General features: G+C 42.1%; 4 protein-coding genes across 5 annotated transcripts in view; all 4 read right to left on the bottom strand.

Annotated features, from left to right (window-relative positions):
• The window catches only part of LOC130388360 (uncharacterized), a 10,764-nt gene extending 1,909 nt beyond the window's left edge, over positions 1–8,855 (bottom strand). Inside the window, exons 1-5 of the mRNA XM_056597828.1 lie at positions 8,836–8,855; positions 8,532–8,602; positions 7,710–7,823; positions 6,611–6,710; positions 1–2,552 (exon numbers count right to left, since the gene is read on the bottom strand). The exon at positions 1–2,552 is cut by the window's left edge and continues 1,909 nt beyond it. Coding sequence (XP_056453803.1) covers positions 1–2,552; positions 6,611–6,710; positions 7,710–7,823; positions 8,532–8,570 — 2,805 coding nt within the window. The 5' untranslated portion in view covers positions 8,571–8,602; positions 8,836–8,855. The remainder of the gene's footprint in view (positions 2,553–6,610; positions 6,711–7,709; positions 7,824–8,531; positions 8,603–8,835) is intronic.
• An 18,565-nt stretch (positions 8,856–27,420) lies between these two features.
• On the bottom strand, positions 27,421–30,692 carry LOC130388351 (uncharacterized). Its single transcript, XM_056597817.1, has one exon. The coding sequence runs from the start codon at positions 30,263–30,265 to the stop codon at positions 28,649–28,651; it is 1,617 nt and encodes a 538-aa protein (XP_056453792.1). The 5' UTR covers positions 30,266–30,692; the 3' UTR covers positions 27,421–28,648.
• Positions 30,400–38,387, bottom strand: LOC130387176 (verrucotoxin subunit beta-like). The gene is made up of 6 exons (XM_056596178.1): positions 38,331–38,387; positions 37,136–37,208; positions 36,427–36,528; positions 33,554–33,653; positions 30,760–32,388; positions 30,400–30,443 (listed from the first exon to the last, which is right to left on the bottom strand). The coding sequence occupies exons 2-6, from the start codon at positions 37,172–37,174 to the stop codon at positions 30,400–30,402; spliced, it is 1,914 nt and encodes a 637-aa protein (XP_056452153.1). The 5' UTR covers positions 37,175–37,208; positions 38,331–38,387.
• Positions 38,388–53,048: 14,661 nt separating this feature from the next.
• LOC130387076 (uncharacterized) lies at positions 53,049–69,312 on the bottom strand. 2 transcript variants are annotated; one of them, XM_056596025.1, is made up of 4 exons: positions 69,252–69,312; positions 68,948–69,018; positions 58,591–58,690; positions 53,049–57,210 (listed from the first exon to the last, which is right to left on the bottom strand). In XM_056596025.1, exons 3-4 carry the CDS (start codon positions 58,688–58,690, stop codon positions 53,756–53,758), a joined length of 3,555 nt encoding a protein of 1,184 aa, XP_056452000.1. In that variant the 5' UTR covers positions 68,948–69,018; positions 69,252–69,312; the 3' UTR covers positions 53,049–53,755. The 2 variants fall into 2 exon arrangements, with proteins under 2 accessions (XP_056452000.1, XP_056452001.1); XM_056596026.1 differs by having other exon boundaries at positions 68,948–69,265.
• Between the last annotated feature and the right edge of the window lie 2,777 nt (positions 69,313–72,089).

The following is a 72,089-nucleotide window of genomic DNA, read 5'->3' as shown; positions in this document are numbered from 1 at the left end:
ATCTATCACGTACTTCTGTGTAGGCGTTAGTCTTGCTTGAGAGGCCTGGATGACAAAACAAATTGCATCCATCTCACGGACTCCCTTTTCCGAGGTGAAGAGTGTCCTGATCTGCTCTGTGATCGCCCTGTCTCTCTCTATCCCCCTTGTGTCGCCGAAACCCGGAGTGTCAACAAGGGTTAGAGAATAAGGAACTTGGAAGCCATCTTGGTGGTTGATTTTGTAGGTGGTTACTTCAGAAGTCTGACTTTCAGCTTGTGACTTCGATTGGTCCTCATCGATTAGTTTGAAGCGGAAAGAGTCTTCCCAATCTATGCCCAGGATGTAGTTGATCATTCCATTGATCAGAGTTGACTTCCCCGAACCTGTTACCCCCAGAAACATGAGAGTGCGATTTGGCCTCACGCTGTCCTCTCCAAATGTGTAGCTCTTGCATCCATCTATCCCAATATGGTTTTGCTTCAGGGGTAACTTGAAAACTGAAGGAGAACCAGATTCTATTACCTTGCTCAATGCTTTGATTGATGTAGCCAGTTTATCAGACACCTTTTTTGTGCACACAACTACTGATGCCTCTTTGCCAAGGCCAGAAACTCCACAGTCACATCTGACCCGGACAGTGTATCGCGTTGAAGGCTGCAGCCCTGGAATGACTTTGACTAGTTGGGAGTCGTTGGCTGTGAATATTGGTTTGCTCCATATGCACTCTTCAGGGTTCATTTCTGGAGATGTTTCAGCATATTCTAATATGTATTGCTTGGTCTCCACTCCACGTCCAAGCTCAGTTGGTTTCTCCCAGCTGACTGATAACTCTGTAGAATAACATTCCACTTGTAGTTTTTCTGGAGGACTGGATGGTAAGGTTTTAATCAAAGGGCTACCTTCACAGGCCGGACCGCGGCCGACTGCGCACCAGGCTCTACATCTGAACTGATACTCTTCATTAATCTTCAAGCCGGACACTGTGACATCTCCAGCCTTTCTCTCCATTTGTTGATGCCAAACATTGTCTCCATGGACACAGAACTCAACAGTGTACTGGGTGACAGTTGTTAACCCAAATCGAGGTGGGGAAATATTCTGTGTTACACTGTTATGGGTTATGTCACCCGTGTTCAACTCTGGCTTCGAAGGTGGTTCAAAGTTGTTGTTGGCTATGGATCCATCCTTGTAGAGGTGGAGAGTTGCGCCTTTCTTCTCATCATCTCTTATTGCACCTGTTAAAAACTTGATGCTTTTGTTCTCTTTGTTGGCCACGGCAAAATCTTTGAAGAGCTTAATTTTCTCATACGCTACATTTGAGGAAAACCATTGTTCTTTTTCCAAATCATAAGCACATGGCACGTCGTCTGGTTGGGTTTCATCCAAGTAGTTTGACAGAGCTGAAAGGTAAGGCTCTGGGCCATCCAGGGAGGTAAAGACAAAGCACACTGAATGTCTGACATCTCCACTTTGGATCTCATAGGGCAGAGTGCGACCGGTCGCAACGATCACCATGTTGGGCATTTTGTCAATCAGAGAGCTGATGATTTTGATATCTGTCTCTTTGTAATCCATCCACTGATTCAGTTCACCACTTTTGAAGGGAGAGGAATGTACTTTTTTCAGGATCTCTGCAAGAACACCTTCCTCCTCTCCTCCTCCTCTGATCAATGGGAGATTCCTTGCCATAATATTCTGGAATTCTAGTTTGTACTGAGAAACCAGCTCTTTAAAATCCTTTAACTTTTTGTTAATCTGTGGGAATTGCTTGGTTGTTGTGCATCGTCCTGCATCGTTGCATCTCCTTTCAAGCTCACTAAGGTACTCCAGGACATTCTGAGCCTCCTTGATGAACCTATCACTTATCGGTCGAACTAGTTCAGCAGCAGCGGAATCTAGAGTCTTCAGTGGCATTAACCAGACCTTCTGAGGCACTGCGTTCGCTCCATTGGTTCCCATTAGCTTAGACAGGCTTTGATAGACTTCTATGGCCTCATGAAAAGACGCAGGGTGTATCTCAAGGTTAAAGTCACCATGGAAATTGCAGGTTAACTTGTCAATATTTGCAATGTCCTTGTCTGCCATGTTCAGAGAACCTTGACCGCCTATCTTCAAGGTGGGTATCTTCTTGATCAGCACCTTTAGATTGCCCTCAATGTCTTCCCTATCCTCCTTTTCTGACACCTCACGGTCAAACACAAAGAAGGCTTGTGCCCCATAAAGGATTCCTGTCACTACGTGTGTTGCTTGTCCTGACTCAAAAACATCAGGATGCTTCACATTACCTCTGCAAATGTAATTCATTGACAGCTTTTTGAACTTGGTGGTGGTTTTATATTTTAGTGTCACTCTAGCCTGATTTCTGGAAATCTTAGAATCTTTGAGAAATTGAGCAGAGCCATATACCTCAACCAATCCACACAGAAAACTTGCTTTCAATGAAGCTTCAACATTCAATGCAGAACATTTGTCTTCGATGGAGTCAGATGCAACCATCTCAGAGTCAATGTTTGGTTGGGGTCTTTCCTCTGTATCTTTCTCTAAGGCTTCCCGGTCCCAAAGTGTCAGAGCTTCAGAAGAACACAAAGAGAAAAAAAAAATCAGAATCCTAGCTCAGAGGAATACATATAAAACATACATTTTGTTTGTATATCACCATATGGTTTCCTACTAAAAGTAAATGATTTCCTATGAAGGCTGTAAGGTCAGCATTGAAAGAGTGTTTCAATGCTGTGTTTATTCCTGCATGAATAAAGGTCAAATAAAAAGGAATGTAAGGTTGGAATTGTCTTGATGTGAGATGATATAGGCTGGTCTATATTCGGAACAGATCACTGCTTTGACCCACACTAATACTTTACAGTAGAGACTGACTGACCACATCACATGTATTGAATATGGAAGAGAGTTGGTCTTTCAGAACTTGTTCTGTAGTCTTGTTTTTCACTGTAGAAACGAAAACTTTAAATTGTTGGTCTCATTATGATTTCTGAGTAAAATTAATGTAAAACATTAAGTATTCATGTCAACTGTGCAATGCAATTTAGTCCAACCAACAATGTTGAGTTTTGGGTCAATAGTTTGGCTCACTGTAGTATCTTTGTTAGCAATACACACGGGTTTAGTTCAGACTCTGTCTGAGGCTGGGCCAACTACGGTGCACATGCGCATTTCGACACTTTGGAAAAAACGTGGTTTCCTAATGGAATTTTCAGGGGTTTCACCTACATTCCTGCACGTCGTGGGTCTTCGCTACGTATAGGGAGGGCAAAATGATTATTTTCCGGGAACTAGTTCTTTCAGTTCAGTTCACTATAACTATTCGTTTGTTTGATTCGTTCGTTTTGATTTGTTCGTTACATCAGATTACGTCATTTGACAGGGAATCTCACAGGTGTCTGCCCCCCCCGCAAGACGGCCCAGAGCATAATTTAAGCGATTTCTAGGCTCTACCCCCCGTGAAAATCGACAAGATATACTACATTGTGTAACCAAACATCTCACCAATATTTATACCACTTGCTTACTCTCTATATGTCATTCATGGTTTTATATTTATAATTTTATTTTACTTTACATTTAATTCTTCATTATTCAGGCATTACAGAACTTTCATGGTCATAAATTAAAAATACGAACTGCAGTTTAATTTCTTTGTTTGTTCTTGAGTTGACGTAGATGCTGAGGTTAGAGCGCGAGGACGTGCAGGCAGTGTTGCCAGATGGGGCAGTTTTTCTTGCTCAATTTGACTGCTTTTTACGACGTTCTGGCAACGTTGCCAAATTGGGCGACTTTAAATAACGTTAGGCTGGAAGAATTAGCATTAGGCGAGTAAGTACAATTTCGGCTGGTTAAAAAAATCCTCCTGGATTATTATAATTCTTTCTACAAACATCAATCAATACCATGGGCCCTATCTTGCATCCGGCGCAAGTGACTTAGTCACTGGCGCATGTGTCGTTGCTAGTTTACAACTGGCGCAGAGCGTTCTTTTCCCACCACCGCCACTCGCCGGTAAATTAGGGATTGATCATGCGCCCCAAGGGGCGGTTCGGCGGAAGGAGGAGGAGTGTTCTGGCGCAAACGGTATTTTGCCGTTTCTGAATACCATTGCGCTACTGACCAGGAAATGGTTTGAAGTCAGTGGCGCGTTGTTCCGATGATATTTTAAGGGCGCATGCATACATGCGCATGCAATGCATACGGATTGCTTGTGCACCTCGCGCATACACTTTGCTTCTCCCATCTACCTAGCCGCACATTCTTGGTAAATTATTTGGGAAAGAACAGCTGATGCAGCGGTAATAAGTTGTACTTTTAAATCAATGCATCTGCAAACACCGTACAGCAAACATATATTTTCTTGACAGAGACATCGTGTAGGCCTACATGCCCATAACTTTTAGGATTGATGAGTATTTGATCGTGAAAAACATTGTTTTACAGCGAGTGAGTGTTAAAAAGAATAAATGAATGCGGGCGCGCGTGTGTGCTCTGTTTAAACACACGCAAACTAAACACGTAACGCATAATACAATCAATGGCAATGTCTATTACCTCGGGGACACATGCATATTAGGATAGCATACAATACTGATAAGAAACAATGTTTATAATGTATTGCGTATATCATTAAATAGAACCACAGTTACCGCATATCATATGTTATATCATATACGTTTTCCTTGCCGAAATTTATTTGAGGACTCAGTATTTCTGAAGTTGTGGAAGAAAACTCCTTATTCCATGTGTGAATTAGGCCATATTATTTGGCAATAAACGGAGCCATTTGCAGTTTGAAATTCATGTGCATCAGTCTCATCGGAGACTGCAGACGCGCTGTCAAAATATCAACTCGTCCGATTCAAATGCGCTCATGGCTCTTAAAGGGGATGGGAGCTGGCACTGTCATTGGTTTGTTGGACGTTACGCCCAAACCACACCTACGGGTAACTAGGCTGCTTCAGACCAACCCTTTTGACACTTGCGCCGCAACGCAAGTGTCATTTATCCGCCTGTAAAATAGCGATAGCGCCGTAGAACCGCCCACAAAGCTACTTGCGCTTTGCGCTTCCCACTTGCGTTTCAGACCGTTAAAATAAGGCCCCATACCTTTCATAAGTTTTCATCGTTTGTGCAGCTAGTAGGCTACCCCTATAACTTCAGCTACTACTACTATTTCAGCGACTACTTCTACTTCAGCTACTACTGCTACTACTTCAGCCACTACTACTACTACTACTTCAGCTACTACTAATACTTCAGCTACTACTACCAGTCCATTACTACTACTACTACAGCTAGTACCACTACTACTACTATCTTCCAGCTTTGACAGCATTACAGTTTAGCTCCCAGCTTTTGTAACAATGTATTTCAGCACTTTGCTTCTTCAGATAATGCAATTCAGCGTCTGTCAGTTCAACTTCAGCTTCCAGGTGAACTGTGTACTGCAATAGATTTGACCTTTCAGATTTGTCAGCAGCGCAGGCCAATTCATTCAACCTTTCAGATTCTTCAGTTAAATTCATTTAAATTTCTGCATTTTTAGAATGCTTTGCGCTTTTCATTCAGCTGTCACTTTATTTGTTTCCAACCAGTTATATTCTCTGAAATGGTGTTTATGTTTACATTGTATACTCCTTTTAGACTTTTGAACTCTGTTCAAATCCCTTCACTGCATTTAAGCCATTTAACATTTCTTTATGTCTTAAACTATGTGTCTTTATTAAAACATATTTTCAACCTCACTTTGCACTACAGAATTCACCGCATTTTCTGCAGGAAGTGCATTTTTTAGTTATAATAAATGTTTCTGTAGGCATGGGTTCATCCACCTTCATACCATGTACTATGATTAGCCTAATTCATTTAAATAATAATATTATAAACACATGCAATTATGTAGAAATATAATAATCATGTTTCCAATTGATTAATAATTTCAGCGCCATTGAAACGGGAAACACGGTAACCGTTGAAGCTTAACATTATTAGTTAAGTTTAAACGGTTAGCTTTTGTGATAGCCGTCTTGGGCTAGAGCGGGTGACGTCGTCATGCTCTAGTCTAGCCACAACGGAAGTTAATGAGACCAACTGAAAATATAGGAAGCGGGAAGGAAATTAAACTGTTGATTTTGAAAAATAATAAATTATAGCAAATATCTGTAAGATATATATTAAGATCAGAGTGTTTTGATTTGTTAAAGGGGACATATTATGAAAACAACACTTTTCCTTAGATTTGGGGTGTTGTTTTTGGTCTCTGATGCTCCCATGCGCATCCAAACTTTGATTTTTTTTAATATTAGATATAATATTATAAAATTACCTATATATTAAATAATATTGTTATAATTATGATATTTTATTATATTGATTTATTTTCCTAAAAGCTATTTCCAGCAAACAGCTTCAAAAACATGTTTTCTGTAAATCATATACTATGTTTACTTGTTGGGAAAACACCATAACACGTCTCCTTTAAATGTTTGAACGAAGGTAATCTGTAAAGAATTGACCACGGCAATCGTACTTGAGTACGGTACAGGGCAACTTTGCCTAGTGTGAGTGCGCTCTAAGAGATCTTGTGTTTCCTCCGCTAGACTCAGGACTTGTATTTATTTACCGGGGATCAGTGAGTCGTTGCGACAGTCGTAGAGCATCCCCAGACTGAAGGGCCGGCCCAGTGCTGCCAGCACTACGGTCTTACCACTGTCCACGGCCATCTGAAAACACACGCACACAAACAACAACGCACACACACACACACACACACACACACAATAAAATATTTTAATTGATTCTGTATTGATGGAACTTTTAGCCTGAATTGATGTGTAACCCTTAGGCGTGTTCATCTATGCCCCAATGGCATGGCATTATAATCACTGTGGGATTTTCTATGTATGCTGGACATACTACAACTTTCTTTCTTTAATTATTGCATCTTTTGAACATCTATGGGCTGCTGAATTGAATTTCCAATGTTTGACCAAACACTGTGGCTGGGGGTGAACAATATAAATGTAAGTGTCTATGTTTATGTGTGTACTGTGTTATCCTGTAGCGTCATTTAGTTTTGAATTGGATGCCATAAAAATCATTATATTCCTCCCACTAGAATTCCAGAAAGGCACATTTATCAAAATACTGAATTTAATTTCAAATGCCGTATGGAACGGAGAGGGGAGAATAAATATGTGGCCAACATATGAATAAATTACATAATAAATATCATGTCGAGGCATAAGGATGGAGAGCCCTGCCCTCCCAACCCATATGACACCAGTATGCTACATAACTACATCTGCCATGCTTATGATTATATTCTACACATTTAAACCAAGCTGATATATGGGTGTCCGTGAAGCTTACGTGGTTTGCTTGTATTGTGTTTTAACAATATCTGTGATGTTATCAAGCACAATTCATGTAGAGCAATTACATCCTAATTTGACTTTTGTACGATTTGTGTTTTTTGGTTGAAGATGTACTTTGTTTGAAGCTTTCCCATAATTAGTGTGGAATCCATTTGGGTGTCATTTAGAAGCATAGCTTCCCTCATTGTTGGAGGAAAAATGACCTCATATTGGACAAGGTCGTGCTCATTAGAAGTAGACGGACATGTGTGAGACTGTCGAGAGACCGAGAGAGAGAGAGAGAGAGAGAGAGAGCGCACCTCATCCATGGATGAGGACGTAGGAGTTTGCGGCACTGCTACTCACCCTATTCACATTTTCTGTGTCCCGGTCGGGTTTCGAGTCGGGATTTGAACCGGCCACCCCCCGGTTAGTTGGCCAACTCCATAACCAGTTGGCCATGGATACCAACCGAGATGGCTGGCATGGTGTCACAATTGTTTAAGTTAGGAATAAGGTGAATAGGCCACCATGAAATTATTTACTGAACTTTTCCCACAAACTCCATTTCTAAACAAATAAACAGATAAAATAAAAAATGTATGCATACAAAGATTACTTAATTACTTGAAATAAATAAAACAGGAAAATGTAAAATAACAACAAAAAAACAACATAATGTATACATTTCCTGCACCTGTCATATGACGTCCAAAGAGTGGACCTAGTTTGGACGTCTAATAGATGTCCAGAATTGTCCAGATTGTAATACATTTCCAGAAAGACTACATACAAATTAGAGCACGCCAAAACATAAACTCATATGGCTCAGCCCCATCAAACGCGTGGCAACGCCCCACCCCTCTAGTGGCTGCTGGCGGGAGTTTACCACTTTGTCGATGGAAGTGCTTAAAAACCAGGAAATTAAAATCACCACGAGTCCGTAAGAGCAAACTGAAGGTCGATTGTCCGATCGCGCGCTGCAAAACACTTATTTGCAAAAAGTTTACTGAAGTTCAGCTTTTGTCCCACCCCTTTGATGCGCCTCGGTCACCCGCCCACACGCTGGCCTTCCCACAATGCCTTATCCCACGTGAGCACACGTCCAATACAAAGTGAATGGGAGGCAAGTGCCACACTCGAGGCCACATGAGCCGTTAGGACCATGAAAAAATAGAGTGAACGCACCTGGTTGTCTTGGTCTGGCCTAGGTCCAGGTTCAGCCATCAACACCGAGATAAGACCAGCTCCGGTTAGACCTAATAAAAAACTCAGTGTTAAATATCAGACTGGTAATAACATAAATCACAATGAAACATGAAGTGAAATCCACAACATTTACGGTCCACATTTCTAATGTTAGTTTTGGGGCTGATAACCACTGATTACGTCCATTCAATAACATTCCAACCGGGTGCAAAGAAAAATCAGCACCACAACAACTATTGTATCAGGTGACAATATAACTGATCAGAGAATGTTTCTGTCCTACCTTGGCTGTCCCGGCTGCGTTTCCTGAGAGCAGGAGGATGTGAGCTCCGTCTCTCTACCGTGCCTCTTAAAGCTGAGCTGGGTGGGCTACACCCAGAAGGGGAGGGGGGGGGGGGGTGGCTATGTCATTATTTTAAGTCACACCATTTACAAGAAATGCTCCGGTTTCCAGTGGCGGCTGCTGAATTTTATTTTAGGGGGGTCTGAAAGTTTGTAAACCAAACCCCTGTAGGGGGGTCTGGGGGCTTCCCCCCCCCCCCGAAGATTTGTTTGTGATTTTCACATACAAACGAAGCATTCTGGTGCATTAGGACAAAATAATAAAGACAAAATAGAACATTCCCTTACAAAGACGAATGGAGCCGGGAACTAAGTTTTAACTTAATTTATTTGCCTTGTAGAATTCAGCAAGATTAAAAGTGCAAATACATCAATAATAATTGGGAATTATACACAAGTTTACATTCTCTCTCTGTCTGTATGTGTGTTTGTGAGAGAGTGAGAGTGAGAGAGATAATGTGATTCTAAAAGGGGTGAGTGTGTTACGGCCAATCTATTGTGTTGGTAACTTCACTTATAAATCTATCTACAGTCAAGTATGCATATAACATCAATATAATATGCAACCTTTTATGTTTGGTTGTTCAAGAAACACTGAAGGCATGATGCCACCATAGGTTTGCAGAGAACTATAAACAATATACACTTGAAAGGGGTTGGGTGGTGGTGTGCGGTTGTGAGGGGGGCTGTAACCCAGTGTCCATCCTCAGGTGAATGGGGGGGGGGGGGACAGAGAGAGACAGAGACAGAGACAGAGAGAGAGAGAGACTACATTATTTGTACTAAAGTTTTGCTAGTCTCTCTTTCAGTGCAGCAAAGCGGTCAATGACTTTCTCATTGAAATCATGCATGTTGAGGACTAGTTCCCTCTCCATGGAGAGCATGGCCAGTACATTCAGACGTTCCTGGCCCATTGAATTCCGCAGGAATGTCTTAATTATTTTCAAAGTTCAGAAACATCTCTCAGCTTCAGCTGTTGTCATAGGACAGTGTTTCCCCTATATGCACCTGAAATTTGACCGCCGCTGCTGAATTTCCTTTTTTTAACTAGAGAAGAGGAGAGCTTCATATTAACGGAGAAACTTCCGCAGATTCGGAGTTTGCGGTTCATTAGATCATCAGCAGGGTTTCCCCTAGGATGGAGTTGCAGCAGCGGAGGGGAAATGTTAGGTTTTTCGCGCGCAATTTTTTTTGTGTGCTCGCAAAGCGCACCCTGCCGGGAGGTTTCTATGCCTCTACTGGAAACATACATACAGTACATTTGTGCACATTAATGAGCAGGGGAAATAAGGAGAGATTGAACATATGACAAGTATAATCTTTAAAAACATTATTTAACAAAAAATATTTATATCAACAACCACCCTATACATTAAAATCCCATAACCCAAATACTACAACAATCAAAAAGGTCTGTGCCTCAAACCAATGCATCTTCCCACTCCCTCCCCTCTCCCCATCACAAAGGTTGTAGTAGGAGCATAAATAGGCCATGCCTCTATTGAACAAGTTTTGGGGCTCTAGAGTCAATAATGGCGACTGAAAATGTTGCTAAAAAAAAATTATGTAGACATTTTTGCTAAAAATAAATTTCGCAGAAATAAGTAGAGATATATTTTTCAAAACATAAGGTTGCAGTAAGACCATAAAGAGCCCTGAGGGCATTTTCATTGCCATAACAACGTGAGCTAATCAACAAGTACAACATGTTCTAGACCAGTGGTTCTCAATAATTTTTCCTTCATTCCCCCACTAGGAGACGCCCTCCCTGAATTGAAATAGCCTACTATTGAGAACCTGCTAATATTTATTTATTTAGATTAATACAATTAACGGAGATAACATCTGCAACAACATAAAACTATTTCCAACTTTAGTTTATTAACTCAATTTGTAACATTTAAACAAGACTGCTAAGTCTGTGTGAATCTCAAAACAGAGAAACAAGAGCAAATGATTCACTGGGGTTTGAATTTAATTATAATATTTTTAAAAAGTAAACATTGGTCACTTGTCAGCTTCATCAGCTTATTCCCTTTCAAAAAAAATGATATATGTTCATCTTTCAAGCATTAATAAAGACAGCAAGTCCCTCTGTCATGACTTTGTAAGATCAAAATTCTTGTAAAACTTCTGACCCTTGGTCTTATGTTTATTTAAAATAAAATAAGTAACCTATTAAAATAAATAAATAAATACATAAGACACTAAGTCCCTTCTGCCGCTCACGCCCCCCCCTGACACTTTTAATCAGCTGAGGGCGTTTGCCTGAGTCTCATAGTATTATAACATGTTGTACTTGTTGATTATCTCACGTTGTTATGGCAATGAATACGCCCTCAGCTGATAAACTAATGCCAGCATTTTTTTTCAACTGAAAATTAGCACCCATATCAACATATATTGATATTTTTCTGCTCCTTGCACCTAATCATGCTTATCATGCTACGCAGCATTACAAGGCTCTGCCGACTAAAACATGAAGCAATTCAAGAAGAGGCATAGGCCTATATAGAATCGTCTTGTGGTCAACTGTCATTTAATAGACATCTGACAGATTATATCAAGGTTTTAAAATTATAGTATTATTACCAGGTCATGTTATAACACAGCTGGAAATCGTGGATTTTCTGATAAAGACTAGCTAGCCTCTTTGACAGACAAAACAGCAGAAACTATTTTAGGTGCGCTCGTGCTGCATTTTTGGTTTTGTCAAACAGGAGACGCCCACCCACCAATCCGAGGTTAGAGATTCCTGAAGGAAGGTTGCGCTTGATTTCACTAGCCCATTTGAGCCTGTTCATTAGTGTACAGCATCCATCCTCTCATTGCTTGTGTAAAAATATATTAGAATATTAGATTTGAGGACGAAACGATAGGGTGGGCTAACCGTACGTCCACACCAGGAGCGACCAAAGCTTGACGCTTTGGTCGCTCACAAAGTTTCGCTGCGAATATTTCTGTTCGCTTTGGTCGCTAAAGACGTACAATTCAATTATGCAGACGCATTTAAAGGAGCCGTAGGCTTTTAGTACAGACAGCCATATCAAAGAGTGAACTCCCATATACTTTGGCCATATTGCCGAGACGGTTTTGCTTGTCGGATAAAGTGCTACGACTACAAGTAGGACAGTGATTCCCCCCAATCTAAAGAAACTCTAAATACTAAAATGTAGGCTAATTACAACCGAGAACAAAAAACCCTGCGTGCTGTAGTAGGCTAGTTCAAATATGTATAACAAATAGACATTGGAGCACATGGCTAATTTGCATACGTGCACATGACTGGTTGGCTCCGCAAGGCAAATAATGGAACATATCTATCGATCTAGGCCTATCTGTCTACCTATCTATCAACGCGTGTCTAGTTTTAATGTGATGTATTGTGTGTATGTCCAGTAGGGGTGAAACGGATCAGTGTGTCCACGGTTCGGTTCAGATAACCGTTTTGGGCCTCGGTTTCGGATACGGTTCGGATTAGGATCATGTCCGTGGTAGTAAAAAGGCAGACTTTTTTTTGACGGAGGGTTTGGGGGAGAAACACAAAAATGAATGAGACCCACAGGCTATTTGCAATGTGTTAATTGACTGCAATCAGACAACTTGCAAGGCTTTTTTGTGCAATAAATGTTCCCCTAAATGCATTTGAAAACATGGTGCACTGACACATGTAAGGGATAACGGCCGACGAGGCTTAGAACTCTGGCGACGAGCGCAGCATGAAGCCAGAGTTGCCTCTACCTGTCCATTATTTCCATCGAACCGGTCGACCTCGAAGGCCGTTATCCCGCTTATCACCCGTTTGTATTTATCTCCCGTATATTTAGAATATAATTGTATCAATTACTTTCTTTAAATTTAGGAATCGTGCGCTTGAACTTCAGAAAACAACCTATTACAGCTACCTCATTGGCTCGGGCAGCACTGGAGAGAATGCATTCCGCTGGGTCCTAAACACCCTTTTGTATCGGACGCAGGCTACAGTAGGCAACATACGCTACATAAGGCAATGCCTTCATGAAACCGAAATCCGCGGATCTCCAGAATGCTCCGAACTGTGGTAAACGAACCGAACGGATTTGGATACAATTCGAATCCGCTGCAGGCCTAATGTCCAGTCAGACTTGTTCTGTGTGGTCTTGTAGGCTACTTAACTGTCCTGTGTGGGCCGAACCACCTAAATGGACTGTGTCGTTTGGTATTAATAAAGACTTGACTAGGCTATCTATCTATCTTAGACTATTTAATTAACAATTATTCACCTCAGGCTCCGTGAATAGTGGGGAATAGAGGGATAAAAAACAAAATATATATCCCTTGTCATTTATCCCTCGTCTTGTCGATTAGTTGGTTTATGCGACGATTTCAAAAACGGCAGTCATTTAATGTCATTTAAACCCTCGGTTCTCAAAGTGGGGTCCCCGGACCCCGGGGGTCTGCGGTGCGTTGCCAGGGGGTCAGTGAAGAGCTTGTTGTTACAACATAAACATATCGGTATTTATGGAAAAAATGTTGGGCCGGTGTAAGTACACTATCGGCTCGGCTTCCAGATCGGCTCGGGGTCCGTCGTCTGCTGATTACGTTACACAATATCATTGGCTGTACGCTTGAATGGGTGTACATTGTGATTGACTGTACGTCGGACAGTTGTGATTGGCTGTTTTGTGCTGTAGCTCTGGCTGTAGTCATAGCAACCACGAGGCAACAGCGAGCACATGTGTGAGCGCGAGTAGGTCTATGTCTAGTTTCGGTTTGTGTTGCCAGATTGGGCATATGTCCCGTTTTTCCAGCCTAACGTGATTCAAAGTAGCCAAATCAGGCAGAAAATTTGCCCAATCTAGCAACACGGACGGCTTATCTTAACAGTCAAGATGATTCCGAGGGATGTTTTGTTTTTAGAAGAAAACTATCCATACAGATAGGTTGGGAATGGTCTATGTTCAAAATGAAAGATCATTACAGGCTCTTTAATTCAAGCCATAAAAAACCTTATTGCTGTAGCCGAGCCGATATGGTACTTACACCGGTCGTCATTACTCCCGTCGGCGTAACGTTAAACCAATGAACACTCGGATTTTACATTACGTCAAACTCCCTCAGGCTTTACCTTCACATCTCGCACCTAAATAAAAGCCAATTAAACAGGCACAAGTTCAGCCCTCCCCCTGCTTTAATTTTCGGCCAATAGTAACTCTGTTAACATTGCGTCAACCTGTCAACGCATGCTCGAGTCTGCCCTGCGTTCACACCAAAAGACGCAAAAAGATGACGCGCAGCACGATCCCATTCAAAGTGAATGTAGAGACGCGTTGCGGGTTTGCTGCCGGACCACTTGCTGCTGAGAAAACCGGGAGCAAAATTTGATTTGCGGCGCGGCAAGATTTGATTTGCAGCGCAGCACGCCCGTGCCCGCGCTGCAGGCGCGTTCACGTATTTTGCGGCTCGTCAAATGCTGCTTGAGTTGAAATATTTCAACTTTTCGGCAGGAAACGCGTGATGACTGCCAATCAGCGTTCAACAGCGTTGCCAAAGCTGTGTTTTGCGTCCCCTTCAAAGCTGCATCCATATATGCATGGCATGCCGAGCAGGCGATTTGTTACGATGGACCATTGGTAACAGTAGGTAACGTGTTTACGTGGGTGAATAATTAAACTGTTTTGCACCACTTTACTATCTCTCTTGTAAACCAATCCTTGCAGACATTTGGAAATAAACATGTCCTCTGCCGTTGTCCCATGTCCATTGTGACAACATTGGGCAATGTTGCCGTGTCATGTTTTAGCTGGTTTTGTTTGGGTTCGGTGTGTGTGTGTGTGTGTGTGTGTGTGTGTGTGTGTGTGTGTGTGTGTGTGTGTGTGTGTGTGTGTGTGTGTGTGTGTGTGTGTGTGTGTGTGTGTGTGTGTGTGTGTTCGGTGTGTGTGTGTGTTGGCGACATTTTTATACACACATTTATAAAAAAGTAAAATCTATTTACATATTGTAAAGTTATGCCAAAATACAATAAAATGCTTATTTAACACTATTGTGGTATTAGCACTGAATGATTGAAGCATAAAAGAGTTCAAAAGCATCTAACAGAAAAAATAGACATGACATAGCCTATATGATTACATTTTTGTTGCGGTTATGAGGGGGTCCTTGAAATAATTTCTGCCCTATGGGGGGGTCCCCGGCCCCATATAGTTTGAGAAGCCCTGCTCTGGAGGACTCTGACTCACTACTCGATTGCTAACAGCCTCTATAGCTGTGATGAGCCTCTCCGCATCAAGAGCATCACGAGTCTGGTCTCTGCCTCGTCCTGTCTTTCTCCTGCTCTTTCCTGCTGCCTGCTCCTCGGCCTGTGGTGCTAGCTGGTCAGCGGCCTGTGCTCTCCCTGGTGCCTCCTGGTCCTCGACCGGTGCTCTCCCTGGTGCTGCCTGGTCTGTGTCATCCTCACCCTCACTCACTGGCCCTGCCATGTTGTGTTATTGTAAGTTGCTTTGGATAAAAGCTAAATGGTCATTTGTCAGCTGTCTATCCTCAATTAAATCGCATTGAAGTGACACGTTTGTTCCGTGCATTATTAATTTGCATTATTATGCGTGCATTATTCCTTTGCACAACGTATTATTCCTTTGCACAACGTATGTATTTTCGATATTTTAAAACGATATTGTCCCATTCAGAGCAAGGAAGATTAGTATGCTAGGATCTCGGTTAGCAGGCATGTATGGCGCCTATTTTACAATAATCTCAAACGTTTCATCAACTCACTCATCAGACCAACCAACCACGCATGACACCTCCGCCCACGCCAGAGCCTTGTCGTTTCGATCTCTGAACTGAAAAAGGGTTGGGTCGTACAACACCGGGTGCCGAGTTACAGCCGCGATTAATACTTAAGCCGACATTTTGTTCAGTGAGTGAATAAAGGTAGGTAGGAACCAAAGTGCCTGCCGGTGTTCCCTGGGATCCATGCAAGCAAAGAGCGTCTACATTCCGATTGGCTGTCAGTGTTTGGCCGCTGAAGCGCGTCATAGTCATTTGCATAAAGTTAAAAAGTTTTCAACTGTTTTTTGATGCTCTGGTCGCTCAACTTTGGCCGCTGGTAGCATTGGTCGCTTTGGTCGCTCTTGCCCATAGAAAGTGAATGACTTCCGGCGATTTGGTCGCTCAATTCGCTTCTGGTGTGGACGTACAGTAAGGCAAGTTTTGGGGCTCTAGAGTCAATAATGGCGACGCTATTGAAATTTTACCATTGTGGTAAAATTTTACCATTGTGGTCCAGCTCGCGGCTGAAAGCCGACTGCTCGTAGAAGCCAATGCAGTTCACCGTTCGCTAAAGACGGCTCGTTTGGATGAAAACAATATTGCAGCTGGTTCTCTGGGTTACTCCACTCAATTGTGTCGCAACGATGTTTCACTGATCTATTGAACCGCAAACTCAGAATCTGCGGAAGTTCCTCCGTTAATATGAAGCTCTCCTCTTCTCTAGTTAAAAAAAAGAAATTCAGCAGCGGTCACATTTCGGTCACATTTCAGAAGCGGCGTGCCGCCGCTGCTAGGTGCATACAGGGGAAACACTGAAATATCACAATGAAACATGAAGTGAAATCCACCACATTTCCTGTCCAAATTTCTTAGTTAGTTATGGGGCTGATAACCAGCACTCGAGTTGAGGGGGGATGGCATCCCCCTTTGGAATTAAAATGATCAAAATCATCCCCCTTCTGAAACAGCCATCCCCGGTTGTTTTATCAATCAATGTGGAAATATTACCGCTATTTCATTATAGCGGTTTCCTTTTTCAATTCGGCGCATTGGGTTGCCGCGATGTGGACATTTTTACATTGAGTAATACACTCGTGTCAACACCGGTATTACCGAGTATAAACGGTATAAACTTTGAAACTAGGTCAACCGCCATCTTCTCCGTCAACTCTCCTCTCACACTCGGTGACAGCGTCTGGCAGCGCGCCAATTCTCGGTGACAGTGTCTTATAACGTTCTACAGTGGCGAAGCTAGACTTGCCTTAGCCCACCCTATCGTTTCGTCCTCAAATCTCATGTTCAACCGCTTTTTTTTTACACAAGCAATGAGAGAATGGATGTTTTACACTACTGAACAGGCTCAAATGGGCTTGTGAAATCGAGCGCAACCTTCCTGCAGGAATCTCTGATTTGTGGGTGGGAGTCTCCTGTTTGACTAAACCAAAAATGCAGCACGAGCACACCTAACATAGTTTCTCCTGTTTTGTCTGTCAAAAAGGCTAGCTAGTCTTTATCAGAAAATCCACGATTTCCAGCTATGTAATAACATGACCAGGTAATAATAACAATAATCATTTTAAAACCTTGACATAATCTGTCAGATGTATTAAATGACAGTTGACCACAAGGCGATTCTATCTATGCCTCCTCTTGAATTGCTTCATGGTTTAGTCGGCAGAGGCTTGTAATGCTGCGTAGCATGATAAGCATGATAAGGTGCAAGGAGCAGAAAAAGTTGACATGGGTGCTAATTTTCAGTTGAAAAAAAACTCTGGCATTATTTTATCAGCTGAGGGCGTATTCATTGCCATAACAACTGAGCTAATCAACAAGTACCACATGTTCTAATACTATGAGACTCATGAAAACGCCCTCAGCTGAGCGAGTGGCAGACGGGACTGGGTCTTATTTATTTATTTATTTATTTTAATAAGTTACTTATTTTATTTTAAATAAACATAATACCAAGGGTCAGAAGTTTTACGATAATTTTGATCTTACAGAGTCATGACAGAGGGACTTGGTGTCTTTATTGATGCTTGAAAGATGAACATATATTATTTTTTTTGAAAGGGAATAAGCTGATGAAGCTGACAAGTGACCGATTGTTTAAAAATATTTTAAATTAAATGCAAACCCCAGTGAATCATTTGCTCTTGTTTCTCTGTTTTGAGATTCACACAGACTTCGCAGTATTGTTTAAATGTTACAAATTGAGTTAAAAAACTGAAGTTGGAAAAGTTGTAAGTTGTTGCAGATGTTATCTCCGCTAATTTTATTAATTTAAATAAATAAATATTAGCAGGTTCTCAATAGGAGGCTATTTCAATTCAGGGAAGGCGCCTAGGGGGGGAATGACAGACAATTATTGAGAATCACTGTTCTAGAACATGTTGTAGGCGGCAGGCCTACTTGTTGATTAGCACACGTTGGCAATGAAAACGCCCTCAGCTGATAATATAATGCCAGCTTTTTGTTTTTTTACTGAAAATTAGCACCCTTATTTTTTTGCGTCAGAAGATTTATAAAAATGTATTGGTCCCTGAAAGTGAGACAACATAGTTTAGTGCTCCCTAAATAGTGGTCTGTTAATCATAGTATTAGCCGAGTACATGCTGTACTTGTTGATTTTTTTGCATAAACATACATTAATAAAAATGTATGTTGATACAATTTATAAAATTGTATTGGTCCATGAAACTGAGGTGACATAATTTAGTGCTCCCGAAAAAGTGGTATGTTTCACATATTATTGATCTAGTACAGGTAATACCAATGTGTTTCAGTAACTGTGTAAATAAAAAAAAGGGAAAATATGGTCATTTTTTAGTGAAACTTACACAAAGGAAATTTTATATGCCTCAAATTTGTTTGTACAGTTCAAATCCATGGATTATTCCTTCATCCAAACAGTCTTTTTTCCTTTCATCACTTTAGTGGTTCAGAACTGCATTTTTTAGCTGACACTGCCAGCTATTGGCTTAGACATACAACAGCATAGTAATTAAGATAGATATAAAGGTTGTGGAATAAAAAAAATGTGGACAGGACTTTATTTACTTCATAGACCCCTGTGGCTTCCTGGGATTCAGCCCCCCCAAAAGTCAGAACCTAGAATCGCCCCTGACGTTCTATATATAATAGTATAATATTATATTATATATAATATCACAGCCAAAAACTCTGTGCGCCTCCGGATGGCCGTATCGCGGGGAGCTCTCGTAGGTATTGGGCTTCGCGGGGTTTGTTTACCGGCGTTGCTATGGTTACCGGTCTTGTGTGTTCCAACGGTTTATTAGGTAGCCTATCTATTATTATATCCATTTATTATTATAAAAAAAATATTTTCTTAATTATAATTATTTTATTAATTTCTACAGAATATTTTTTTTATTACTGGAAAAATAAATAAATAATAACTGTGTTGCCGGTGTGCAACTGTTGTCCTCAACACCGGTAATGCCGTATACCGCGGCAACCCTCAACGTTACTTTTCCCAGGGACAGATTTGACAAAGATACTGCAATCTCGGGCAGTATGCTATTGCGCAAGCACGCAGGCGTACTTACGCAATAGTGTCTTCACGAGCTCTCATTCCACACCGTACGAGACACTGGTAGAGTGAAGCTGTCTCCGCATCTCAAGGCCTGATTTCACCGCGTTTTTCGGGTTAAAAAACGCGCATAACGTGCCTAACTTGACGCTTGATCATTGTGTGCCACAAAAATGGTTCAACGCGCCAACGCGCCTGTGGCTGCGCTGGATTTAGGAGTCCGAGGTAGGAAACCCAAACGCCGCCGTGTTTGGGAGCATGATAGAGTTTAGATCGGGTTAGATTAAATAATCTTGGGTATAAATAACAATAATCGGGTTAAATAACTTCACATGGTGTGTCTGGTGTGTTTCCAGCATTCGTAGCGTTGATCAGCAGAGAAATAGTCCACCAAAGACCTTGAGGTTGCTTAGCAACCAAAGACGCTGTCCATGCAAGTGAATTGAGCGTTCCCTCTTCGTCATAACTATCAAACCAAACATCCTTCACATTCACCGAACGAACATTATGAAAGTAAAATGCACATTTCTCGCTAAAAATGTTTACATTGACGCTTTTAATGGTGTAACTATGTTACTATTTCCACCCAGAATAAAGAAAGATGTCGGCCGTATGCTTCTGTGCAAGCGTCACTACTCTCTGCCAGTGACGTCGGGTCAAGCATCACGCTGGTTGGCTATCGCGGCTAAGCGTCACGTTTAGGCGCGTCAAAAGTTCCATTTTTTTTTACTTTGCTCGTTGGTGTGTTGGTGCGTTTACGCGCGTCATTACGTGCGTATGCCGCGTCTAACGCCACTATAGCGCTGCTTTAACGCGTCTACGCGCCTACACCAATGGTTCCCTATGCAAAAATGCCGATTTTCAACGCGAGTGCAGTGTGGCCTTACCTTTAGGGCCTAAACACACCGGCGCCGAAGCGGTGCGTCAAAAAGTCAGCCCCCATTATTCCGGATGTACTAGCCCACACCAGGCCTGACTAGCCGCGCGGCAGTGCGCCAGCCGAAGTCTTCACACCAATGTTCTATTCCCTAGCGTCGCCGCCCCTGAAAAAGCGCTTTTTAAAAGCTGGTTCATACATCCCGGGTCCCGTAGGCACCTCTATATATACTCCTCACCACTGGATGTCGCCCTCTTTCGTTTGTGAGAAACAATTACTAGAATGGATGATGAGAGACTGGTCGTCGAGGTGGAGAAATATGCCGAATTGTATGACCAAAGTTCCCGTCATTACAAAGACAACTCCAAAAAAGACATTGCCTGGCGAGCCATAGCTCTGGAGATTGGCTCTTCAGGTGAGAAATCAACAATGGTGGACTAAGTACCCAAACCATTAACCATAATGGGAAATAGACGAAATCAAGTCACATAATATATGGATAATCACACCATGAAGGTAGAAACCAGATTACTTGTAATATATATTTTTATTTTAGGAAAGGCAACTTCATTTATATAGAAATTGCATACATGAAGTAGACTCAAAGTGCTTCACATAGAAACATTTTCATACAATAAAATAGATAATAAAAGAAAACACAGGCAAAATTAAAAAATGCATTGTCATGTATTAACTGTCTCTCTGGTATCAGATCATGTATTAACTGTCTGGATTTAAGGAAAAATAACTTGAAGTGTCTCGAGCACTCAAATAAAATAGACTGGCTACTGAGTCCAGCACAGCAATAACATCACTGTATTTATCCCGAGGGATAAAAAAAAAAAAAAGTATGTAGGCTATGTATATATATATATATATATTAGAGCTGTCAAGCGATTAAAATATTTAATCGTGTTTAATCGCATTAATGTCATAGTTAACTCACGATTAATCGCATTAATCGCAAATTATTTTTCTATGCTAAATATCCCTTGATTTTTTTGCCCCATAATTCTTCTCATTTTAATTCTCTTATCAACATGGTGAAGTGCATCGGCTTGCCTTGTGCAAATGATCTTTTATTGATAACAACATTGGCATATACTGATCAAAACAGGACGATACAAAAAAAGAGCCTATAGTGCAATTAAACGACTGCTTTGAACAAATGTCATTTGGACATAGCAGTCAGGCAAATTTTTTTTTTTTTTTTTTTTAATAAAATAATTTCGTTAATCACGGGATAATTTTTTTAACGCCGTTAAATTTGATTTGCGTTAACGTCGTTAATAACGCGTTTAACTGACAGCTCTAATATATATATATATATATATATATATATATATATATATATATATATATATGCAAAAGAGTACTTATACCAGAGAGGGATAATAACTAAATTATAGGTCATCATGACTAGGCTATACCATACGGTTCTGCCATTGCACACTCAGGATCTGCACGGAGCTCCTGGACCAGATTGTGGTATACCCCCTGTTCTTGTCTCCGTTCATTGATGGGGTGCACCCAAACGCTTCGTCTTCTCCTTGCCCAATTTATTGGCGTTCCTAACTTTATATTTGTATTGTATTGCATTGTACTTATCTATTTCCCTACACAGTAATAGCTAAATTTTATGGGGATAACGTCAATAATAATAATAAAAAACATTTACTGGTTAGTAAATGCCTGTGCTCACCTATCTACCCATCTATCTATCTATCTATCTATCTATCTATCTATCTATCTATCTATCTATCTATCTATCTATCTATCTATCTATCTATCTATCTATCTATCTATCTATCTATCTATCTATCTATCTATTACCTATAATGTATTCTCTAAATTAAATTAGGGAAATTCAATTAACACAAGCTAGCTAGACTATGATACACATTAAACACTCAGTTTACTAGCTAAATTCGATTAAACGATTAAATGCAACACAAATATAAAGTAAAAACAAGTGTTATCTAGCGATCCGTTATCTGTATTATATTATTTAGTCTTCGGTAACATGAGCGCGATTGAAACCTGCCTGGCAACGGACAACTGATGACGTACCCGGTACAATTTTCGCCCCCGGTACAATTTTAACGTGACGGCGCCTCTTATGGGCCTGGCATGGGTAATACAGCGTTTCTACAGATCTACCCGGTTTCGCTTGACTCCGTCTTTACGGAGATACTCTGAAACCGGATAGATCAAAAACGGAACGGTTTCGCCCGTTTTGGCTTCGTGTGGACGGGGCCATATGCCGCGTTTCCACTGCAGGGTGCGGAACGGATCGGATCGCAAAGGTGCGGTAGGGAGGGGGCGGTATAGCCCAGCTCAGTTCCGAGGTCGCGTTTCCACTGCCGACAGTACCCTTGGTGGTAGGCCGGATGTCGATCGCCGCGGCAGCTACGTAAACATCGTAAACAACTTCTTCCTCCCCAAGAATGCAGACGAACGTCTCCACCTCCTTGTTCGCCCAAGCAAGCTTTTTACGCGACATGTTAATTGTAAAGAATAATGCCTCGAGGCTACTGTTTGTTTGTTTTTATCCCCGCGTCACCCGGAAGTGACGATTCTGTCGACCAATCAACGGAGGGGGGGTGTAGCTAGAATTTCACGGGACCCTTTCAGGCGTCTGGTCTCGTTTTGGGTACCGCAACGGAGGAGTCCCGAGAATGGGGCCGGACCGGGTACGGCAAAGTCCGGGTCGCGCCCACTTTTGGCGGTGGAAACGCGACCCGACCCGCACCTTTGCGATCCGATCCGTTCCGCACCCTGCAGTGGAAACGCGCCATTAGATGAGTTTTAAATGTTGTGGTCTATCAAAAATCCTCTTCCTAACCGATCTCACATCAGCGCATTCGAGCTCAGATAGGAAACGCAAGCGTGTGTTGCTTTGCAGATGGCTGGATGGATGTTGGAGCTAGGCTCACAAATTCTTAAAAGGGTTTTGTAAAAGAGTTGGCATTCTGACAAATTCCTTAACACCGGTCCATAACAAACAGACCGACTTTGAGCCAAATCAGATTCATTTCAACCATCTATACCTCCGCGCTGTCACCCTGTTATCACCAACCGTGTCGCTATTTTCACACCGTTTTCCAATGACTTTTTGTTGACGTCTCAACGTTATGTTTTATTTAAAAGTTTTTGGTCTTTATCTTCCTTTGCTCAGTCTTTGGTGATTTGGTGAGTAACATTCAAAAGATATCGGATGTAGTCGAAATTGCATGTGTAAACAGATTTAAATTGAACTTTTACAATGAAGCGTTCTCTATTTTTGCACACTTAAATCATAGAAGAAAATAGGCTTATGTTTAAGAGGTTCGGACGAAAATAATAAAAAAACATCTTCTCAATTTTGTATAAGTCTTTATTATAAATATACTACATGTTTCTTTTGCTAAAGACTGCGATTGAAGATGTTTGTAGTGTAATGAGATCAACATATTCAGGTTTTTTTGGCGTATCGTACAGTTCTTCTTGATTTTAACAACACCCAGTAATTAGAGGGATTGCCTGGATTGGTTGTCTTTTGATTTTACATTTGATCCACAATGTACAAATATTATCAAGATGCAAGGTTGAATAGCTCTTCTGTTACGGTAGCGAAAAGGTTGGTTTGGACCCCGGATGCAGAGACAGAGACAGTACGGACAATCAACGGTTTATTGTCAACAAAGGGGAACTCAAAAGATAACCAGCGGGCAAGGCGAAGACAGGAGCGGGTAGGCGTAGCTGGCGGAGGCACCGGAGGTTGCAGTCCGGGGGTAATCCACTGGCGAGGAACTGGCAACTGACGAAAAGATAACACAACGTTTAGGAATCACAAAATCAGGTTAGGGAATCGAAGGTCGATGTACACACGTCAGCCAAAATACCGAATGAGACGGAATAATCTAGCGCCGACGAAGAAGTCCCCGCCAGGCTTTTGAAAGTGTGTGATTAGTTGATGAGGTCCAGGTGTGCCACGTTGCGGTGCCCAGCTCCGCTCGCCACGCCCGCACCTGTCTAAGAACCAATGCCTGTGGAGCAAATCATAGAGCAACCGTGACATCTTCACCATGGCCAGCTCTTTTGTTAATGCATGCATACAGCTTTCTCAATCCGGATACGACCTCCAACTAGATTGTATAAAAAGCTACTAAATAACTAAATAAAACCGCACATTTTAAAAAGGTGCTGGGATATTGCACAAATCAGATAAACACTAAAATAAGGTAACAAAGGTTCCAAAAAACATAAAAAACAATACAGGGTTGGGAAGGATTGAAAAATAGATTAAGTCCACACTATTCCCGGTCCAGATTCTGCCAATGTAAAAAACAAACCAAGTCGCACTCCTTGTGGCCGGCTGCTGTAAGCTCATCCCAGTGGAGGAGACACAGTGACTGATCCCGACTACAGCCCGGCCAGGTGGGGGGGTTAGAGGACACACGACCAGTGAACCATCGCTCTTGACCTTTGACCCCTTGTATAATAATCCTTTCACCTCATTGGTAGCCGTCCGTGTTCAGTCGCGTTCTGCTACGGTCCAGGTCACCGATTGGGCGGAGATGAGAGGAGGAGACGAGGGTGGCGCGACAGGGTGCGCACGTCAAGGCGTTGGCTCTTCTGCAGTTCTTCACGTGATTGTCTTGGATGCTGCGGATAGCAGGTGGACTTTCTTTTCGTAGAGACAACATGACGATTACTATATAGTAAAATGCCTCACAATACCTTTTCCTGTGGATTGCTGTTGGGCTACGTTGTGTCCTCTGTAGATTCCCTTGGGTGATGGTCGACATGAGAGGAGATGCAGTACACACGATGACACACAGACTTCAGCCAGGGATGCCCACAAAACAAACGTTTTACAGATTATATTTTACAGCAAAAGGACAAATACATTCTTGTTTTCTATCAGGTCCATGGTATTGAAGCAGAAGATATGTTGACCAAGTCTGACTACATGTGTATGTACGGGCCAAGATGATATTGAGCGAGATGGTGGTGGCATCCCTCACCCCCATGCGTCCCCAGAAACTCAGCGCCTGGGATGTGGAGTTATCGGTTGGGCATTTTAAACCCGTCAAAGCAGTAACTTAAGGTTTACTGTTAAGCTTAGATGGAGCGGTGACTCCTCTTCTCTGGCGTGTTGAAGAATAAGCAGATCGACATGTTCTCTTTAGCCTTTGGCGTACTTATTCTCTAGAATACATGACTGACTACTGTTCAGTCAGTTCCAACCACAACAAAAAAGAACAACGGGACGGTTGACCCCCGCGTTGCTTCACAAGAACGTAGTGACGTCATCACGTTGTCCCTTCAAATAAAGGGCGTAATCATATATCAACACTTGACACATATATTAACGCTTAACATTTACCGTGGCGCCCATCAACACTCCCCCCAACCCTTCTACAGGATGATGGCACATAGGCTGCCCTGCTCCCTCGGTCTGAAGTCTTTATCTCTCCTGTAAAATGGCTTAGAATCCAGTACACTGCTTTTGCATTTTACACACACGTACACATACAAACGTATATATATTTATATATATATTTATAATAATCCTTACGCTTTTGACAGTTATTTTCTTTGTATGATTAGGAAGTGTTAAAACAAAGAACATCTGTTTTCCTGATGACATCACAAGTGGGCGTGTCTACCTAGATTTGTGATGGATAGATGAGCAACGTTTGCTACAGTCCACTGGGTAGGCTGGTAGCAAAGAGCAAAAATCCAGCACACATCTAGGGGGATACGCCCACTTGTGATGTCATAAGAGATAGATTTTCAAAATGGCTTGTAACGGCTTCTCACCTAGTGCCATGTCATTGGACCTTTAAGGTCAAAGGGTCGGTTGTTTGTACCAGTGTCAAAGTGTTGTTGTTTTTTAAGAAAATATTACTTTCTGTTGAGCTTCCGAAAACCCGTTTTACTTTTCCTTCCCGGCCCAGGAAGAACTGGTTCATTCCGGTGCCTTAGCGCGAGGCTGATGGGACAGGCGCTGTAGCTATCTTAATGCTGATTGGCTGAATCAGCCCCAGGACAGGCGCTATGTTATAGGGAGGCTGAAGACGGCGACCTCTATTGGACACTACGGAAAGTTCAGACACAAACACTGTCGTTGTGCGATAGCGATACTGTATTTATCAATGGATTCATTCAGAAATAGCACAACTAGCGGTTTGAACAAGAAAAGTGAATAAAACCTCAGAGATTAATGAAGCGTCCAGTCTTCTTCACCGGCGATTTTGAGTTCATTCAGTGAGAACATCACAATATTATATAAATAACATCGTCATGAATGTGGTAATCACAGGTTCTGAGATGTAAGCTGATATGCTTAAACCTTCAGTCTTTGAGACGGAAATTATCATAGGAATGAGGTAATTTTGATTTTTTTGGGCTATTATTAAAGAAAACGGCTTATTAAAACAAGTTGAATGTGTTTCAACTTTCCCAACCGTAATGAGACCGTGTATGTTCGTGGTAAAATATTACCGTCGTTCAGACATCTTCCTCTCAGGGTCTTGTGTGATATTACAGCAGGTAGGCCTACAGATGTGTTTGATCAGATGGATTTTAGCATGGATTTGCTGTTATACTGCATATTGTCTTTGTCCGCCGGAGCTGCGATGGTAACGGCTCCTGCGCTCTTTAATAGGTCCATGGACAGTCCTCCCGTGAGCTCCACCAGAAGGAAGCAGGGACGTACGTCACTAGGATTTAGAGGCTGGGGGGGGGGCTTAGCCCCTAGCGGTTTCCGAAGTGCATGCTGAAATGTTTCATCACATCTTTAAGGTGTTTCTTTAATTCAGAATTTATTACGGTAGAGAGTACAGCAGAGCATCTATCAGGGCCGGTTTTCTGGCTCACTCTCTTTTCTTGCTTGCCTTAAGACCTCCTGCTTCCCCCTCCTGAGTCTTCAGGATGTCCTCCTTTTTAAAAATATAAATAAGCTAAACAAATGTAAGAGTTGGAATGATTTAAGTCTACATATTGGGGTGAGTTCTTGGAAAATTGGTTAGAAAATGTATCCATCAATAAGCTCTTGGAAACAGACAATTTCTTATTGTATTAGGATTTCTTTCAACTCATATTCTGGCTTATTATGTTGAGTGCAGGCATGTTGCGATTTCCTTGACAAAAAAAATAGATAATTGTAGGGGGCGCTTTTGAACATCATGGGGGGGGGGGGGGCTTGGGCCCACCAAGATAGGCCTAACGACGTCCCTGGAAGGAGGGCTGCGATTGGCTCACAGATCTCCATCTGTTCAGGACAAGGCAGTCGCTCCATCGGCCACAGAGCATCTAGGAACCTCGTTCAGAAAAGTCTGTCCGTCCTCATATCAATAACAATCCATTAAGTGTGTTTTCAATTAAAATGGGAAACGGCGCCCCTGCTGCTGAGGTGAAGGCAGATTGTAGAGTATGTCGGCGGCAACATAATTCATTTAGCAAAATAAACAGTTTGTCACCCCCTGCTGGTGATTTCATGAACAAGTTTAAACTTACTAGCGGTCCCCTGGATCGGTAAAGATTTCAGGAGTTCAACGCTTTACAGATCCAATTTAGGAGACTTATCTTTCAATATTTTACAACACAACCAACTTGAATTAATAAAAAAAAGAAAAACAGGCTTGAGTAAATACAGAAGTTATTCAATCTTTAATTTCGTTTAAATTTCGATTTTATTTTAAGAGTAAGATGACATATAGCAGGCATACAGGTGATGATTATACTTTTGTAAATATTATTTTTCCAGCCTCTGTTATGATTTCCTCTAACATATTCATAATCACATATACACCCAAAGAAATATTGGTCACAATTTCATTACAATGTTTTCATCAACAGCATGTTATTATATCAAAGAACACGCATAAAATGAGTTGATGAGGCAGAAGAAGAAGGATGTCAATAAGTGACTAATTGCTGTGAACACCTACTGTGGAAATTAAGGATGGGTGAATCGAAACCAATACTTTCAATACTGATGGTGGTACAGATTTGAGAATCCACACTCATAAAATTATAACATTTTTATTTTTATACTTTTTTTGGAAGTGTTAAAAATATATAAGGAAAAGGTTACCTGCGTAACCTTGCAAAACGAATACCTCAAACCTGAACATAATGAGTTACAGCAGAAACAAGGAGGTGAAGCGAACAAAGGCCATTACCTGAGAAGGATGCTACTATAAACTATAAAAACAGAAGACCTGTGATTTTTAAAAGCTGTCATATTCAAACAAAGTATCACACATGTCTATTTAAAACAAATGCCATCGCTTTCAAATAAAATGTTTTGGTTTCTAATCCAAGAAAAACTGTGTTGCCCATCCCCAGTGGAAATAATTTGTTATTTTTATTTTTTAAAGCTAGCCCTAACCCTATGCCAGTTCGGGCATCTGGTAAAGATGCCCACTGCGCGCCTCCCTAGGGAGGGGTTCCAGGCACGTCCATTGGGGAGGAGACCTTGAGGAGGACCCTGGGCTCAAAACTGGCCTGGGAACGTTGCGTAACCCCGCATCAGAGCTGTTCAATGTGACCCGGGGAGGGGAAGTCTAGATTAAGGATCTCTCAATTTACTACACTCTTCCACCAGTTACCAAGTCCTTCAACAAACCTGGTGCGTAATCCCTTTTTTTCTCTTTGCTTTTTTCCCTCCACGTATTCTTCCTCTGGTCTGGTTAGCTGCTCTCCTTTTGAAACCTTGGCTATGATTTGGGCATTTCCTTTCATTTTTTCCAGAGACTGAATCCGTGCCACGTAACCCTCCTTGGCCTCTGACTTCTCTCCCTCAATGAGCAGGTTGATGTACTCTGGCGTGCTCAGCGGGTCAGGCCGCAGAGCTATCTCCTTCAGCCGAGCTAAACAGGCAGACGACGTGTCCATCAGTGTTATTAACTCATCCTGCAGATAGGCAATCTCCTCTGTCTGGATTTCAATCAGTTGCTGGACTGTGATCTTCGCCTCAGTGGCTTTTTCATACTTCTCTTTCAGATCTTGTACCGTCGTCACCTTCTTCTCCTTGACGTAGTCCCACTTGTATTTCTGGTTAAAATGTACGTTCCAGTCACATTTTCCAGGGCAAACTGTGCATTTCCCATCCTTCATGGCACCACAGTCACTCTTTTCCAGATCATCTGCTATGAAACAGGGGTAATGGCAGGTCACTGAACACTGCTGACAGTTAGTGATGAACTCTCCCTCTTTGGTAAGCTCTTTTTGGACAGGCTTAATGATTTCAACTACAAATTCAAAGTTTTCATTGCAAGCAATGTCGGCGTTGTGCTTTTCGATCTGTTGTTGGGTCGATCGGATCTGTTCCAGTTTCGCCAACCCCGCCCGTACCTGGGGCTGGATTCCTTCCACAGACACCTCCAACTGCTTTCGCTCTTTGAGAACCTCTTTGGTTAACTGCAGGCTTCTGGTGTTCATTTTTTCCAAGGCAGTGAAGAATGTTTCCATGCTTTTGGCCCCCATTTCCCAAAACATTGCATCAAAGTTGTTAACATCCATCTTTTTCTCTTTTGGATATTTTGATGATTTGGAGTCTTGATCAGCTATGTCACTGAGAGATTTGTTTTCAGCAAAAAGTGCAGAGTTGTTGAATTTGTGATGCACCGGAAGGTCTTTGTTGGTTTTAGGACATGGAATTTTGGCTGCATTGATCGCCTTAAGAACAGGAGGCTGCTGACCATCTGAAAATGTGACCAGGATGCAAATGTTCTCTGCCACGTCTTTACCAAAGATGGACAGCACCGAATCGAACACATACTTCTGTGTAGCCGTTAGTCTTACTTGAGAGGCCTGGGTGACAAAACAAATTGCATCTATATCAACGACTCCCTTTGCAGAGGTGAAGAGCTCCCTGATCTGCTCTGTGATCGCCTTGTCTCTCTCTATTCCCTTTGTGTCCCCGAAACCCGGAGTGTCAACAAGGGTGAGAGAATAAGGAACTTTGAAGCCTTCTTGGTGGTTGATTTTGTAGGTGATTACGTGGGTAGTCTGACTTTCAGCTTGTGACTTTGACTGATCCTCATTGATTAGTTTGAAGCGGAAAGAGTCTTTCCAATCTATGCCCAGGATGTAGTTGATCATTCCATTGATCAGAGTTGACTTCCCTGAACCTGTTGCCCCCAGAAACATGACAGTGCGATTTGGCTTATCGCTGTCCTTGCCAAATGTGTACATGTTGCATCCATCTATCCCAACATTGTTATTCTTCAGGGGTAACTTGAAAACTGAAGGAGAGCCAGGTTCTATTTTTTCGCTCAACGCTTTGATTGATGTAGCCAGTTTATCAGACAGCTTCTTTGTGCACACAACTACTGATTCCTCTTTGCCAAGGCCATCATCTCCACAGTCACATCTGACCCGGACAGTGTATCGCGTTGAAGGCTGCAGCCCTGGGATGACTTTGACTAGTTGGGAGTCGTTGGCTGTGAATGTTAGTTTGCTCCATAAATACTCTTTAGGGTTCACTTCTAGAGATGTTTCAGCATATTCTAAGATGTATTGCTTGGCCTCCACTCCATGTCCAAGCTCAGATGGTTTCTCCCAGCTGACTGATAACTCTGTAGAATAACATTCCACTCGTAGTTTTTCTGGAGGACTGGATGGTAAGAGTTGAATTAAGGGGCTATCCTCACAGGCCGGACCGAGGCCGACTGCGCAGCATGCTCTACATCTGAACTGATACCATTCATTAATCTTCAAGCCGGACACTGTGACATCTCCAGCCTTGCTCTTAATTTGTTGATGCCAAACATCGTCTCCATGGACACAGAACTCAACAGCGTAGTGGGTGACAGTTGTTAACCCAAATTGAGGGGGGGAAATATTCAGTTTTACACTGTTATGGGTTATGTCACCCGTGTTCATCTCTGGCTTCGAAGGTGGTTCAAAGTTGTCGTTGGCTAAGGACCCATCCTTGTAGAGGTGGAGAGTTGTGCCTTTCTTCTCATCATCTCTTATTGCACCTGCTAAAAACTTGATGCTTTTGTTCTCTTTGTTGGCAACGGCAAAATCTTTAAAGAGCTTAATTTTCTCATACGCTACACTTGAGGAAAACAATTGTTCTTTTTCCAAATCATAAGCACATGGCACGTCGTCTGGTTGGGTTTCATCCAAGTAGTTTGACAGAGCTGAAAGGTACGGCTCTGGGCCTTCCAGGGAGGTAAAGACAAAGCACACTGAATGTCTGACATCTCCACTTTGGATCTCATTGGGCAGAGTGCGACTGGTCGCAACGATCACCATGTTGGGCATTTTGTCAATCAGGGAGCTGATGATTTTGATTTCTGTCTCTTTGCAATCCATCCACTGATTCAGTTCACCACTTTTGAAGGGAGAGGAATGTACTTTTTTCAGGATCTTTGCGAGAACACTTTCCTCCTCTTCTCCTCCTCTGATCAATGGGAGATTCCTTGCCATAATATTCTGGAATTCTAGTTTGCACTGAGAAACCAGCTCTTTAAAATCCTTTAACTTTTTGTTAATCTGTGGGAATTGCTTGGTTGTTGTGCATCGTCCTGCATCGTTGCATCTCCTTTCAAGCTCGCTAAGGTCCTCCAGGACATTCTGAGCCTCCTTGATGAACCTATCACTTATCTGTCGAACTAGTTCAGCAGCAGCGGAATCTAGAGTCTTCAGTGGCATTAACCAGACCTTCTGAGGCACTGCGTTCTCTCCGTTGGTTCCAGTTAGCTTAGGTAGGCTTTGATAGACTTCTATGGCCTCATGAAAAGACACAGGGTGTTTCTCAAGGTTAAAGTCCCCATGGAAATTGCAGGATAACTTGTCAATATTTGCAATGTCCTTGTCTGCCATGTTCAGAGAACCTTGACCGCCTATCTTCAAGGTGGGTATCTTCTTGATCAGCACCTTTAGATTGTCCTCAATGTCTTGCCTATCCTCCTTTTCTGAGACCTCACTGTCAAACACAAAGAAGGCTTGTGCCCCATAAAGGATTCCTGTCACTACGTGTGTTGCTTGTCCTGACTCAAAAACATCTGGATGCATCACATTACCCCTGCAAATGTAATTCCTTGACAGCTCTTTCAACTTGGTGGTGGTTTTATACTTTAGTGTCACTCTAGCCTGATTTCTGGAAATCTTAGAATCTTTGAGAAATTGAGCAGAGCCATCTACCTCAACCAGTCCACACAGAAAACTTGCTTTCAATGAAGCTTCAACATTCAATGCAGAGGATTTATCTTCGATGGAGTCAGATGCAACTATCTCATAGTCAATGTTGGGTTGGGGTCTTTCATCTGTATCTTTCTCTAAGGCTTCCCGGTCCCAAAGTGTCAGAGCTTCAGAAGAACACAAAGAGAAAAAAAAATCAGAATCCTAGCTCAGAGGAATACATATAAAACATGCATTTTGTTTATATATCATTCACCATATGGTTTCCTACTAAAAGTAAATTATTTCCTATGAAGGCTGTAAGCATTGAAAGAGTGTTTCAATGCTGTGTTTATTCCTGCATGAATAAAGGTCAAATAAAAAGTAATGTATGGTTGGAATTGTCTTGATGTGAGATGATATAGGCTGGTCTATATTCGGAACAGATCACTGCTTTGACCCACTCTAATACTTTACACTAGAGACTGACTGACCGCATCACATGTATTGAATATGGAAGAGAGTTGGTCTTTCAGAACTTGTTCTGTTGTCTTGCTGTTGAATGAAGCCATCCTCTGGCTTGTTTCTATGCAGGTTTGTTCATCTGATTATTAGTTAAGTTTAAACGGTTAGCTTTTGTGATAGCCGTCTTGGGCTAGAGTGGGTGACGTCGTCATACTCTAGCCTCAACGGAAGTTAATGAGACCAACTGAAAATATAGGAAGCGGGTATGAACTTACACTGTTGATTTTGAAAAATAATAAATTATATAAAAAATCTGTAAGATATATTTTAAGATCAGAGTGTGTTGATTTGTTAGAGGCAAAAATTTGGCAAATTTTTTTTTTGCCAAAATGTCATTAATTATGTAGGTTGAGAGTTATTCTGATGGTTTTACAACCATTTCTGGGTCATTTGGTGGGTGTTTCATTGCCCCTTGTCGCTTCTCCAAGGAAAAGCGAACATGCAACTTGCTCTGTTGGGACCGACACAATCCGGATGTGACGCAGCGGAAGTATCCAATCGCGCCTCGAAAATGTAGTCGGATTGTAGTTTCGAAAATGCTTTACGGCACAGACACACACTCAAACATGGCACCGGCAGTTGCGAGGCAATTGTTGCATTCCTCATGGATCAATCGACTGATAAGGGACCCAAGAGGCGACTGTCGGTGCTATCGTTGTGTATTATGTTGGCCAACACTCTTACACTGATTGTTCTGTTCAACCAGAGATAAAAAATGTATCACGGCAATCATACTTGAGTACGGTACAGGGCAACTTTGCCTTGTGTGAGTGCGCTCTAAGAGATCTTGTGTCTTGTCCGTTAGACTCGGGACTTGTATTTATTTACCGGGGATCAGTGAGTCGTTGCGACAGTCGTAGAGCATCCCCAGACTGAAGGGCCGGCCCAGTGCTGCCAGCACTACGGTCTTACCACTGTCCACGGACATCTGAAAACACACACACACACACACACACACACACACACACACACACACAATTTAATAATTAAATAAAATATTTTAATTGATTCTGTATTGAAGGAACTTTTAGCCTGAATTGATGTTTAACCCTTAGGCGTGTTCATCTATTCCCAAATGGCATGGCATTTTAATCACTGTGGGATTTTTTATGTATGCTGGACTATAACTTTTCTTCTTTTATTACTGCATCTTTTTAAATTCTATGGGCTGCTGTGATAAGTGAATTTCCCATGTTTGACCACACATTGTGGCTGGGTGTAACCAATTTTAGGAGTGTAAAAGTGAATTACAGTATAATATAAGTTGGACTAACAATAAGACCAGGACCAGAATCAGAAGAGACCAAATTCGAGAGGAGCCACTGTACTGAGCAACAACAATGAGGCAGACACAAGAGTAACAATTGAGTAGCCACTCTTATATTTTACAGTGAAAAAAGTAATTTGTCTGGTTCGTACAAAATGCAAAATATTATACCAAACAGTAATGAAAATAAAAAAGTAGTGTGCACACTTAAAACAAAAATGTCTGTTGGGGCCCTTAAAATAAAAGGAGTTGTTGAAAGTTCACCTGATTCCAAGGTTCCTTGTAGTGTAATGTGAGTGTATTATTTGTGTGAATGAGTGTGTACGTGAATATCTCCCCGGTGCTAATCTTCAATCAGGGTAGTTGGCTCGCCATCTTTCACAGCAGGAAGTTGTCCTGAACCTCAGACTCTCAGTCCTCTAAAAAACCTGACCGACGTAACTCTCCTTCGTTCAGCCACTTGGCTCCGGACCTCCACTGGGTAAGTGCTCCGACTCTTTTTCCTTTTTCACAGGTTTCACTCTGGGTTCTTTCTCTGGTTTTCCTCTTCTCCTTAACACACAGCTGCCCTCGCTTCCCGGGCCGAGATCCGAAAAGACCGGAAGAGCAATGCGACTGCACTTCCTCTCCGAGCCGACTGGCTGAGCGTGGCCTGCGTAGCTTCTGATTGGCTGCTGAGAACTAGGTACCCACGTGGGACCATGCGAGTTGAGCGGTGCATTCAAAACAACTAAGATAATCAAAGCAAAGTCTTTCTTCTTTTACGGTACTAAATGAACAGTGTTTCTTACACCTGGTTACATGGGGGTGAACTATTTTTTTACTTTAATGTAATATAGGGATACACCGAATTTTCGGCCACCGGAAATTTTCGGCCAAAAATGGCCCAAAAGCGCATTTTCGGTTTTCGGCCGAAATACTTTTATCAGCAAAACATCACGGCCCAAAACAGAAATTTGTGATGACGCAAACAAAAAGCGCGGCCAGCACACGTACCTGCTAAAGACCCACGTATAGCGATTTGCAAAAATTGCAATGCCCTGATTTTAATGTAGTTAGTACACAGTCATAGCCATAAATGCAATGGTACTAGGGTTGTATTATCGAGTATAAACGGTATAAGATTTGAAACTAGGTCAACCGCCATCTTCTCCGTCAACTCTCCTCTCACACTCGGTGACAGCGTCTGGCAGCACGCCAATTCTCGGTGACAGCGTCTTATAACGTTCTATAATAGTATAATATAATTTTATAGATAATATCACGGCCAAAAGCTCTGTGCGACTCCGGATGGCCGTAGCGCGGGGAGCTCTCGTAGGGATTGGGTTTCGCAGGATTTGATTACCGGCGTTGCTATGGTTACCGGTCTTGCGTGTTCCAACGCTTTATTAGGTAGCCTATATTAGTTTTTTTTTATAGTTTTTTTTTTACGAAAAAACACATTAAAAATAAAACAGTGAAAAGACAAACTGCCGAACTTTTAACATTTTTAACCCAATACAGTATACCGCGGCAACCTTAAATGGTACTAATAATTGTCATAATAATTGGTTTCCTCATTTTCGGTTTCGGCCAAGAATTTTAATTTCGGTGCATCCCTAATGTTATATAAATGAGTGTGTCTATATTGATGTATGTACTGTGTTATCCTGTAGTATCATTTAGTTTTGAATTGGATGCCATAAAAATCATTATATTCCTCCCACTATAATTACAGAAAGGCATATTTATCAAAATACTGAATTTAATTTAAAATGACGGAGGGAACGGAGAGGAGAGAGTAAATATGTGGCCAACATCTGAATAAATTACACAATGAATATCATGTTGAGACATAAGGATGGAAGGCCCCGCCCTCCCAACCCATGTGACACCAGAGTACTACATAACTACATCTGCCATGCTTATGATTATAGTGTACAGATTTAAACCAAGCTGATATATGGGTGTCCGTGAAGCTTACATAGCTTGCTTGCATTGTGTTTTGACAATATCTGTGATTTAATGGAGCCCAATTCGTGTAGAGCAATTACATCCTAATTTGACTTTTGAACGATTTGTGTTTTTTGTTGAAGATGTACTTTGTTTGAAGCTTACACATATTTAGTGTGGAATCCATTTAGGTCATTTAGAAGCATAGCTTCCCTCATTGTTGGCCCAAAAAAAATACCTCATATTGGACATGGTCGTGCTCATTGGAAGTAGACAGACATGTGTGAGACTGTCAAGAAAGGGGATAGGGTGAGAGTAGGAACTGACGAGAGAGAGAGAGAGAGAGAGAGAGAGAGAGAGAGAGAGAGAGAGAGAGAGAGAGAGAGAGAGAGAGAGAGAGAGAGAGAGAGAGAGAGAGAGAGAGAGAGAGAGAGAGAGAGAGAGAGAGAGAGAGAGAGAACATCCATGGATAAGGACAGGAGAGTGCTGCACTTCTACTCACCCTATTCACATTTTCTGTGTCCCGGTCGGGATTTGAACCGACCATCCACCAGTTAGTTAACCAACTCCAAAACCAGTTGGCCATGGATGCCAACCGAGATGGCTGGCATGGTGTCACAATTGTTTAAGTTAGGAATAAGGTGAATAGGCTACCATGAAATTAATTACTGAACTTTTCCCACAAACTGCACTTCTAAATAAATAAGCAGATAAAATAAAAAAAGAAATATAATGCCTACAAAAATTACTTGATTATTTGAAATAAATAAAACAGGTAATGTAAAATAACAACAAAAAAAACACATAAAGAATACATTTCCTGCACCAGTCATAGGGGTCCGAATGACGTCAAAGAAGTAGCATAAAAAAGACGTCTAAAATTAGTCTAAATTTGACGTTGATAAAACGTCAGCCCGACGTCACATTTGGATTATAAATAGCCCTTACACAGAGGTCCCACAGACATCAACATTAGACATTCGGTAGGATTCGAAAAAAAGATGAATCCTGAATCCTACAGCAAAAAGTTTGCTGAAGTTCAACTTTTGACCCACCCCTTTGACGCACCGCGGTCACCCGCCCACACGTTGGATTTCTCACAATGCCTTGTCCCACGTGAGCACGCGTCCAATACAAAGTGAATGGGAGGCAAGTGCCACACTCGAGGTCACGCGAGCCGTTAGGACCATAAACAATTAAAGTGAACGCACCTGGTTGTCTCGGTCTGGCCTAGGTCCAGGTTCAGCCATCAACACCGAGATAAGACCAGCTCCGGATAGACCTAATGAAAAACTCAGTGTTAAATATCACACTGGTAATAACATAAATCACAACATAAATCACAATCACAAAAACAGTCTACTTGTGTCTTCTTCCTTCTACCTGTCAGGCCCTATCTCAGGCGAATTATTCGCTAGAGGAAACCGGCGACAAGTTTTGATTTGTGTCACCCTGCACAGGTGAGCGCGATCACGAGGATTTGTAGCTCTTCAAATTCGCTCGAGTTGAAATATTTAAACTTTGTCGCGACATTCACGTGATGACAGCCAATCAGCATTGAACAGCATGCCACTGAGTGACATGTGTAACGTAACACCCATTCAGCGTTCAATCGGCCAACCGTTCTCTTCGCCGTGTCAAAACACTGTTACTCTGCATTTACATTTTTATGACCATATTTTGCACCCAGTGCAGTCCGGGGTGAACCGCAGCAAATTCGCCTGACAAAACTGGCACAACGACAGTTTATGATTTGTCGCGCGACAAAACTTGGGCGACAACGCGAACGGGGGACAAATGTGTCTTTTGGTTTGAACGCACACGGACCCCATCGCGCACTGCAGGACGCTTGTTTTCAAAAAATTCAGCTCAACTTTTGTCCCACCCCTTTGACGCGCCGCCGTCACCTGCCCGCATGCTGGCCTTCCCACAATGCCGTTAGGATAGACCTAATAGACCTAGACCTAATGAAAAACTCAGTGTTAAATATCACACTGGTTATAACATAAATCACAATGAAACATGAACTCCACCACATTTACGGTCCACATTACTAACGTTAGTTATGGGACTCATACCCACTGATTACGTCCATTCGATAACGTTCCAAACGGGTGCACAAAATCAGCACCCCAACAACTTGATGTATTAGATGTCAACATAACTGATGAGAGAATGTTTCTGTCCTACCTTGGCTGTCCCGGCTGCGTCACCTGAGAGCAGGATGTGAGCTCTGTCCCCTACGGCGCCTTTTAAAGCTCAGCTGGGAGTTCAACACCCAGGAGGGGGGGGGGAAATCGTGTGATTTCCAAGAGATGCTCCGGTTTCTCCCCGCCCTTTAGATAAAGGGTGCCAAATGCGTCGCGATTTTCCGGTGGATCCCCAGAGGGTGTTGCCTATTGGTCGGGTTGTATCGGTCTGGCCCAGGTCCAGGGTCAGGCTTCAACAAAGAGATAAGACCAGCTCCCGTTAGACCTAATGAAAACTAAATATGGAACTTGTAATAACATAAAACACAATGAAACTTGAACTTCATTGGTGTCAATATAACTGATCAAAGAATGTTTCTTTGATTAGTTGCTTAACTTGTTCCAGATTTACTTGAGTGTTGCTTCATTGTCCCAGATTTACCAAAAAAAAACTGCAATGTAGTGAAAAATTTGATATTGCATTGATATTGCATATTGCATGTGCCAAGAAGCTATGACAACATGTCATACAATACTCCCTCATTGAGTTTTCTTTCGGGTGATGAGGTACATTATTTCAAACAAACTTCAAACTGCATTGAGCATGTATGAGTTATTACTCCTCGAGCAAGATAGTGACTCATGTTGCCATGTTAATAATATTTGTATTGGTAACATTATTATGTTGTAAACTAACCTATAAGCTTAGAGCCTAACTGCTTGAATCCATATAGCCTGCAACCGGTTATTAACCTCAACTATCTTCAACCCATCTACTTGTGTCTTCTTCCTTCTACCTGTCAGGCCCTTTCTCAGAAACCAACTTTTGTGGGTGGAACTGGCTTTGAATGCGGATGTTTTTACCTGGCCCGGTTTTACCCTCTCAGTTAACCCTCACCAGGCCCACTGATTAGGGGCTCGAACTTTTGGAAATCATTACTATGCCATAAGTATGAAAACAATCAAATACACCAGCAATATAAAAGTGATGCTTCGTTAAATTATCCCATTACCATTATAGTCACTTAATGTGATCTAAAAGACATTTTCATAGTTACAACAATAAAGACTGAACATGTTGTCATGAACAGTAACATATTGGTCGCCAATTTAAAGTTATTTTTTGTAACATATGCGCACATTATCCTTAGACAGGTATACTATAAGTTATAGGAATACTGTAAACAGCTTCATACAAGACAGCCGAATCTGATGCCCTCATCACTGAGATGCTTCTCCCAGGATATGGTTCTAACCGTTAACTTACTGTGATGTTGGCTACAAATGCAAATGAGTTGCATTCTACAAATATCGATGCATGTGTGTACTTGCCTTATACCTCCACCTCTTTGGGATTGTACCAATATGCTTCATTTGCTCACAATCAATTCTTTCATCGATGTGAATGTATGTACAAATCCAGGACAATAGGTCAAAATAGAGATAAAGCAAAATAGAAAGAGTACAGACTTCTATCTCATAATTTGTTGGTCAGCATCTTGCATCGGTTGGGTGTGCGTCATCCTTATTATTATTGTGTAGCCAGGTCCGTTGCCACACGCCACCTAGATGGCTTTAACTCGGCTCCTCCAGAATAAGGACACGTGATGCTGTACGTATTGATTGCCAGCGTAGTGGTACAAAAGGTGACCAGACGTCTTATTTGATCAATGAAGTCTATTGAACTTATAGTTCACAGGCCGGATCATAGACAAGAAGGAGATGGCATGCAGTCTGTTTAGTAGCTACATGAACTGAATCCCATGCTACACATAAAGAATAACCGGTTATTCTAACCTCAACTATTTTCGACCCATCTACTTGTTGGTTCTTCCTTCTACCTAAGGCCCTGTCCACACGGGCGAAAACTATATGTTTTTGTGTTATGCGGTTCAGGAATATCTCCTCAAAGTTATTACTCCTCGAAATAGTGAATTTTGTTGACAAGTTTATATTATTTTGCATTGGTAACATATCTATGTCGTAGTCTAACCTATAGGCCTAGAGCCTAACTGCTTGAATCCATATAGCCTGCAGAACATAAACAACATTCTTAGAGCCAACTATGGACCTTTGAGGCATAGGACAGAAGAAAAGTATGTTTTTATGAAATGTGATACAACTGTCTTCACTCAACAACTTCACAGAACTATCCCTGTAGAAGGTAAAAACGGTTTTCAACAGGAATGGTAGTATGTCCTCTCCATACAGGCCTTACAGGTGTCTCTCCTATCGCAGCTTTATCAGCTAGTACTACTTAGGACAGAATGTCAGGGTGGTCCCCTTGTCGGCCATCCTGTCGACCGCCCCACCGACGCTCTGCCTGAAGTCCCAGAAACCCTGTTGGACGTCTCCCTCATTGTCCATCCGGAACACCTAGAGCCCCAGGGCAGCCCCCGCCGACCCACGCCAGACCATGAGTCGAGCCTCAGCCAAATCACACTCCACACAACAAGAATAACCGGCTATTAACCTCAACTATCTTCAACCCGTCTACTTGTGTCTTCTTCCTTCTACCTGTCAGGCCCTATCTCAGAAACCAACTTTTGTGGGTCAAACTGGCTTTGAATGCGGATGTTTTTACCTGGCACGGTTTTCCCCTCTCAGTTCTTAACCCTCACCAGGCCCGCTGATTAGGGGCTCAATCTTTTGGAAATCATTACTATGCCATAAGTATGAAAACAATCAAATACACCAGCAATATAAAAGTGATGCTTCGTTAAATTATCCCATTACCATTATAGTCACTTAATGTGATCTAAAAGACATTTTCATAGTTACAACAATAAAGACTGAACATGTTGTCATGAACAGTAACATATTGGTCGCCAATTTAAAGTTATTTTTTGTAACATATACGCACATTATCCTTAGACAGGTATACCGTACTATAAGTTATAGGAATACTGTAAACAGCTTCATACAAGACAGCCGAATCTGATGCCCTCATCACTGAGATACTTCTCCCAGGATAAGGTTCTAACCGTTAACTTACTGTGATGTTGGCTACAAATGCAAACGAGTTGCATTCTACAAATATCGATACATGTGTGTACTTGCCTTATACCTCCACCTCTTTGGGATTGTACCAATATGCTTCATTTGCTCACAATCAATTCTTTCATCGATGTGAATGTATGTACAAATCCAGGACAATAGGTCAAAATAGAGATAAAGCAAAATAGAAAGAGTACAGACTTCTATCTCATAATTTGTTGGTCAGCATCTTGCATCGGTTGGGTGTGCGTCATCCTTATTATTATTGTGTAGCCAGGTCCGTTGCCACACGCCACCTAGATGGCTTTAACTCGGCTCCTCCAGAATAAGGACACGTGATGCTGTACGTATTGATTGCCAGCGTAGTGGTACAAAAGGTGACCAGACGTCTTATTTGATCAATGAAGTCTATTGAACTTATAGTTCACAGGCCGGATCATAGACAAGAAGGAGATGGCATGCAGTCTGTTTAGTAGCTACATGAACTGAATCCCATGCTACACATAAAGAATAACCGGTTATTCTAACCTCAACTATTTTCAACCCTAAATAAATCTACTTGTTGGTTCTTCCTTCTACCTAAGGCCCTGTCCACACGGGCGAAAACTATATGTTTTTGTGTCATGCAGTTCAGGAATATCTCCTCAAAGTTATTACTCCTCGAAATAGTGAATTTTGTTGACAAGTTTATATTATTTTGTATTGTTAACATATCTATGTCGTAGTCTAACCTATAGGCCTAGAGCCTAACTGCTTGAATCAATATAGCCTGCAGAACATAAACAACATTCTTAGAGCCAACTATGGACCTTTGAGGCATAGGACCGAAGAAGAGTATGTTTTTATGAAATGTGATACAACTGTCTTCATTCAACAACTTCACAGAACTATCCCTATAGAAGGTAAAAACGGTTTTCAACAGGAATGGTAATATGTCCTCTCCATACAGGCCTTACAGGTGTCTCTCCTATCGCAGCTTTATCAGCTAGTGCTACTTGGCACAGAATGTAAGGGTGGTCCCCTTGTCGGCCACCCTGTCGACCGCCCCGCCGACGCAGAAACCCTGTTGGACGTCACTGCATCGTCCATCCGGAACACCTAGAGCCCCAGGGCAGCCCCCGCCGACCCACGCCAGACCATGAGTCGAGCCTCAGCCAAATCACACTCCACACGACAAGAATAACCGGTTATTAACCTCAACTATCTTCAACCCATCCACTTGTGTCTTCTTCCTTCTACCTGTCAGGCCCTTTCTCAGAAACCAACTTGTGTGGGTGAAACTGGCTTTGAATGCGGATGTTTTTACCTGGCACGGTTTTCCCCTCTCAGTTAACACTCACCAGGCCCGCTGATTAGGGGCTCAATCGTTTGGAAATCATTACTATGCCATAAGTATGAAAACAATCAAATACACCAGCTATATTAACGGTTGGGTGTGCATCATCCTTATTATTATTGTGTAGCTAGGTCCGTTGCCACACGCCACCTATATACCCTCCAATTTTTAATTTAAGCAGACCTCCTCAAAAACTGAAAATAAATAAAAATAACCTAAAAATAACCATGCTCCTCCGCTGCGCTTCGGGCCGAAGAACGCCCCTTAACAGTGGTATAATGAGCACATACCACAGCCTGTCGTGAGCTATTGCTTAAAGAAGGGCGTTTTTAGAAGTGGTGGGGACAATAACCATGAGCTTGAGTGGGGTTTGAAAAGTGCTGGGTACCCTTCAATTCAATTCAATTCAATTTTATTTGTATAGCCCTAATCACCATTACAGTCTCAAAGGGCTTTAACAGGCCAAATATTTGCAACACCCCCCTTTACCCATGCCCCCACACGGGCAAGAAAAAACTCCCTTGACCCTTATGTAAGCTATTCATCCATTCAACGCTTTATTACAATATGCTCTACAGCAGGGGTCTCAAACTCGCGGCCCGGGGGCCAATTGAGGCCCGCGGGATGATATTTTGTGGCCCCCTACTTGACATCAAAGTTTGGTGTTAGTGCCGCCCGCGCATTGTTGTCAAACGCACATTTTTGCAGAGTGCCTTGCCATGCTTTTTTATCACTTTTGATAGGGAGACCAGATGTCCCAGTTTTGCCGGGACAGTCCCAATTTTGAGTTGCGTGTCCTGAGTCCCGACAAAAGCCAAAGGACGCTAAAATGTCCCGGTTTCCACCAACCGCGATGAAATGTCCCCTGTTGTCAGCGATTACATAGCGTGATCTAATTATAGCCCGATCATTAACTTAGATTGGGTCAGTGGTGCTCCTTTTTTCTGTGGAATATTTGATGCGGCCCAGCCTGACCCAGACTCAACCTCACGCGGCCTCCAGGTAAGTTGAGTTTGAGACCCCAACTCTACAGTGTATTGTCAGGTGTTGAAAATCCTATTCGAACAATAAAAGTTGAAAACCAGAGTTTGTATTTTGGCTTGTTTTACAAAACGGCGTTGGAAACACCAGCGTACTGGCTCGGGATATGTAATACTAATACACACAGGACAAAGAACAGTGTTGGCAAGTTAACACTTATCTTGACATCAACAAAGTTTACCAGACAAACAATGCCAGACTGTAAAGGGGGTATGAAATGAAACAAGGTATTGAGCATCAGCCTTTTGAAGACGAGCAAGGGCTGCTGGTAGCATATGTTATGCTGCATTAGAAAAGAAAAACAAGCGCCCAGAGAATTGCATCTGCCAAATCCTGACCACCAGTAAACACTCGCGAAGGACCAATGTAGATGTAGACTTCACTCGTTACAACATCATAAGCAAATTTCCCGCAAATAAAATCCCCTACAGTTTAGGATAATCACACAGGTTATGCGAGAACATATTTATGTCAGGATAGGCCTTCCAGGCTCCAAGTCTAACGTCACATATCTCAATCAGACAAAAAAATTATAACCACATTGGCACAGCAATCGCACCGTGTGTAGCTGCTACTAGCTGCAATCTATATATAACCTACAATGCATACTAGCTGGCGCACCAACCGGAATCAGATCACAATTGTTTAGAACCGTGGGTAACCTTTGGCCCGGTCATTACGAGCAAACAAAAACAGCAGCAAAGTTTTCCAAACAAATTTATAACCTTATGTGGCCCTCCACATGCATGCTAGATGATGTATCCATATCGTTATCCAGTGTCACAAACATGCTTTTTTACAGGAAGCAAAAGGCTATTTTCTGAATAAAAATGTCAATCTTGGCTGTCTGTCTTGAAACTTCTCCATTATAACGCTGTGTACAGACAGCACACGTTCACCCTCCTCCCCCTCCCCCTTGCAATGACATTAAATATAATTTAACAAATTATACAAACAACAAATAAGGCTTAAGTCGCAAGGCTATTTAGCTGGATCCATAATGTCGAAGAGAAAAGCTGGAACCGATGTAAGATCCTTTTTCAGCAGGCAAAAATGTGCTTTAATTGCAGAGAAACCTGCAAATCACCTTGTTTTACGATGTTTGATGTTAACTCAGTTAACTGCTGCTAGTTCTCATCTATTGCTAACGTTAACGCAGTAACACTGCAGTAAGCTACATACCGGCTTTAGCTACAGTCTATGTTTTGGCTACTACAAATTTCTGTCTTCCACTTTTATTGGTTGAGTGGAATACCTTTTCTCTGCGATGGTTTCTAGTGTTCCATATACATTAAGGTGACCAGATTTCTGAAATTAAAATCGGGGACATTTTCAATGTTCAACTGAATTCAATTAAATTCAATTCAACTTATTTACTTTGTGGATGTTCCGAAAGCCAAAACATGGCTTGTTTAATAAACAGGGTGGCTGGAAATATCCCCAAGAACACTTAAAGTTTAAGGGTTAAAGTTTAAGATAGATAAGATAAAGATTAAATAGGATTAAAAAAATAAAGGGTAAAAAATAATTTAAGAAATCAGTTAAAAGCCTGATTAAAATGTGCATCTTGAGTCTTTCAAAAAACATCACAAGTGTAGAGAATCTTTGACCTTCAATATAATATCACAAGTGAAGACCAGATTATAAGGCTAGACAATAATTTTAATATGGTCATGATTATCATCAGATACCTGATAGTCTTTGATCAGCTCCTCTCCACTCGCACCAAGATACTCAACCTAGCAACGGATGATAATGTCCCTTCTGCCATCGACATGATGGTATTAAACACAAAAATAATTTATTGCAGAGAATACATAACATAACATATGTAGTATACATACATCACAGTACGTATAGATGTTAACAGAAAGTTACCCATGGGGAATGTAAGCCTGCAAACTGCATTCTAACGTGAAGTGTGCAACTTAACATACATCTTTTACAGTAGAGGTCAACCGGAAGTTCTATAACCACTGTATGAAAGGGCTACAGCTCCAGCTAGGGTAGCGGATTCAGCCATGCTCCGGCCATTATCCGATCTCTAAAGGCCATGTACGTTCGGATAATTGACACGGTCCGTTCGAGTAGCAAGATCGGTATAAGGTTTAATCCAAGCTATCCCATGTAAAAGCACTGTGTGTTCTGCTAGCGGGAGGTTCAGATCTACAGGTGTGTTCAGGGTCGAAGTCAAGACACTCGGACACAGTGGTTCCGGCCAGTCGTCCTGCAGTAAGCACTGCTGCAGACGTTGGTTGAACATACATCGCTGTAAAATGTGTGCGGGAATTTCACACATTATAAGTGTTGGATTTGCAGGCATAAATTAAATTGTGCACAATCCCACGCTGAAATTCAGCCCGTTTTGTTTTGTTTTTGAAGACGTTAGTTAAGGCGGCAGGCATGTGTTGCTTTGGCGGCCGCCTAAGCTGTAAAGTGCTGTCGGAAACCCAGGACATACCTTGTGGCGCTAGCAAAGTTAGCTAGCTAGCAGGAAAATACACTATTTGTTAGCGCCGCAGCCGCATCTGCTTTCAGTGTGGAGAAACTGACTTAAGTAGGTGAGCCAACAGGAACGTACAAAATTTGTTTCACTTAAAACTTACCTTTGTGGTTCATTCACGTTCTTCCCCGTCTCATTCAACAAAGTCTGCCAACCCAGTTGAAATGTGGAACTTGGACTGGAGTAGGCCTACAGCACATCTTGGACGAAAGACCGTTCAAATGTGGGGAGGGGCTTTGACGTCATGCTCCGAATGTTCGTGAAAGTTGCCAGGTTCACTGATATCACTCAAGTACATTTTACTTGGAAATATCCACTAATTAGGCCAATGAACTGGTTTAGTGAATATTACTTGGATCGAATGATTCAATTTACATACAAAACTGAGACACATAATTACAAACAATCACCAAGTAATGCACTACATGAAAAACTGGTATTTTAAAGTAAAAGCACTGAATTCGTATTTCTTTGTAGAATGTATATACATAATTGAAATAATAATTACAGGGCCAAAAAAATCATTTTTTACAGTGTAGGTACACTTGGTCACCTGGCTCCACCCCTCTTGGTGGTTCCTCCTCCAACTCTGGAACTTTGTGTTACTCTTGCTGGAATTACAAACTTATGTACAACAGTTAGATGTTCAAACATATTTTCCTTAATTATATTTCTAATTACTCTAATGGAAGTCCCTTTTGGGACCTTTGAATGTTAGGTGAATGCATGGGTAAACCCTTAAGCATTTCATGCGGGGTTAGGTGCGTCGTTCTGTTAGCTTGCATGCGATAACTCATTAGTGTCAGTGGTAGTGTAGCAATTCAATTGAATTTAGTGCTTGCACAAATGTTGTTGATTTTGGTCTTGAGCGTCCCATTCACTCTTTCCAACATACCTTGTGGTTGAGGATGGGGGCGTAATCTAGTCTTTATTTGACATGCAAATGTTGAATCACTTGTTTGAGTGTTCTCTGCATAAACGTTGCCCTATTTTCTGAGCTTATTTCTGACGGAATTCCAAACCTTGGTATGACTTCTCTAGTCAGAAACTTGATTACTGTAGCCGCACTTTGGTCTTTTGATGGGACTGCTTCTACCCATCTGCTGAACCTGTCAATGACATCTACATGTACAACATGTCAACATAGTCCATGACCAAATGTCAAAATGGTCCTCAAGGTGTGGGAATGTGTCCCATTGGAGTAGTGATTGTTTTTCTTACATTGTTTTTTCAAATATTCCACACTCTTTTAGCTGGTTATCAATCATTGTTTACAAGTATGGTGAAGAAAAACCTTGTTTTCTAATTCTCCCCCCTTGCGCAATGGTCAAAACCATGCGCATTAAATGATAAGCAAACCTAATAACGCCGTTGGTGCAACCAACGTTGAAACGCCTAACCTTAACCATCTGTAAACTAAGACCAATCTTTTGGGAAGGGAAATCTAAGCCAGTATATCCAAAACCAAAGGTCGATGTTGGTGGGTTTACCATCTCGAAGCCTTGAATCCTCGCTGTTCCCAACTTCATGCTCTAAACCGAAAACATTTAACGCGTTAGTAGGCCTTTATACCACAAAGTTCAAACAAAATAAAACGCGACATGCCCCGTTCCAAGACCACCTCTGCTGGCAGAGCTGACATATCTGACTCCTGTTCCCCCTTCACCTTTGACCAGCCGGCTCTTCCTATGATGGTTGCAGTTCGTCACTTCATGATCAAGTGAGCCATTGCTCACAGTGACTTTGCCAAGTAATCATGACTGTCCCTGTTTTAGGTTGTCCCGGGCTTCAAGGTGGGATCTTACCCGTCGTTGGCTAACCAGACTTCCATACTGGCTTATTGCAGGATGCCGTGCCTGGGATACAATCAATCCCCACCCATAAGGTAGTATAGATTGCAAAGTGGATGGATGGAGACAGAGACTTCAGTCCCATTTGCCCATGCAGCCAATTGTGTGAGTAATGGATACACCTCAGGGCAACAACAACAACAACAACTACAACTTTACCCTGTGTGCGCGACGGGGCGTATGATGGGGTGAATCTAAAGGTAATTTATCAGAGTTAAAAATATCCTAGTATCAATTGCTAACATTTTATTAGAGAACCTAGCATGTAGGATCCCTTCCCAGCGGATGTAGCGTCAATCCTCCTATGGTCCTAAACTAGGGAGATGTAAAAGAAAACAAAAATTACTATATTAAAACTTGCATTTTCAATATTAGGTGACTCACTTCTGTGTTAACCGTTACTCATTATCACAATTCTCTTCATAATCCTACCCGATTATCCAACACTAACTATTTAATTTGGAAGACCTAGGGCCCTATTTTAACGGTCTGAAACGCAAGTGGGAAGCGCAAAGCGCAAGTAGCTTTGTGGGCGGTTCTACGGCGCTATCGCTATTTTACAGGCGGATAAATGACACTTGCGCTGCGGCGCAAGTGTCAAAAGCGTTGGTCTGAAGCAGCCTAATTACCCGTAGGTGTGGTTTGGGCGTAACGCCCCGTGCCCACTACATGCGTCCGTTGCGTGATCCCCATTGACTTTAATGGGGACGGACGCGCAATGCATTGTGGATCCGTACGTTCCGTTGGAGCCTTCGGCTCAGTCAAGAAGTTGAAATATGTTCAACTTTTTCGGCAGCGACGGATCCGTCATCCAATCAGATCGTGTCTGCAAATTTAAGCACTGTGACGCGACTCGGGCTCTGACGATACTGGAAAGCGGGAAAGCGGGTCATCTTGCATCGCAACAAGCAGGAAGTAGCGGGAAGAACCCGGCGAAGCGATTAGATTGGCTGACGGATGCCTCTGCAAAGACTACTCCCCCATCAGTCAGCCACGCCTTCCCACATCAGTCAACGGACGCATGTAGTGGGCACGGGGCGTTACGTGCAATGAACCAATCAGAGCGTTTTCTCGCATCCCTTTTAAGAGCGATCGGCGCTTGTTCCATGGCGGATTGCTATTATGATGGCGGATTTGCCAGGCGCACGCCAAGAAAGGTTCAGAGGAGTGAGAAAATAATAGATTTTTCGGCTAAATCTCCTTCAAATCATTGCAACTTTTCATTTTTCGTTTTGTATTATTTTTCTTCATTTACGCCTACGAACATTTGGACAAGTCGAATAAAAAATGTCTCAAGGACATACTATACTTTCCGATGTTTTGGGCTCACTTTCTCTGAATCACAAGGTTATGAATGCATGGTAATAATTGTACAATGTAGCTAAACAATAGAGCGGAGATGTCATTAGTTTGCTTATACCTCACTATATACGATGCAGCTCCTCTGACAGATGAGCTCTCCTCTCCCGTGCTGCAGCAGCATGTGGACATAATGGCATCGGCACATCCATGATTCATGACAATGTTGTGTAAAACACAACACGCCACAAAGAATAATGCAACTTTTTGAGGACCATACTGTAAAGTACCACCTGACCTATCCAAACACCTGAAGCGCATTTTCAGTATTCCGAATGAACGTTCAATTACACTGCGTGTTTGTGTGTGTTTCCTGTTGAATACAATTTCGCGCACTGTTGCTGGCATAAGAAATGGGGTCATGAGCCATGACTTCAACGGATAGCCGTTGTCCCCTAACAGCCACCCATCCAAGGGAGGATTCCCCTCGAATATGGCAGGAAAGGTCGAGTTTGCCAATATGAAAGAGTCATGGCTTGAGCCAGGGTAATTAGCAAAGACATGATTTATTCTACAATTAGCATCGGAAATGACTTGGATATTAATCGAATGAGTTCCCTACCGGTTTATGTATACGAGTGCGTTTACTGATGGGGCACGTAGCTGCACATGGGTGCAGTCTATAGCACCAAGGACGCCAGGGAACCCATACTTGGTCCAAAACTCCTGCTTTGTTCTTTCCTGGCTGTCAGGTGTAACGGGGAATTTGATGTATTCCCCAGCATGTCGGACTCGACCTGACGTAACTGCATGTATAGCCGAACTTATTGCCGATTGTGAAATGCGTCCAATAGAACTAAGGGGATGCTGGAACGACCCAGATGCATAGAAATGCAGTGCCGCTGTAACTTTCACTTCAACGGGGAGGGCATAGGGACAGCGTGCATCAGTCCCCAGCTCATCTGCCAGGAGATGGCAGATATCTGTGACAGCCTGACGGGTCAGGCGTAGCTTACGCCTGCATTCCTCCTCACTCAGGGAGAGATAGGTGTGTCTGGGCCGGTAGACCCTCTCCCCCCGGCGTCTGAACCTACAATTCGCGTGAATAATTTGGGTAAATGTGTACGCTAGATTTATGCCTATTTATTTTATCCCACAATGATTTTCCTTGTGTGGTAATATTTTATTTTCCTTGTAATTATGTATGGTTTGCAAAAATGGGAACTGCTGTCCGTGTAGATGAGAGAAGCAAAGTGTATGCGCGAGGTGCACAAGCAATCCGTATGCATCGCATGCGCATGCATACATGCGCCCTTAAAATAGCATCTGAACAACGCACCACTGACTTTAAACCAGGTATTTCATTGTCAGTAGCGTTGTCATTGTCATTGCCGTTTGCGCCAGAACACGCCTCCTCCTTTCGCCGTACCGCCCCTTGGGGCGCAAGATCATTCCCTAATTTACCGGCGAGTGGCGGTGGTGGCAAAAGAACGCTCTGCGCCAGTTCTAAACTAAGAACGACACATGCGCCAGTGACTAAGTCACTTTCGCCGGATGCAAGATAGGGCCCCTAATCTTCTTTTACTCTACCTGTTGTTTGCATTTCAGGTTTTCCACAATTTGATTCACTAATATGTACCCAACACGTCTCTCTGTGTTGTCCTTATCTAGTTTTCCGTTGGTCAACATCGAATCGATACATTATTTCCATTTTCTAATTAACCATATTGTTTTATCCGAAGTATGCTTTTAGTACCCCCTTGTGTACTCCATCACTCTGAGCAGGAGAGGATCCTCCCCTACCTCGGTGGCCCTGACACACACACGAGAACAGGCTCACACATGCACCCTTTTTTCTTTTATTTTACTTATTTATTTTAAATTACATTGACATTGGTCATTGTACAGTGCAAATTCATTCTCTCTCTCTCTCTCTCTCTCTCTCTCTCTCTCTCTCTCTCTCTTTCTCTCTCTTTCTCTCTCTTTCTCTCTCTGTCGCCTCTCTGTTCAGCCCCCAGGCGGTTTTTCCTCTTATTCGCGTTCCTGCTCGCTCTCTTTCCCTCTCACTCACTCACTCACTCACTCACTCACTCACTCACTCACTCACGTATACAACTTGAAAATAAGAATTCTCAGATTGTCATCCTTGGAGCTGTATCGCATGACAACTTCATCCGAATCTAATGACCTGGCCCATCAGGATTCACTTTTAGGACACACCACCAAGTATACACACGCACACCAAATATAGCACAGCAAATTCAGAACAAAAGCAAAGGTAAAGTTGTTTTCTGCTTCTGTTAGCTTTGTAATTTCTTATTATTAATAAAATTGAATTAAATGGGATTATTACCTCGATGTCCCAACACATCACTATATCAAAAGTCCCTCCCATGGGCCATATTGTGCCTGTTTTAGCTGTTCTCTTCTCCCATTTCTCAGAGATCCTCTTTATCTCATCTCTGAGCAATGGATTGTTTCTGCTCAAAATCTCTACCGCTGTTGGTGCCATATTCAATTTTCGGTGAAATACACTATTTATTAATGCAATTTATTTGAGTTTATTCTACTCGTTAGTTTAAATGTTCTATTATCTCTGTAGCTTCAAATGTGCAATCCTCCCATGCGCGGCTCCCTCTCTCCCTATGATTGGAATGTGGCCCGCTAGGCTTTTTTTAGCCCTGCTTCTGCTCGGCCCCTGCTTTCTGCTTCGCCCTGGTCGCAGTTAGAGTCAGCGCGGTAGTGTTTAATCAAAGAGGGTTTACACATTTATTCCTCACTTCAAACAAATTCTAATTTAAAATAACCCAATTCAAACTATTATATACTATACATAGCCACAAGGGGAGCAGGACCTTACTGAAGGCTGCAATAGCTGCTCCATCCACAGAAGGCAGCACCTCAGACAAGTGAGGAAGCCGAGGCTAATACGTCACACCGGCCACGCCCACTTCACACAGGCCACGCGGACTGGACCATAACATTTCGCCTTATTCACTTCGAACGGAAGTAGGAGCCTGAGGGGTACACTTTCCACTTCCGGGAGTTTTCACAACGCGATGCAATGGCTCCTCACTGCTGTGTTCCCCAATGCACTTCATCACACAGGAAGAAATCGAACAGAGGACAAACTTTTCACCGTTTCCCCAATGATCTGGGACTACGTCGAGAATGGATTATTAAAATCAAAAGAGATCCTGGCCGTAATTTTAAAGTACGTTTTATGATATGTCTGGTGCTGTAACCCGGTCTCCGTATCGCTAGCAGTTAGCCAGGCAAGAAAGAACTTGCCCGTTTTAGTAGATAGATTAAGGCAGAGAGCACAGTTGTTGAAATGTATCCATCACTTGTGCTGCTGAATCTTCCATCGATCATATGCGTCGCAGTCCGACTTCCGGGTTTGTGTACCCCTCACGGGCTAAAATGGCCGCCAGGTGAATAAGGCGAATTGAGAGAGAGAGAGAGAGATTGGAGCCAGAATCTTCAGGTAGCTCAGGACTCGCGGGTTAGAGTTTTGATCAGCTGGGAGACGCTCAGCACGTGTTCGACACACTTCCCCTCCTTTTGCTCCGTAGTTACCATACCGAAATACTTTGACAAATAAAGTAAGTTAAAAGCGATCTGGATTGGACTACTTTCTTTGAAGAATGCTGCACGCTGAACCTGCTAACTGAAATGGAAAACCCAGAGTTTCCACTAACTTGGAGCGAACAAACTCGGGGTTTCCTCAAAACCAGCTAACTGAAACAGGGCTCACGAGTTCAACTCTTTACCGATCCAGTTTATGAGACTTAACTTTCAAAAATTCACAACACAACCAACTTGAATTAATATAAAAAAAATAAATAAAATAGGCTTGAGTAAATACAGACGTTTTTCAATCGTTAATATCGTTTAATATTTTTTTTCTTTGAAAAAGTAAGATGACATATAGCAGGCTATTATACTTTTGTAAATATAATTTTTACAGCCTCTGTTATTATTTCCTCTAACATATTCATAATCACATTTACAACCAACAAATATTGATCACAATTTCATTTCTCGGTTTTCATCAACAGCATCTGTGTTATTATATCAAAGAACAAGCATAAAATGAGTTAACGTAGCAGAAGAAGGATGTAAATTGCTGTGATACCTATTGTGGAAATTAGGGGTGTAATTAATTATAACCTCCTATAATTAATTACATTTTATTTGTATACTTTTTCTGAAATTGTTAAAAAATACAGAGGGAAATGGTTGCCTCTGTCAAAAATCTGTACAAAGTTGTGACAAAACGTATACGCTCGAACCTGAACATAACGAGTTACAGCGGAAGAAAGGAGGTGAAGAGAACAAAGGCCAATACCTGAGAAGGATACTACTATAAACTATAAAAACAGAAGACCTGTGCTTTGTAATTGCTGTCATATAAAAAAAAATCACATATCTCTATTTGAAACGAATGCCATCTCTTTCAAATGAAATGTTTTGGTGTCTAATCCAAGGAAAAATGTGTTGCCCATCCTAGTGGAAATCATTTGTTAGCTCTAACCCTATGCCAGTTCGGGCATCTGGTAAGTTTGCCCACTGCGCGCCTCCCTCGGGAGGAGACCTTGAGGAGGACCCCAGACTCAAAACGGATTCTTAAACCAACCACCCATCCGAATTCCCTTTCCTTCTTTCCTTTTCTTTCTGTCCTTAATGTATTGATCCTGTGTGCTGGTTAGCGGCTCTCCTTTTGAAACCTTGGCCATGATTTGGGCATTTTCTTTAATTTTTTCTAGAGACTCAATCCGTGCCAGGTAACCCTCTTTGCCCTCTGACTTCTCTCCCTGAATGAGCAGGTCGATGTAGTCTGGCGTGCTCAGCGGGTCAGGCCGCAGAGCTATCTCCTTCAGCCGAGCTATAGAGTGAGATGACTTTTTTATCATGGACATGATCTCATCCTGCAGTATGACAACATCCTCTTCCAGGTGTTCAATCAGTTCCTCAACTGAGATCTTTGCCTCCGTGGCTTTTTTATACTTCTCTTTCAATTCTTTTATCGTCCTCTTCTGCTTCTCTTTGACGTAGTCCCACTTGTATTTCTGGTTGAAATGTACTTCCCAGGGACAATTTCCAGGGCAAACCCTGCATTTCCCACCACTCATGGCAGCACAGCCACTCTTTTCTTTATCGTCTGCTATGGCACAGGGGTAATGGCAGGTCATTGAACACTGCTGACAGTTAGTGATGAACTCTCCCTCTTTTGTAAGCTCTATTTGGACAGGCTTGAGGATTTCAACTTCAAATTTAAAGTTTTCATTGCAACTGATGTCGGCGTTGTGCTTTTCGATCTGTTCTTTGGTTGATCGGATCTCTTCTAGTTTCGCCAAACTCGCCCGTATCTGGGCCTGGATTCCTTCCACAGCCACCTCCAACTGCTTTCGCTCGTTGAGAACCTCTTTGGTTAACTGCAGGCTCTTGGTGGTCATTTGTCCCAAGGCAGCAAAGAATTTTTCCATGCTGCTTGCCCCCATTTCCCAAAACATTGCATCAAAGTTTTTAGCCTCCATCTTTTTGGGGGGGGGATTATTTGATGATTTGGAGCCTTGATCAGCTATGTCACTGAAAGAATTATTTTCAGCAAAAAGTGCAGAGTTGTTGAATTTGTGGTGCACTGGAAGTCCTATGTCTGTTTTAGGACATGGAATATTAGCAGCATTGATCGCCGCGAGAACAGGAGGCGGCTGACCGTCTGAAAATGTGACCAGAATGCAAATGTTCTCTGCCACGTCTTTACCAAAGATGGACAGCACCGAATCGATCACGTACTTCTGTGTATGCGTTAGTCTTGCTTGAGAGGCCTGGTGGACAAAACAAATTGCATCTATCTCAAGGACTCCCTTTTCCGAGGTGAAGAGTGTCCTGATCTGCTCTGTGATCGCCCCGTCTCTCACTATACCCTTTGTGTCGCCGAAACCCGGAGTGTCAACAAGGGTTAGAGAATAAGGAACTCGGAAGCCATCTTGGTGGTTGATTTTGTAGGTGGTTACTTCGGGAGTCTGACTTTCAGCTTGTGACTTCGATTGGTCCTCATCGATAAGTTTGAAGCGGAAAGAGTCTTCCCAATCTATGCCCAGGATGTAGTTGATCATTCCATTGATCAGAGTTGACTTCCCCGAACCTGTTGCCCCCAGAAACATGAGAGTGCGATTTGGCCTCACGCTGTCCTCGCCAAATGTGTAGCTCTTGCATCCATCTATCCTAATATGGTTTTGCTTCAGGGGTAACTTGAACACTGAAGGAGAACCAGGTTTTAATTCTTTGCTCAATTTTTTGATTGATATAGCTAGTCTATCAGATGGCTTTTCCCAGCTGACTGATGACTCTGTAGGATTAGATTTTTTTTTTTTTAAGGTTTTAAAAGCGCTACCTTCACAAGCCGAACCGAAGCCGACTGCACACTTGGCTCTACACCTGATCTGATAATCTTCATTAATCTTCAAGCTGGACACTGTGACATCTCCAGCCACTATCTCCATTTGTTGATGCCAAACATCATCTCCATGGACACAGAACTCAACAGTGTAGCTGGTGTCAGTTGTCAACCCAGATCGAGGTGGGGAAATATTCAGTGTTACACTGTTATGGGTGATGTCACGTATGATCATCCCTGGCTTTGAAGGTGGTTCAAAGTTGTCGGTGACTAAGGAGCCATCCTTGTAGAGGTGGAGAGTTGCACCTTTCTTTACATTGTCTCTCTTCTCAGCTGTTAGAAACCTGATGCTTTTGTTCTCTTTGTTTGCTTCGGCAAAATCTTTAAAGACTTTTACTTTCTCTTGCACCTTGTCCATTACGTCATCTGAGGAGAACCATGGTTCCTTTTCCACATCATAAGCACATGACACGTTGTCTGTTTGGGTTTCATCCAAGTGCTTTGACAGAGCTGAAAGGTAAGGCTCTGGGGCTTCCAGGGAGGTAAAGACAAAGCACACAGCATGTGTGATATCTGCACTGTGGATCTCCTGTTGCAGAGTTGTGCGACTTGTGACGATCACAATTTTGGACATCTTGTCAATCAGAGAGCTCATGATTATCATTTCTGTCCCTTTGCAATCCATCCACTCATTCAGTTTATCAATTTGGAAAGGAGAAGAATGTACTTTTTCCAGGATTTTTGCAAGAACACCTTCCTCCTCTCCTCCTCCTCGGATCAATGGGAGTGTCCTTTTCATATTATTCTGGAGCTTTAGTTTATGCTGCAAAACCAGTTCTTTGAAAGTTCTCACATTTTTCTTAACTTGGGCTGTCTTGCATCTTTCTGCATCGTTGCATCTCCTTACCAGCTCGCTGAGGTCCTCCAGGATATTCTGAGCATCCCTGATTAAACTATCACTAATCTGTCGAACCAGTTGAGCAGCAGTAGAATCTAGAGTCTTCAGTGGCATTAACCAGACCTTCTGAGGCACTGCGTTCTCTCCGTTGGTTCCCAACAACTTAGGTAGGCTTTGATAGACTTCTATTGCCTCCTGAAAAGTCGCAGGTGTTTTCTCAAGGTTAAAGTCCCCATGGAACTTGCAGGAGAACTTGTCAACATTTTCAATGTCCTTGTCTGCCATGTTCAGAGAACCATGACCGTCTATCTTCAAGTTGGCTGTCTTCTTGATCAGCACCTTTAGATAGCCCTCGATGTTTTGCCTATTTTCCTTTTGTGACACCTCACGGTCAAACACAAAGAAGGCTTGTGCCCCATAAAGGATTCCTGTCACTACGTGTGTTGCTTGTTCCAACTCAAACACATATGGATGTTGCACATTATCTCTGCCAATGTGATTCATTGACAGCTCTTTGAACTTCGTGGTGGTTTTGTATTTTAGTGTCACTCGAGCCTGATTGCTGGAAATCTTAGAATCTGAGAGATATTTAGCAGAGCCTCCTATCTCAACCAGTCCACACAGAAAACTGGCTTGCAGTGAAGCTTCAACATTCAACGCAGAATATTTGTCTTCGATGGAGTCAGATGCAACTATCTCAAAGTCACTGTTTGGTTGGGGTATTTCATTTGCTTCTTTCTCTAAGGCCTCCCGGTTCCAAAGTGTCAGAGCTTCAGAAGAAGACAAAGAGAAAACAAATCAGAATCCTTGCTCAGAGGAATACATCTAAAACGTATACATTTTCTATATATATATCAGCGTATGGTTTCCTCCTGAAAATAAATGCTTTTCCTATGAAAGCTGAATGGCCAACCTTGATAAATGTTAAATGTCAATGTGTGTTATATTTGGAGGAATAAAGGTTGAATAAAAACGAATGTAGGTGGAATGGTCATGCTGTGGGATGATATAGGGTGGTCTATATTCTGTACACATCACTGCTTTAACTCACAATAATACTTTACTCTGTAGTCTGACTGACCAAATACCATGTATTTAATATGGAAGAGAGTTGATATTTGATCTGGTTATTATAATAAATGCTAAACCATGGACTATGATTAGACTGATTCATTTAAATTATATTATATTATAAATATATGGCATTTGGTAAACATTTTATGCAAAGTGTCTTGAAATACTAGGAGTGCATACATTTCTTAGGATGAGAATAATGTTAAAGTTGTCTGTGACCCTTTTATTGTTTAAAATTTATTCGAACAATCATAATGATATCCTAGGGTCTCTAATAAATTGCTACTAACCTGTAAGGACAAAGCATATTATAATAATAAATATGATATAGCATAATATACAGTCTATTATCTAGCCATAACTTTAACCATTACAATAATATACTTGCTTGTAAAGAATCAACGAGGCTCATGGGTAGTGTAGTGTGGTGGAAAATGGAGTAATAGATAAATGTGAGCTCTGGCTATCTTAAGTGGACCTAACTAAACGGAAATGAGGTCCCTATTATCTTGGTCAGCATCCGGTGCATTGCCACTGTCTTTGTCACAGTATGTTATCTCAGTCAGCCTGAATGTAGGGGCTTCCATGTTAAATACATGCTGACAACTCAACTGTGACGTTTAAAGGCCCTGACACACCATTCTGACTGCCGAGTGCCGGAAAAAAAAGCAGTCGGACCGATTTGGTCTTGGCCGAATCAACATGTGCAATCGGCTGAAAAGATTACAGACGGCTTCAAAAGTTCACCGAAGGCTTTGACGATCGCACAGCACACACCGAACAGACTCAGGTCACCGAGCTAGCCAGACTGTCCGACGATCCATAATCTGGTGGGTGTGTCAGAGCCGTAAAGGCCCCAGTACCGGCTAATCACACTCCTGGTGGCATGTCATGTGACCTTTAAGAACAACAATAGTTGAGCGCCACTTGCAGCACTCACCTAATAATGACATCCATAATGATATTTGGCCAGATCATTCGATTTCAGCCAAAACTCAAATCAGTTAAAAGTTAAAACAACGACAATAAGAGATCTTGTGTCTTGTCCGTTAGACTCGGGACTTGTATTTATTTACCGGGGATCAGTGAGTCGTTGCGACAGTCGTAGAGCATCCCCAGACTGAAGGGCCGGCCAAGTGCTGCCAGCACTACGGTCTTACCACTGTCCACGGCCATCTGAAAACACACACACACACACACACACACACACACACACACACACACACACACACACACACACACACACACACACACACACACACACACACACACAATTTTTAATTGATTCTGTATTGAAGGACCATTTTTTGCCTGAAATGATGTGCAACCTTTAGTTGTGTACATATATGCCCCTATGGCATGGCATGTCATCACTGTGGGATTTATGTATGCTTTTTTTTATTATTATTGCATTATAGGGTTATATTCTATTGGCTTCTATAATAAGTGAATTTCCCATGATTGGCCACGCACTCTGGCTGGGGGTGAACTGTTTTGTACTGTTTTGTGTCTATGTTGATTTATGTACTGTGTTATCTTGTAGCGTCATTTAGTTTTAGATTGGATGCCATAAAAATCATTATATTCCTCCCAATATAATTACAGAGAGGCATATTGCCTTTCTGTAACATGAATATCATGTTGAGACATAAGGATATAGGGCCTACCCAGTACCAACCCATATGACACCATTGTACTACATAACTACATCTGCCATGCTTATGATTATAGTTTGCACATTTAAAACCAAGCTCAATGAGTGTCCGAGAATCTGTGATGTAATCAAGCCCAATTCTTGTTTCAAAACGTATAGCGCAATTACATCCTTATCTGACTTTTCTACGATTTGTGTTTTTATGTTAGAAAATTTACTTTGTTTGAAGCTTTCCCCAATTTAGTGTGGGATCCATATAGCGTGCCTTCTAGAAGCACAGCTTCCCTCATTGTGGACGCAAACAAACCGCAATGCCTTGCATGATAAGGTTAGCCTCAAATCATAGCCTCGTTCTCAAAAATGAGCTAATATTGGACATGGTCGTGTTCAGTAGAAGTAGACAAATATGTTTATGCACAACATGTGAGACTGTGAAGAAAGGGGGGGGGCTACGTTTTTAAAACAAACAGGAATAATCATACATAACATCAGCCAAACAATGCTTAGCCACCGAAAACGCTGGGGTTGATAAGTTACCGGACTACTGGCGGAAAATAAATATTGTCAAATAAACATCAAATAAACTTCAAGACGACTGGCTGGTACATGGCACCGAAAAAGAGGCCGCTTATTAAAGACGTCATGCTCGGACTTGACCCGTTCCGGTTTTACTGCAAAAAAACAAAACATAGCTCTGGATAATAGTAAAGCCGTAATAGCTTAGACGCCTGCTAGCTCTCCTGGGACTTTAGCAGATGCTAGCTCTGCAAATTCTACATCTAGTGACGATGCCACAGCCGCTGCTGAATGTGGGACTGATGATGACGACATGGAAACAGAAAAGGAGGATGAAGAGGCTGGGACCGGGACTGATACAACGGAGGGACTTCCGGGGAACTGGGGACTCAATCACTGGAAGGAGGAAGGAAAAAAAGAACTGTCTGTTCACAGGCAAGGGTGGCCTTGGATACACTGCATGTTAGGCAGCAAATACTCTCTTGCTTACAGAGAAAAAGACAGGCTTACATTTGTCGGATGCCTGGATCAATGGGACAGTGAGTAGCCCTGTTCAAAAACGGTTGCCTAAATCTTTTTACATCCACCGTGACAGCGTTGCTCACAACCGAGCTATGGAAATAGAAGACCTTAAGAAAAAGGAATTCCTTCCAACAAAAGTTGTGGAATTAAATTCATCTGCGTTAAAGGCTGTGATGCAGGGTTTATTTTCCAACGAACTTGTGCAATTTGCTTGTTGGAAATAAAGATTAAAACTGTTATCCATTGTATTTAATGTTGTTAGGTATCAAAAAACGGAATGTAATCCGAAAAAAGTAGCTACTATTTTAGCGGTTTGCTATTGATTCTCATTTCCCCCAGAATGCATTGCATGACGTCACGTTGGGGAGACACGGACCAAAGCCGCATCGAGCCCCTTGAGAGTAGAGGCTAGTAAAAGAGTGTTCAGTAGATTATACAGATACATAGATAAATACATAGATATTATCTATAGTTAGTGTATGCTACGCGTGAACCTCCTAAGATGGCCCAGATTGATTGGTTCGCTATCGCAGGATATTGGGCAATATCCCATGATTGACCTCTCAAACTCGATATTATTTTCATCGCAAAATGTCCGCTGATAAAATTAAATGAAACGCTGATAAAAACAAATAAATACCGGTAAAAAGAGTTATCTTGTATATTTTTGGACTGTTCACGTGTAGTATATAGCCTACTATAACATTTAATTAACAATTATTCACCTCAGGCTCCGTGAGCAGTGGGGAATAGCTATTTCCTACTATTCCCTTCGCCTTCGGCGTATAATTGTTAATTAATAGCCTAGATAGATTGATAGCCTCGTCAAGTCTTTATTAATACCAAACAAGGAATTAATTTAGGTGATTAGGCTCACCCAGGACAGTATAGCCTACAAGACCACACAGAACAACGGAGGCAACCAGTCTGACTGGACAAACACTTAATACATCAAATTAGAACAAGACGCAAGCATTGATAGATAGTTAGACAGATAGAAAGATCATTAAATATGTTATATTATTTGCCTTGCGGAGCCAGCCAGTCCTGTGCACATATGCAAATTAGCCATGTGTGTCTAACTGAAGAAAGACGATTGTTTTGCATAAGATGAGTGTGTGCGACTGTGCGTATGTCCCTTCCAGCTTCGGCATACTGCATGGTTATGAAGGCCTCGTGGTTAGTTGTGGTCTTAGTGAAGCAGTCCAGCCTTTGAGTTGGATAAGTAGGAGTGATTGTGTACGGGCGTGTGAGAGTGATAGAGAGAGCACAGCCGCCATGGTTATGTTTAGCTTGTTGTGGGCTGTATGTCAGCATCCACCAGGTTGCATGATTGTGCTATGTGTATGTGTTCAATGTACATTTGTCTGATAGTATTTGCGGTAGATTGATGATTATCGTAATTTTATAATTAATATCACTCCAAGGTCATACTTGAGGGCACTAATTTGCAAGTGCACTGATTGCGTGTCCGTTTCGCTATACCTGCCATTTAGTCAGTTGATTGCTCTTCTAAGCTCGCCAGATTGGTGCCAATTATTGTCGTGTTTGCATTGTAATGCACAACTTTGTCTCTCCTTGTAATAAATCAACGGGCATTCCAAACAACTTTAGCTAATGCAGCCTCCTATGTCAGTGTTGCTTTAAATATATATAGCATATTGGATTATAAAAAAGTGTTATGTGTGTGCGTGTATGTGTTGTCATGCAGGCTAAATACTGATTGTCTTGGCTTGCATCCATGAAATATTGTAATTTTATAGGCCTACTGCAAATTGTATGTCAGTGTTACACCGAATTCTGCGACCCACCGAAAAGTGGTATGCGCAACAATCGGGGGAGATGGGGACCCCCGAATATTGACGGGTATTTCGCACACTGGGTAAAATAAAGCTTAGAAATAAACACTAGGCAAAGATGTTGTTACTGGAGCTAGTAGGCTACCATCAAAACGTGGGATAACGAATCGGAAATCTTTTTACAATGTTGGGGGTAAGAATTAATTAGGGATCATCTGGGCGGGGATTTCACAGGTGGGCCTGGAAAGTTAGCCCATAGTTAGCATTATGCCTTCTATTTCTAGATCTTCTTGCTAAGTTTACTGGTACTTATCTGAACGACATAATCGCTGTCACTAGATATAAAGATAACGTTGAATTTCACTCGGTGCTATTCACTGACAGTAAAAATAAATAAAAGTGTTGTTGTATGCACTGCTGTTCATTGACTAGCTCCAGCGCTCGTTGTTGCGTTGCTAAATGATAGCAACTGTCCACCATTCTCCTCTTACCAGGCATTTAATTGGCTTTGATTGCCATCAGTTCTCGGCAATACCTCATTCGCCCACTCAGGTCTGACAGGTTCGAAATTATGTGGGATGGGCTGTAGCCACAAATAATATTTCAACATAAATAAAAAGTTTAGTTTGTATTAGGGCTGGGCGTTAAAACAATAACGGTATGTATCGCGATTCACACGTAATCAATATCAATAGAAAATGTGTTTGATAGAACCTTTCGATATTATTTTTATTCCTCGTTGTAAGAAACCGTAGCAAAAAGTCTACTTCTAGCTCCGCTTTGAAGCAGAGGTTGCGAAGCAAGGTTGGTTGCACAAACAAAGGCACTCGTCCTCTGGTACCTAGCAACGTCTGGAGTGACACGCTAATAGCCAATCATGTAACAGTATCAAGTTTGGTTGCGCCATCTCGTTGTCTGGTGTTCACAGAGACAGCGTGCTGTGGGATGTGAAAGATGAGTACCGCAACGAGCGAGGAAATTGTCGATAAAAATGGAAATGTCAGCTCGCCAGTATGGCAGTTCTTTGGATTTTACAAGTCAGACCATAGTCAGACTAATGTTGCCTGTAAATTATGCATGACAGTAGTCCCCACCAAGACTGGGAATACAACAAACTTATTTTATCACCTTAGCCGCTCTCACCCTTTGGAGCACAGCCGTATCAAAAAACGGCCAACAACATCTGCAAATGCAACGCCGCAAAAGCAGCAGCAGACCACCATGGAGAGGTACTCGACATCAGTGCCTTATGACAAAACATCCAAACGCTACAAAGACATAACCCGGGCAGTGGCATATCACATAGCTACCGATATGCTTCCGCTCAGTACAGTCGAGAAGCCCGGTTATAAAAATCTCCTTCACGTACTTGACCCACGCCATGTGATTCCAGGGCGAAAATACTTTTGCCATTCCCAAACTTTATCTGATGTGTAAAAAATCTGTGCAACAAGAAATCCTGTCAGCCAGGTACTTTGCCACAACTTCTGACCTGTGGTCAAGCCGTACTTCAGAGCCATACATTAGCTTGACCATTAATTTCAAAGACCACGAATGGAATCTGCAAACCCGATGCCTAGAAACAGCATGCACACACACGCACGCACGCACACACACACAGCCACTGATCATTCAGTTTGGCGGAATTACAAAAAAATCTAATTTCCGTATTAACTCGATGAACAAAAAACTGAATATTTGGAAATTGAACTCAATATTCCAATTTTCATCTTTGTGTTTATCTTGCTTATTTGCAAAAAGTTAACCGAAGTTCAACTTTTGTCCGACGTTCCAATACAAATTGAAAGAAGGCAAGTGCCACACTCGAGGCCACGCAAGCCGTTATGGCAGTTGTAATGATATCAACATCAGTTATGAGACCGTCACGCTGAGCATGCGCAGTTGGACTGGCGCGCTGCATGTTCATGTCAGTACCGGGTTAAGAAGGCGGCAAGGCGAGTTAATGTTACCTCATGTATGAGTCTTGAATATAAAGGCCTTCTTTTCAAGCTACTTACGGTGTGTTTATTAAAGAACCCAACTAAACATTACATGGTGTCAGAAGATGGACTTGGAGAGTAAGGATTATTTTTTATTTTTTTTGGAGAAGGGAAAAAGTTGGAAAAGCTTCGGAATATGCTAGCACGGTGAGCAGCTAAGAGTTACACTAATAACCCACGGAGAGGACATCGGTAGCCTATTTACTTTCCGGGAGAGAAAGAGGACATACCAACGCAAAGATGCAAGCATTACAACCACCACCCAACCTTCAGTTAACAGGTAATGTGGCTGAGAATTGGAGGAGATTTAAACAATGCTTTGTGTTGTATCTGACGGCGATCGGGCGGACGAGAAGAGCGATAAGATGAACGCGTCAGTTTTCTTGCATGTTGTGGGTGAAGAAGCGCTGGAGGTATATAATAACTTTCAGTTCCAAGACGACGCGAGCAAATTGGAATTGGATAAAATACTTGAGAAGTTTGAGGATTACTGCATCCCTAAAAGAAACGTGACATTCGAGAGACACAGGTTTTTCAAGTGTGTGCAGAAAACGGGAGAAACTGTTGATCAATATGTAACGGACCTGAGGAACCGAAGCAAGACGTGTGAATTTGGAGAGCTGACTGACTCGTTGATAAAGGACGGACTTGTGTTCGGGATTCCAGATAATAGTCTAAGAGAAAGGCCGTTAAGGGAACAAGATTTGGACCGAGGAAAAGCACTAAGAATGTGTAGAGCAGCAGAAACGGTGAAAACACAAGCAAAAGAGCTGTTTAGTGAAAGCTGCAAGGTGGAAGCTGTAAGAAGAGATGCAAACAGAGCAGTCAAGAAGAAGAACACGGCACCCGACGTAAATACACCGGTGCGCAGAAAGGCACAGGGAAGGTCATGTGATCAATGTTGCACGCAGCATGCTCCCAGAAGATGTCCCGCATAAGGTAAAGTATGTCACAACTGTAACAAAAATAACCATTATGAACAGCAATGTAAAAACCAACAGAGCAAAGGTCATGCAGTGGATGAGAGTGACTCTAATGAGTTTTATGTGGATGTAGTGACAGAACAGAACACGGATAAAAAGTACTGGATGTTGAAAGTAAATGACACACACATTGCATTAAAACTAGACACTGGAGCACAGGCAAATGTGATGTCAGAGGCAACGTTCAACAACATCAGACCCAGACCTAAAGTGCATGCAACAAAGGTGAAAGTATGTGGATATTCAGGAGCAGCGATACCTGTGAAAGGAAGATGCTTGGTGAAAGTGACACACAAGGACAGAGAACACACACTTTCATTCGTCGTGGTGCACAGAGACGTGCAGGCCATATTAGGTTTAGCTGCTTGTGAGAGACTGAACCTGGTTAAGAGAGTGCTAGTGGTGGAAAGTGAAGGAGAAACAGTCTATGATGAACTGATGGAACAGTACAGTGACCTGTTTCAGGGTCTCGGATGCCTTCCTGGAGAACACACAATCAGAGTGGATAAAAATGTGCCACCAGTTATTAACCCATGTCGAAAAGTGCCATTTGCTCTTCAAAAGCCACTGAAAACCGAGTTGGACAGGATGGAATACCTCAATGTGATCGAAAAGATTGATGAGCCAACTGACTGGGTGAGTTTGCTTGTTATTGTAGAAAAGAAAAATGGCCTTGAGTGTGTATGGATCCCAGAAACTTGAACAGAGCAATAAAAAGAGAACACTTCAAACTTCCCACAAGAGAAGAAATAATGTCACAGTTTGCAAATGCAAAGTATTTCAGCAAGCTAGATGCATCATCCGGATTTTGGCAGATGAAGCTGGACAACGAAAGTTCAAAACTGTGTACATTCAACAGCCCATTCGGTAGATATAAGTTTCTTCGGTTACCATTTGGCATAGCTTCAGCACCTGAGGTGTATCATAAGACGATACACATGATCTATGAACATCTGGAAGGAGTGGACACATCCATGGATGACATCATAGTATGGGGAAGTACGAAAGCTGAATGAGAGGAGAGGCTAAAACAAGTACTCAAGGCAACAAGAACAGCAAAGCTGAATAAAGAGAAATGCCAGCTTGGGGTGAAAGAAATAACATTTGTGGGGGACATCCTGAGCAGCGAGGGCATCAGACCAGATCCCAGGAAAGTGTCTGCAATAGAAAACTTGGCAAAGCCAAAATGTAAGAAGGACATACAGAGATTTAATGGCATGATAAATGACATGGGAAAATTCATACCCAATCTCTCTGAACACATGGCACCTCTGAGACAGCTGACTGAAAAGAAGACAGAATGGGAATGGAGTCATGAACATTAGAAGTCATGGAAAGAACTGAAGACACAGCTCACATTAGAACCAGTTCTGAGGTTCTATGATCCAGTGAGGCCCATACAAATCTCATCAGATGCTTCACAGAGTGGGCTCGGAGCTGTTCTTTTTAAAAAATATGATGACTGGCAACCATTTACATATGCATCGCGCTCAATGACAGACGCAGAGACGTGATATGCACAAATTGAGAAAGAACTGCTCAGCATAACATAGGCCTGTGAAAGACTTCACCAGTTTGTTTCAGGACAGGACATAAGCGTTGAAACCGACCACAAGCCGCTGATCGCGTTGTTTCAAAAGCCGCTCAATGACTGCCCACTGAGAATACAGAGGATGATGATCCGGCTGGAACGCTACTCGCTGAATGTAATCTATACTCCGGGCAAGCTGATGTACACAGCGGACACATTGTCAAGAGCAGTTGACCCACAGGGGCCGGCGCACACTAAGATGAGTGATGACGTGGATGTTCATGTGAACATGATCACAAAGGTACTGCCAGTAGCAGACGCGAAGATGGAGCTCATAAGAACAGAGACAACACGGGATTGAAACACTAAAAGGCCTGTGTAAATTCATCACTGAGGGGTGGCCCAATGATGAGCAGGGTTGTTCACCGGAAATCACAGAATACTGGAACTGCAGGGCAGAACTGTTGATGGTAGGAGACGTCATCTATAAAGGAAGCAAGATAGTCATCCCGAGGAGTCTGCGAAAGGAAATGCTCAAGAAAATACAGGAAGGGCATCTTGGGATTGAAAAATGTAAGAAAAGAGCACGTGAAGTGATGTACTGGCCTCGAATCAACCAGGATGTGGCAAATGAGGTGGCAAACTGCGCAACATGTTTGAGATATCACACAAGCAATAGAGCTGAGCCACTTAAGCCGCGCACAGTGCCTGACAGACCATATCAAAAGGTAGGCGCTGACCTATTTGTTTCTGCAGGGAAAGACTACATTGTGCTGACAGACTATTATTCCCTGTATCCAGAGGTCTGTAAACTGCACACTACAACGGTAGAGGCTGTTATAACATCTATGAAGGCCATATTCTCGAGACATGGTGTGCCAAGCGAAGTCTTCACAGACAATGGGCCACAATTTTCTAGTGCCAGTTTTGCACGCTTTGCAGAAGAATGGAGCTTTGTACACACAACGTCAAGTCCTCACTACCCGCAGTCTAATGGTTTGGCCGAAAAGTCAGTCCAGACTGTGAAGAGGTTGCTGTGTAAAGCAAAAGACAGTGGAGTCTTTTGCCTTACTTTTACCAAAAGCCTGCTTGTGTACCGCACAACACCACTAGAGTGTGGTATTTCACCAGCACAACTCCTAATGGGACTTTGCCTTGCTGAACTGCATTCTGATGATTATGTGAGGCTCAAAGATAAAACAAATACATGGTCACAGAAAGCAACTAAAAGTGAAGCAGTGCTGAGACGGAACCGGCGAGACATTATGGGACCAGCGACAGCAGATCAAAGAGCTGATGCCGCTGCTGAACAACCTGGACACTCAGTTGCTGGAGAAGAACCTCGACACTCTGATAGCTCATCACCTGAGGCACCAGTTCCTGTGCAAGACCCGCCCTTCAGAAGAAGTTTCAGGGCTGTGAAGCCACCACAGAGGCTTATTGAACAGATATTCTAATGTTCTTACACTGCAGTTGAAAAGGTTTGAATAAGTAACTGTTGCAGTTAATAATTGCAGTTCATAAGAGTTAAAGATAAGTATTGATAAAATTAAGTATGTGTTGTCTATATAAATGTTTTACATTCTTATTTTAAGAAAGGGAGATGTAATGATATCAACATCAGTTATTAGTCACGCTGAGCATGCGCAGTTGGACTGGCTGCATGTTGTTCATGTCAGTTCCGGGTTAAGAAGGAGACAAGGTGACACACACACACACACACACACACACGCACACGCACACACACAGAGCAAAAACTGTGCGCAGCCACTGATCATTCAGGAAGGGGAGGGGTTTGGCTTCCCTGGCAGACGAGAGAGCATTCAGAAACAGAACCTTTCCGCCTCGTTTCCACATACGTATGTTTTTCGTATCCGTGCTTCCGTAAATTTACGGAAGGAGTCGCTAGTGTTTTACGAACGGACATGAATTTATTTACGGACAAAAGATGAGGGAGCATATGATAATGGCCGTTTTTAGGAGACCGGTACTTTGGAACATGAGGATCGACATATACAGAGATAAAAACAAAACCAACCAGGCTTGGAAAGAGATCGGCGAGGAGTTTGGCCTGCCAGGTACTTACATGTTTTGTGAAAAACCTAAAAACTTTCATACGGTATCTCCGTAAAACAACGGCGAAAGTTACATTTTTTGAACGTATATTACGGACATACCGGACAGAAATTTTACGGAGGGGAGGAGTCTCGGAGGAAACACGGACATTACGGAGAATCACATAGGAATGAATGGACTTTCGGTCGGAGACGGTTGGATCGCATACGAGAATGTACGTATGTGGAAACGAGGCGGCCGCTTTTCTATTTTTCAAGTTAAACTGTTGTTCGACGGTCCAATACAAAGTGAAAGGAAGGCAAGTGCCACACTGGAAACCACGCGAGCCGTTAAAAAAAGGAAGTGAACGCACCTGGTTGCATCGGTCTGGCCCAGGTCCAGGTTCAGCCTCCAACACAGAGATAAGACCAGCTCCAGTTAGACCTAATGAAAAACTCTGTGTTAAATATCACACTGGTTATAACATAAATCCCAATGAAACATGAAGTGAAATCCACAACATTTACGGTCCACATTTCTAATGTTAGTTATGGGGCTGATAACCACTGATTACGTCCATTCGATAACATTCCAAACGGGTGCAAAGGAAAATCAGCACCACAACAACTATTGTATCAGGTGTCAATATAACTGATCAGAGAATGTTTCTGTCCTACCTTGGTTGTCCCGGCTGCGTCTCCTCAGAGCAGGAGGATGTGAGCTCCGTCTCTCTACCGCGCCTCTTAAAGCTGAGCTGTGTGGGCTACACCCAGGAGGGGGGGGGGGCTATGTCATTATTTGAAGTCACACCATTTACAAGAAATGCTCCGGTTTCCAGTGGCGGCTGCTGAATTTTATTTTAGGGGGGGTTGAAAGTTTGTAAACCAAACCCCTGTGGGGGGGTCTGGGGGCATCCTCCCCCCGAAGATTTGTTTGTGATTTTCACATACAAATGAAGCATTCTGGTGCATTAGGACAAAATAATAAAGACAAAATAGAACATTCCCTTACAAAAACGAATGGAGCCGTGGAACTAAGTTCTAACTTAATTTATTTGCCTTGTAGAATTCAGCAAGATTAAAAGTGTAAATACATCAATAATAATTGGGTTAACATTCTCTCTCTGTCTGTATGTGTGTTTGTGAGAGAGTGAGAGAGAGAATGTGATTCTAAAAGGGGTGAGTGCGTTACGGCCAATCTATTGTGTTGGTAACTTCACTCATAAATCTATCTACAGTCAAGTATGCATTTAGACAAATACGATAAAATGTCAATATAATATGCAGCCTTTTATGTGTGGTTGTTCAAAAAACACTGAAGGCATGATGCCACCATAGGTTTGCAGAGAATATATACAATATACATTTGAAAGGGGTGGGGTGGTGGTGTGCGGTTGTGAGGGGGGCTGTAACTCAGTGTCCATCCTCAGGGGAAGGGGGGGTGACAGAGAGACACAGAGAGAGAGAGAGAGAGAGAGAATACATTATTTGTAGAAGAGGAGAGCTTCATATTAACGGAGGAACTTCCGCAGATTCTGAGTTTGCGGTTCAATAGATCATCAGCAGTGTTTCCCCTAGGATGGAGTTGCAGCAGCGGAGGTGAAATGTTCTGTTTTTCGCGCGCACATTTTTTTGTGTGCTCGCAAAGCGCACCCTGCTGGGAGTGTTCTATGTGTCTACTGGCAACATACATACAGTACATTTTTGCACCTTAATGAGCAGAGGAAATAAGGAGAGATTGAACATATTACAAGTATAATCTTTAAAAACATTATTTACATTTATTTAACAAAAAATATTTATATCAACAACCACCCTATACAGTAAAATCCCATAACCCAAATACTACAACAATCGAAAAAGTCTGTGCCTCAAACCAATGTATCTTCCCACTCCCACCCCTCTCCCCATCACAAAGGTTGTAGTATGAGCATAAATAGGCCATGCCTCTATTGAACAAGTTTTGGGGCTCTAGAGTCAATAATGATGACGCTACTGAAAATGTTGCTAAAAAAAATTTATATTGACATTTTTGCTAAAAAGAAATTTCTTAGAAATAAGTAGAGATATATTTTTCAAAACATAAGGTTGCAGTAAGACCATAAAGAGCCCATGCATATGGAAAACGTTTTAGGGATCTAGAGTCAATAATGGCAACCAGGGGTGAGTCTAGGTTCTGACTTTTTGGGGGGCTCAACCCCAGGCATCCACAGGGGTATATGAATAGAAGTATATAAAGTCCTGTGCAAGATCTTTTTTTTCCACAACCTTTATTTTCTTAGTTACTATGCTGTTGTATGTCTAAGCCGATAGCTGGCAGTGTCAGCTAACTAATGCAGTTCTGAACCACTAAAGTGATGAAATGAAAAAAGACTGTTTGGATGAAGGAATAATCAATGGTTGTGAACTCGAATAACAAAATCGAGGTATATTTAATTTATTTTGTGTAAGTTTCACTAAAAAATTACCATATTTTCCTGAATATGTTACTGAAACACATTGGTACAACATGATATCGCCTCAATTTCATGGACCCATACAATTTATAAAACTTCTGATGCAAAAAAATCAACAAGTACAACATGTCAGATGATTGTCGATGATTGTCGAATACCATGAGAAACAGACCACTATTTCGGGAGCACTAAACTATTTTGTCTCACCTTCAGGGACACATACATTTTTATAAAACTTCTGATGCCAAAAAATCTTGATGTTCTGAAGCAAAAAAAAAGGGTGCTAATTTTCAGTTTAAAAATAACTGCTGGCATTATTTTATCAGCTGAGGGCGTTTTCATTGCCATAACAACGTGAGCTAATCAACAAGTACAACATGTTCTAGACCAGTGGTTCTCAATCATTTTTCTTTCATTCCCCCCCTAGGAGACAGACATTGTATCACGCCCTCCCTGAATTGAAATAGCCTACTATTGAGAACCTGCTAATATTTATTTATTTAAATTAATAAAATTAACGGAGATAACATCTGCAACAACTTAAAACTATTTCCAACTTCAGTTCATTGACTAAATTTGTAACATTTAAACAAGACTGCTAAGGATGTGTGAATCTCAAAACAGAGAAACAAGAGCAAATGATTCACTGGGGTTTGAAAATAATTATAATATTTTTAAAAAGTAAACATTGGTCACTCGTCAGCTTCATCAGCTTATTCCCTTTCAAAAAAAATAATATATGTTCATCTTTCAAGCATGAATAAATACACCAAGTCCCTCTGTCATGACTTTGCAAGATCAAGATTCTTGTAAAACTTCTGACCCTTGGTCTTATGTTTATTTAAAATAAAATAAGTAACCTATTAAAATAAATAAATAAATAAATACATAAGACACTAAGTCCCCTCTGCCGCTCACGCCCCCCCCTGACACTTTTAATCAGCTGAGGGCATTTGCCTGAGTCTCATAGTATTAGAACATGTTGTACTAGTTGATTAGCTCACGTTGTTATGGCAATGAATACGCCCTCAGCTGATAAACTAATGCCAGCATTTTTTTT

This window comes from Gadus chalcogrammus, chromosome 8 (assembly GCF_026213295.1).
Source record: "Gadus chalcogrammus isolate NIFS_2021 chromosome 8, NIFS_Gcha_1.0, whole genome shotgun sequence".
Lineage (NCBI taxonomy): Eukaryota > Metazoa > Chordata > Actinopteri > Gadiformes > Gadidae > Gadus > Gadus chalcogrammus.
The sequence above is the reverse complement of the archived record's forward strand: the minus strand, read 5'-3'. Positions and strand labels throughout refer to the sequence as shown.

What these genes read in the sequence shown, in the direction of transcription:
- LOC130387076 (XM_056596025.1), bottom strand. Translation starts at nt 58,690, where the DNA reads ATGGCCGTGGACAGTGGTAAGACCGTAGTGCTGGCAGCACTTGGCCGG. An exon ending in CAACGACTCACTGATCCCCG is followed by an intron (nt 57,211 to 58,590) that starts GTAAATAAATAC and finishes CTTCTTCTGAAG; the next exon opens with CTCTGACACTTTGGAACCGG.
- LOC130388351 (XM_056597817.1), bottom strand. Translation starts at nt 30,265, where the DNA reads ATGTACACATTTGGCAAGGACAGCGATAAGCCAAATCGCACTGTCATG.
- LOC130387176 (XM_056596178.1), bottom strand. Translation starts at nt 37,174, where the DNA reads ATGGCTGAACCTGGACCTAGGCCAGACCGAGACAACCAG. An exon ending in CAACGACTCACTGATCCCCG is followed by an intron (nt 32,389 to 33,553) that starts GTAAATAAATAC and finishes GTTCTTCTGAAG; the next exon opens with CTCTGACACTTTGGGACCGG. An exon ending in TGAATGGTATCAGTTCAGAT is followed by an intron (nt 30,444 to 30,759) that starts GTAGAGCATGCT and finishes TGTCCGGGTCAG; the next exon opens with ATGTGACTGTGGAGATGATG.